Here is a 72089-nt window from a genome sequence, read left to right as displayed (position 1 = left end):
GAACAACAGCCACCTGGGCTTTCCGCTCTCTGGCCAATGGCCGCATGCCCCACCGCGGGGCTTGGTGGGACTGGTATTTCGGTAGGCGGTGGTGAGCGTCGTCAGAAGCGAGCGTCAGACTACAAGTCCCAGAAGTCTTTGTGTCCCGAGCCACCGGGCCACCTTCGCTCCCCTCGAGACAGCGTTTAATTGGTTGGGTTCGAGCCTGGGGGGACTACGTCGTACCCACATTATTGCGGTGGTGTTGGTTCAGCGACTGCTCTTAATAATAATAGTAATTATAATAATAATAACAATGGCATTTATTAAGCGCTTACTATGTGCAAAGCACTGTTCTAAGCGCTGGGGAGGTTACAAGGTGATCAAGTTGTCCCATGGGAGGCTCACAGTTTTAGTCCCCATTTTACAGATGAGGGAACTGAGGCACAGAGAAGTGAAGTGACTTTTCCAACGTCACACAGCTGACAGTTGGTAGAGCCGGGATCTGAACCCATGACCTCTGACTCCAAAGCCCGGGCTCTTTTCTAATCGCTGGTGTGGGGACTGTATGATCAGAGCAGAGACAGCCTGCCTCCCACGTCGGGGCTTACAGACTGTGGAAGAGGGCCAACAGGTAATTTACCCCCACTTTTACAGGTGCAACAGCTGAGGCACAGAGATGCCAAAGAGCCTTGCTTCGGGTCACGTAGCACAAAGGTGGTGGAGCCGTCACTAGGACCCAGGTCTTCCACCTCCCAGCCCTGTTCCCTTTCCACTCGATTCGCTGCTTCTCGAGGTGTCATGTAGGGTTGTTTGGAAGGCGGCGGTGCTGTGGGAATCTAGGAGAGCACGCCATGGTCAGAGGAATCAGGACAGCTGCCCTCTTGTGGCAACTCTGGAGGCTTACATCAGAGCTAAACCGATGCTTCTGTCCGTTTTTGTACTTCATCATCCTCTATGATGTCCTATCGGGAATATATTTTTTGGACCATGTGTACTATTGCTCTCTGACACCTCCAACTAAAAACGTCCAAAACAGAACTCTTTCTCTTCCCACTCAAGCTCTGCCCTGGTATTTATTATTATTATTAATATTTTATTATTATTATTATTATCACCTGTTTGTTTGCATATTCCTCTCCTGGTATTTGTTCATCAGCGCTTTGTCTGTGCCAGGCACTGCACAAAGCGCTGGGGGGGGGGGGATACAAGCTAATCTAGTTGAACACAATCTTGTCCCACATGGGACTCACAGTCTTACCCTTCCCTATAACTGAGGACCAGAGAATTCAATCATTCTTTCATATTTATTGAGCGGTTACCGTATGCACTGTACCTAGCGCTTGGGAGACCACGATATAACAATGAACAGGTATATCCCCTGCCTACAACGAACTCTCAGTCTAGAGGGCAAGAAAGAGATTAACCTACATAAATAAATGAAGAAATAAAGAAATGAATAAATAGCTAAATTACAAAGAAGTCACTTAGCCACAGGCTCAGATAGTCGAGATGTGGCAGAGCCGCGGTTACAGCCCAAATCCTTCTGACTCCCAGGCCCATGCTCTATCCACTAGACCGCACTGCTTTGCTTTCCCATCACTGTGGACAATACCACTTTTCTTCCTGCCGCAGAAGCCTGGATCATTGGTATTGTGCTCGTCTCAGTCAATCAATCATTTGATTCATTGCTTTTTTGAGCACATCCTGTGTGTGCAAAGCGCTGTACTAAGGGCTTGGGGGAGGACAACCAAACAGTATAACAGACACATTCCCTGCCCACAAGGAGTTTTCAGTCTAGATGAGGAAACAGACACAAATATAAATAAATTAATTTCGGCTATAGATCGAGAGGCTTGGGGGGGGGGGGATTCAGTGCACCTCAACGCTGTCGAAAGACCTCCCTTTGCCAGGTGGAAATTTCTCTTCCCGTGCTTTTTGCGCGGCCCCACCCCAATGGCCGCAAATCCCGCCGAGGAGCACAACGGGACTGGTAGTTCTGTAGATGGAGGCGATCGCGGCCAGGAACGAGCATCAGACTACGACTCCCAAAGGTCTTTGTGCTTCGGGCCTCCATAGACTCTCCCTCCTCTCGCGACTGGGTCTGATTGGCCCGACAGACAGCTCAAAAACAAAGGAGGGTTCGTTCCTGAGGGAGCATCTTCGGGAGAGCCTAAGGGTATTTGTATGTGTCAGCTCCAAGCGGGTTCATGCGAAAGAAAGAATGTGTTCTACCCCGCCCGGCTAAGCGGTCGGTACTCAGGACATAGACCTGCTCACTGGCTGGATCAGCGGTTGTGTGTTAAACCTTCCGGGGACGGAGTGTAATTCAAGGTGCCCGAGTAAGTGCGAGTTTAGGGTCTCTATATTCTCCATGTTCAACCTCACGGAGAGTGTTAACAAGTGATTAAGAAATACCATAATTACATGCAGAGTGGATTAGTGGAAAGAACACGGGCTTGGGAGTCACAGGATTGAATGCTAATCCTGACTCGGCGATTTATCTGCTGTGTGGCCTTAGGTAAGTCACTTCACTTCTCTGTGCCTCAGTCACCTCATCTGTAAAATGAGGATTAAAACTGTGAAACCTACTTAGGACAACCTGATTACTCTGTTTGTACCCCAGCGCTTAGAACAGTAAGCACTGTTTGTACCCCAGAGCTTAGAATAGTAAGCGCTTAATAAATCCCATCATTATTATTGCTGTCATTATAAATAGGAAAACGGCCGAACAGCTGGCTCCCGAGCCTTCCACATTCTGGCCAATGGCCGCGTTCCCAGCCGAGGGGCTCAATAGGAGGGGTAGTTGGGGAGGCGGAGTTGAACACCGCCTAGAGCAAGCGGCAGGCTACGTCTCCCAGAAGTATCTGGATCCCGAGCGTCAACACCACGCTCCCTCCCCTCGCGACAGGACCTGATCTGCTCAGTCGGTGCCTAGGCTACACCACGTCATACCAGCATTATTGCAGTGGTGTTAGGTCAGTGACTATTCTTGGCCAATCGCTGGAGACTGTACAATCAGAGCATAGGCAGCCTGAGTCCCACCCTGGGGCTCCCAGACAGTGGAAGGGGGAGATCGGGTAGTTCACCGCGTTTTACAGGTGTGGCAGCACAGGCACAGAGATTCCAAGGTCACAAAGCACAGAAGTGGCAGAGCCGGGACTAGGACCCAGGTCTCCCACCCCCCAGCCCTGTACACATTTCCCTCACTTCACTGATTCTCAAGGGTTGTACGGGATTGATTGGACAGAGGCGGGGCTCTGTGAATCCAGAGGAGCCGGCCGTAGCCAGAGAAATCAGGGCAGCTCCCCTCTTGTTGCAACTCGGGAGTCTTGCATCAGTGCTCAACTGATGCATTGGTACTCTAGTATAGTATTTCGTTCCCATCTATGACGTCCTCCTACCAGTAACATTTCCTTTGCCCCTCCTCCCATCTACATTGTCTACTTCCTTGGGTTAGGGACACGTAGGGTTACGTCCCGCCGACACCTCCAACTAAACATATTCAAAACAGAACACCTCTTCCCATTGAAACCTCGCCACCTGCTTTTTGATCGATTGCTTTGTTTTCTCTTCTACTGGTTTTTCTTTATAAGCTCTTGCTATGTACCAGGCACTGTACTAAGAAGTGCTGGGGTAGATTCAGGTTAATCTAGTTGGACACAATCCTGTCCCACATGGGGCTCACAGAATGAACCTTCCCCTTAACAGATGAGCTAACCGAGGCCCAGAAAGATAATTCATTTATTCGTTCGTTCATTCATTCATTCATTCAATAGACGGCATTGAGCGCTTACTGTATGCAAAGTCCTCAGAGCTTGGGAGGGCGCACTATAACCATGAAAGATGCATTCCCTGCCCACATAATGAGCTCCCAGTCTAAAGAGGGAGGTAGACATTCATATACAGAAAGAGATAAATAAGGAAGGAAAAGAAATGAATAACTAAGGATATTACAGAGAATTGGTTTGCCCACCGGGTCGCATAGTCGAGAGCCAGTATTAGAGCGCTAGCCAATAGATCATGCTACTTTCCTTCTCCATCTCTGTAGACCACACCATTTTTCTTCGTGTCTCACAAGCCTGAATCCTTGGTGTTGTGTTTGATTTAGTCAATCAATCAATCAATCTATCAAAGACGCTTTTTGAGTGCATTCTGTGTGTAGTGCATGCACTAAGCTCTTGGGGGAGAACAACCCAGCGACATGAGACACATTCCCTGACGACAAAGAGGTGTCAGTCTACGGGAGGAGGCAGACACCAATAGGAATAAATTAATTTTGGCTCTAGACGGAAGTGCTGGGGGGCTGAGGGTTGGGGGGAATGGAGAAGCACAGCTCAGCGCGGCTGCAACGCCTCCCTTTGCCAGGCTGAATATCCGCCTTCCGCCCTTTCTGCGTGCCCCCCAACGACCGCAAGCCCGGCCACGGGTCAAGACGGGACTCGTAGTTCAGTAGGCGGAGGCGAACGCTGACAAGAGCCAGCATCGGGCTATGACTCCCAGAGGTTTTCGGGTCCCGAGCCTCCACAGGACATCCCGACAGGGTCTAAATATATGAGTTGGTGCAAGACACCGAATGTCTCCACATACTGTGTTCGGGCCTGTTTTCATGAACCTGCTCTGAGCTTACACAGGCAGATCCCCTTGTCTCTCCCAAAGTTGCTCCCACAGGAGAGAACCTCTACACACAGTAAGCGGTCAATAAATACGATTGAATGAACGAATTAGTCCCCGTGCTGCCCTTCTGGATCCCATGTAGTCCAGCCTAGACACCCACCAAGCCATTCATACCCTAACGTGAGGGGAGGGAGGGTGGCGTTGCGGCCTGGGCACAAAGACTTCTGGGAGTCGTAGCCTGACTCTCTCTCTTGACGGCGTTCATCTCCGCCTAATGAACTAGCACTTCCTTCGTGCGCTGCGGCGGGGCTCGGGGCCATTGAAGGGCGCGCAGAAAGCATTGAAGGCAGATATTCAGCCCGGAAAAGGGCGGCGTTGCGGCCGCATTGAGGTGAGCTGAGTCCCTCCCCACAACTCCTGGGCCCCCAGCACTCACATCTATAGCCATAATCAATTTGTTTATATTGGAATCCATCTCCCCATCTAGACTGAAAACTCGTTGTGAGCAGGAAAGGTGTCTGCTACATTGTTGTGTTGTCCTCCCCCAAATGCTCAGTACTGCACTCTGCATGCAGTACTCTCAATAAATGCGATTGATTGATCAATTGATTGATTGGGTCAAGCACAACACCAGGAATTTAGGCTTGTGATTCAGGAAGAAAAGTGGTATTGTCTCAATGGATAGGAAAGAAAAGCAGAATGGTTTAGTGGATAATGCATGGGCCTGGGAATCAGGAGGATCTGGGCTCTAGTTCCCGCTGTGCCACATCTCGGCTGTGTGAGCCTGTGGGCAAGTCACTTCCCTGTTATTTAGCTATTTTTAAAATTTCTTTCTTTATTTCTTAATCTATATCCTACATTAATGTCTATCTCCCCCTATAGACTGGAAGCTCGTTGAGGGTAGGGAATGTGTCTGTTTAATGTTATATCACACTGTGAGGCCCATGTGGGACAGGATTGTGTCAAATCAAATTAGCTTGAATTTACCCCAGCGCTTAGTACTGGGCCTGACACATAGAAAGCGCTTAGGAACAAGTGACAATAGAAGAAAATACAAATAAATGGGCAGGGTTTGAGTGAGAAGAGAAGGAATTTTGTTTTGGACCTGTCTAGTTGGAGGTGTCGACATATCTATTTGGAGGTGTCGGCGGGAAACAGGACACATGTTCCCTGCGACAAGGAACTGGACAATGCAGATAAGAGGAAGGGACAAAACTATGTTCCCGGTTGGAGGATGTCATAGAGGATATCGTAGTACAAAAGTACTGAAGTATCGTTTGAGCACTGATGTAAGACTCCAGAGTTGCCACAAGAGAGCAGCTGCCGTGATTACTCTGGCCATGGCCAGCTCTTCTGAATTCCCACAGCACCACCACTTTCGAGGCAACCCCGCACAACACCTCGAGAAACAGCGACGCGAATGGAAAGGGAACAGAGCTAGGGGGTGGGAGACCTGAGACCTATTTTAGGGTCCTCCACTTTTATGCTGTATGACCTTGAGCAATGCTCTTTGGCTTTTGTGTGCCTCAGCTGCCACACCTGTAAAACTGGTGATGAACCACCTGTTCTCCCTCTTCCACAATCTACGAGCACTGAGGTGGGATGCAGGCTGCCCCTGCTCTAATCGTACAGTGCCCATACCTGCGATTAGCTAAAAGTAATCGCTGAACCAAAACTACCGCGATAATGTGGGTACGATGTAATCCATCCCATAACCTCAATTGGTTGCATATCCACCTCCGCATCAAATGGAAACACCTTACCATCGTCTTTAAATCACTCAATCACCTTGCCCGCACCTACCGCCACTCGTCACTCTACTACTAAAACCCAGCCCGCACACATCACTCGACTAATGCCGTCCTACTCACTGAACCTCTATCTCTTCTTATCTTCTGCCAAAATCTTGCCCTTGTCCTGCCTCTGGCCTAGAACTTCGCTCTTTCCAGATTTTGCAGGCAATTACTCTCCACACTCTCCCCACATCACCTCCAAAAAGTCTTCCCTGAGGAAACCAGTATTTCCTCTACTCCCACTCTTTTCTGCATCACCCATCGTAGCTCTTTTCATGCACTACCGCTCACCACACTAGCCTTCTAGCACTTGCGTTCGCATTCTCAATGCGTTTGTTTATATCAATGTCTAGACTGTAAGCTCGCTGTGGCCAGGGAACGTGGCTTTTATATTGTTGTATTCTTCTCCCCAAGAGCTTAGTACAGTGCCCTGAACACCGTAAGCACTCAATAAATACAATTGATTCTTAATTTCTTTCTTTCTTTCATTGTTTCTCTTGATTTCTCTTCCTTCCTGCCTGCCTTTCTTTCTTTAATAATAAAAACAATAGTGATAGCATTTGTTAAGCGCTTAATAAGTGCCAATCACTATTCTAAACACTGGGGTAGATACAAGGTAATCAGGTGGTTCTACGTGGGGCTCACGTAAAATCCCCATTTTACAAATCAGGAAACTGAGGCACCGCGATGTTAAGTGACCTCCCCAAAGTCACACAGGTGACAAATGGCGGAGCCGGGATTAGAACCCACGACCTCTGACTCCCAATCCCGGTCTCTTTCCACTAAGCCATGTTCCTCCTTCTTTGTTAGTGTGTTTCTTTTTCTTCCTTCCTTTTCTTCCTTCCTTCCTTCCTTCCTTCCTTTTCTTCCTTCCTTCCTTCCTTCCTTTTCTTCCTTCCTTTCCTTCCTTCCTTCCTTCCTTCCTTCCTTCCTTCCTTCCTTCCTTCCTTCCTTCCTTCCTTCCTCTTCTTCATGAGTGTCCGTGTTCAACAGAATACGGAATATACCCCATCTCTAAGTGGTAATTCCTTGAATCTCACGACAACCCTGTTTTCCTGTGGGTGTTCTTGGTTCTGGTGCTCTTTTCCTATTTAAGGGGAATGTGTGGCCCTGGCTGGAATCCTTCTCCCGGGCATGGTAGTCCATGTTCTCAAAACGCTTTACTGCACATTTTCCTAAGGTGTACAGCACATGGAAGAGTACAATTCACCAGAGTTCTTAGGCAAGTTCCCTACCAACAATCTTAGTGTCTAGAGGGAAAATGCATTTGATTTTATTGTGGTTTCACGTAAGGGCTTACTATGTTCTAGCCACTGTACTACAAGCTGACTAGGTTGGACAGAGGCCATTTCCCACAAAGGTGAACGGTTTTAATCCTCGCTATTAAATTAATTAATATTAAAGACCTGCCCGAGGTCTAAATTCCTACAAGTGGTGGAGCCGGAAAATACAGCCCAGGTCCTCTGACACCCGGGCCTGTGCCTTTCCTTTCTGTCTTTCACGTCTGCGTGCTCATTTGCTTGCCTGCTTGCTTGAAAACCTCAAACTACAACCTCCCATGAGCTCCTTGTCGTGCCGGTTAGAAAATAGAATGCAGGAATGCACGAAACTCTCATGCACGATTCCCCGAAGCTTTTAGTGATTTTTCATGATAACGATTATACTGTAGGTTCCACAGCGAATAGTGAGTGGAGCACTTACTTTGTGGCAAGCACTATTCAGGGTGCATTTGATAGTCCACTAGAAGTGGTCGATAGGAATCCTTGTGTCAAGCACTGGACAAAGTGCAAGGGAAAGTCCAAAAAGGTTAGGAGGTAGTAAGTGCTGAACATATGGCACGAATGTTATCGTCCGTCTCCGGGATCTTTAAATTCACACTTTCTGGATACGGGTTCTCCCGATCAGACAACTCATGTGAGAGCGTTGCCAGAATGTGATACCTGTCAGAGACGGAATCGGAGGTACGGGGATATTCACCGCACTGAAGCCTGGAGCGAGCTGGAACGAACTGGGCCCTCCGGGGCCTCATGAAACTGACCTCCTATTGGGAGGACATTCAGAGGCTAATGCAGTAGTGAAGGAGGGACATTAGGTACTTTCTTAGATTATCGTGGTGGCAGTGTGTCTGGAGAGGAAAGGGTGGATTTTAGCGAGACTGCGAGGTCTGCTTTCCAGGATATGGTGAGAAAAATGAATATGTAGGTTGAATGAGGCAGGTGAGCAGAGGCTATTGCCGAGGTTACAGGGTTGCGAGGCTTGGAGGATGGGGAACTTTTTTCCAGTGGTGTGGAAATAAAAAAGACAGGGATGCTTGTGTTTGAGTGTGAAGGGTGGGGGGAGTTCCTTCTTGGACATGTTAAATGTCGGTAAATGGCAGCAACGATACCAGGTGCTGTCTTCGAGCGGAGAAGACAGTGTCAGGCTGAGTTGAAGGACCTTCGTGTTAAGACAGAGGAGTTGAATTGTGAAAAAATGTGCCATTCATGACTGGTTTGCGGACATTCGGGTTGTGGCTTCTCGGGGAAGAGCCCCAAGACGTTGACCCCGCCCAAGTGTTGAGAATCAGGCCAGACAGGCCCTCGTGCCGAACGGTTTTCCGGGTCGACCCCTCTCCCCAGAGTCGCCCAGAGCACGCACACATTATCACTCAGGGTACATCAATGTGAGTGGAAACACTGTTCGGAAAGGGTTTTCTTGCGGCAGCCCTTCAGGTCACTCTCTGAAGCCGAGAAAATATGACCTTTCTCCAAGCTCTGCCACTAGTCCTCGATGTGATCTTGGGCCAATCACTTAAATTCTAGATGCCTCAAATACCTCACCTGTAAAACGCGGATTAAATCGTACTCCTTCCTATTTAACACTGTTTTAAGCACTGGGGTGGTAGGACCCTGATGAATTAATCAGGTAGGACTGAGTCCCTGTTCAGCTTGAGTCTGAGCAACTAGACGCAACTTACTAAATGTTATCATTAGTTTATCATTACTATCATTTTCATTACTTTTATCATACAAATCCAACAAGGGATAATAGACTTGGGTGTGAGCTCCGCGGGTAAAAATGCAGGGAAGCTTCTTGTCCTAAAGCAAAACACCGTGGACCTGGCCAAGGAGTAAAGGAACAGTGAACATCACTGCTGGGGGGAGCTTGCACCTTTTGTATGTGAGACACAGATCATCCTCTGGTCCAGGGGGCACAACAGCACCTGAATCCTACAGGGCTGAGGCAGAGATTTTCTGCCCTTCTGTTTCACCATGGCAATCTCACTCTAAGGTAGAAGGGCAGTAGAAGGACCTGGCACATAATCTGCCCAGAAGACGTTCACCTTCGACGATCCAGGATTGTCAAGTGTGTTACTCCAGAGTAGACCTGAGGCTGTTGCCAAATCCTGATTACCAGATATCTCTAAAGATAGAGGTATGAATTAAAAAGTGTGGGTACGAAGGCTAGCTTCATTCCTCGGGTGACGTGATCAGAACTGTGGGTGCAGATTTGGATGGAGGGACTGCGCTTTCCCCTACCACTCTGTCTCCAACAGCAGGGTGGAAATGGAAGCTTTCCTGATCTCTTCACTGACACCTTTCAATAGAGCAGTAGTCATCTCCGGTACCAGGGAATATTTGGCTGCAGTAATAAAAACGATGAGGTGAAAAAGTAAAGATAATTATAATATTTTATTAATAATGATACAATAATCATAAGTGATGATGATGATGATGATGGTATTTTCGAGCTGCCAAGCCCTGCCCAATCCACTCGCACTTTGTTCGAATCTGGAGGACTCATGCCCATCTGGTGATCCTGAGGGGAAAATGTTTCTAGCACTAAAGTTCTTCAGAGTGTGAAGGAGGTATTAAAAGTTTCATCCTGAGTCTTTGTAGGCTTATATAGAGGTAGAGGATTGTACTGCTGACATGGGGCCTCGTCACTTGGAAGGAGATCTTCTCCTGTCTAGTCCACAGACTATTTTAATAGCCTATGCATATAGGCGGCAACGCCAAAGATGCTTGCAGATCCAAAGCAATGCGGAACATTGCTAACTCACAGCTTTCATTCGAAGATTGACTGGAGATTCATACCTGATATGGAAGTCGTCAATGCCCTGCCCTGTCATGCCCCCCATATATTCTGATACACTTCTCCTCTCGTCCCCACCCCTAGAGCATTCATTATAGCCCTCTACTACTGCTCCGACTGCTAGCTGGACGCTAGCTCCCTCATGTCAACCCTCGGCATTCTGGTCTCCCAGCTTTTAGTTCCATGACCTGCAAAATGTAAACACTCACGAGAAACCATTGTCTGATAGTTGGTGGAAGGGTTAACCACGAGATAGGCACTCTAGCGTGGAGGTTTGCCATTCCCGAGATGAACCCCTCTCCAAGGGGCTAAGGATGGCTCGAGGCCATGAAAGGGGAGCATGGGACTGAAAGGCTTACCCGGGCTGTGTGTCAGGTCTAATCAAGCAGAAATAAGGGTGGTAGGGGAGTCAATCTCAATCTTGGTTGAGGAGGTATCGTTCGCACACCCGGCCGATGGTCAGTGGCCCTGCGTTTCGTCCCTCGTAGGTAAGACAAGGGGAGAAGAGAGGTCGGAGAGGACAGGAGAAGCGAACAGGAGGGAAGCTGTGGATAAGGCATTTCTCCAAGACGTTATAGAAAGAGATGACTCCAGCCTCATAATCCAGGAAAATTCCAACCCGGCGGATAGGAAGGGCCAAACTGAGCTGGGCGAAGGGGAAGGAGATCCAGAAACTGCCCCCACTTATAGACTGGAAGGCCATTAGTGAAAACATGTTCCCTGGCACAACGGGCACATTGTTCTTCCTGCTCATCGACTCGTAACACACCGCCACCTCCCACTCCGGCTTGTCTCCCACCTCCACCTCCCAGTAGTGCCGCCCCGAAGTGAACACCGGGGCGCCCAGGACGCTGCCACAATTGTCGAATCGGTCCTGATGGTCGGGCACATCCTGCGGGGTCTCCACGAATATCACACTCCTCCGATCCTTTGACACGACGAGATGGGGACTGGCTGTGTTTGGGTCCAGGGTCATGTCCACTATGGAGAGAGAAAAGGTCGCATTTCATTATTCCTCATGCTATCCCTAACTACCACAGGTATTTGGAGAGTTGGTCAGTGGAGCGGGGGACAGTGCAGTGCGGCACCCACAGTCCATGCCTGGAAAGAAAGATGGGTATTCGGCCAACTTTGTCTCCACTCCAGCGGGGAGAGAAGCTATGTTTTCTGGAGTTCTTAGCCCGCTGGAGTCTGGAAGAGAAGACCTCCTCCCATGGTACCCTCTGCCAGGGCAGTTGGGAGAGGGAAAAGCACACATGGTAACCCCACCAAGATTTCGTTGAGATTTCATATCCCTAACCCTCCAATAGTTGGGACGGGTGGGGACCTGAAATCCCAGCCCATCGGATTGGGGATCCCTCAGGCGAACATACGGCTGCCTCTACACAGGGCGATACTCACAGTCCTTCCTTCAGAATAATGGCGGCTGAGAGAGACGACAGTCCGACCGGTCACGGGCTTTCGCTGTAGGTACTGTCCGAGACAGGATTCTGGGGTGGAATTTGCCAGACGACTGACTCAGGAAGAGCCCATCATGGGCTTCCACTCACCTGCATATCTGCTGAGTATTTCTCTCATCCCAGGCACCCAGCAGGCGGTCAGCTCCCAGGCCGTGGTGGCCTTTGGCCATTGCTGCAGCTCCGACACACTTCTGGAAAGAGCAAAGTGTCAGTCATATACAATTCTCGTCCATCTCAGGCCCAAGCATGTCGCGCGGAGCAATACATTTGTGTCCTTCCCAAAAGGTCCCACGGAGCCCCTGTTGTATGTGGATTCCTTGGTCCTTCATTTCTCGGATCGTGCACAAGGAGCACAGAACACATACATACCTGCGCAATGTTCTTCTCGCGTCCTAAGGAGAAAGAAGACACTGGATTAGTATTTGATCTATCGACCTGTTCCCCGTCCACATCTTCCTGTAACATGGCTCTCCGTGGGGGCACTGCATCAATCCACTCTGCCCCCGCTTCATTACAACAGCTAAAAGCTGGGACCCTGAGATTACATACATATATTTCATTCTGGTCAATCAGTGATGTCGTCCCGTGGGCTGTTGAAGCTTTGTCCAGAGTCCGGGATGGAGGGATGCAACTGGGGTCCTACCACCCGGGACCCGGCAATGGAGTAACCCCCCCCCCACACCCCGAGAAAAGTTGTTGTGGCTCTGGGCGTGATTCCACTGAAAACACAGAAGAGCCTCTTTGTGCTCCCTTCCCATCTTGCCTCATGCCTGGTTCCTGGACCCTTACCCGTAGCAGCTCGTTATTCCCCCTCTGGCACTTCTCCTCCAGCTCTGTGATCAGTGCCCGAAGAGTGCGGTTCTGCTGAAACAGATGCTCCTCGCTCTGCCTCAGTTTCTGCAGATTCTCCCTCTCGTCGTTCTCCAGGCTCCGAAGTCTCAACTCGAGCTCCTCATCCAGGAATCGGTGCATTTTCTCAAACTCGGACACGAGATTCCGCCTACATTTCTGCACTTCCTCCTGCCGGGAAAGAGGCCAGGGTGGAAAAGAGAGTCAATAAATCATCTGACATACTGAACCTCCCCAGTCCTGCTAATAGAAAAGAAGGGACCCCTCTGGATGGGATCAGAACCTTACCTTCACAATTGCCGAATTCAGTTTTTCCGTAGCTAGCACAGTCTGCACCTCTTCGATTTCTGCCCACAGGGGATGAAGAAGCTCCTGGAATCTCTCCTGAAAGACAAAACGGCCGTTCTCGATGACCTTGGGCTAAGTCCCCGGCACGCTCGGAATACGGCTGTGCTACTTTGGGCCTCTACCAGCTAGTTCCCGGACCTCGAGATTGGGGGATATTGGCGTGGCAGCTGGCAAACATGTTCTAATTCGACGTTCAACACTTGTTCTGGGATGACCACGGAGCGGACATCTTACCCTGTAATCCTCCGCGGCTTCTTCAGTCGGAATCACACTGTGTTTCCCGTGCTCCTCGGAACGGTAGCAGGACACACAGATTGCGGTGTCGTCTTCCTGACAAAATAGCTTCAGAGATTGCTGGTGTCTCTCACACAGCTCCTCCTCCTCGGTGGAGCCCCAAAGTAGGTGAGGTCCCAGCTGCTTTCCGATCACTGCCAGCCTCTCCAGACGTTTATTGGTCTCCAGGTCATTCGGCTGGCAGGCCCCACGGCACTCTGGGCAGGAGAAAGGCTTCCGAACATCATCTGAGCACCTGAGAAGACAGAGTCGGCAGAAGCTGTGCCCACAGCTGATGGTCACGGGTTCGATGAAGTACTCCATGCAGACAGAGCAGGTCAGCTCTTCCTGGAGGCATTTGGCCAGATCCATGGCAGCCACGTTCCTCCGGAGAGAGGCCGAAATCGAGTCACTGGAGCTGCGCTGTCGATCGCCCGTTGACCTGCCTCCTGTCAGAAGATAGCCAGACGGTTGTTCCTGTCGCAGATCCCAGGAACCATTTAGAAAGAGTGAATCTCAACCATAAGAAAGTAGCACCAATGGTTTCTCTGGTGTCAGACGTCTGCTATGGGACTCAGCTCTGGAGGTGCACTCCCAGAAGCTCAAATACCAAGGGGCGAACTGCACTTCGTTTTTATCCGTGTCGGCAGCCTGAGTCGACACTCTCTCTTTCCGCTATCCCGCTTGCATAAGGTGTGAACTCTCCTTCAGGATGTGAGAAGAACTTTCCGCCAAGCAGGATCCCCCTACAACTGAGACCTGGGTTCACACCTTTTTATCTGATTTAGGAACCGTAAACCACACCCGCCTACTTTCTCCTTGCCTTCTAGGTTGTTAGCGCTATATTCCTAAACATGAATCTGGAAGGCTTAGAGTGATTTTCTATTGAAAATAAATATATTGTAACACCCCTCCCTCAGCCCCGCAGTGATTAGTACATCCCGATCGGATAGTAATCATTCTACAGCATTTATTGAGCACTTACTCTGCCCTAGGCACTGTTCAAGGTGCTTGGGAGAGGCCGCTATAGGTAATCTATAGGAATCGTATGAAGCGTAAGGCACTGTTGAAGGAGTCTAAGCTCAGGTTGCGTGGGAGAGTACAACAGGGTGAGCTGATAGCACGCTTTGAACAAAGGTCACGAGTGTTATCGTGTGGCTCTGTGATCTTTAAAATAACACCCTCCCGTGCTTTCCAGATCATGAGCCCTCCTGACTAGATATCTTTAGACTGCGTTGTCAGAGTGTGATTCCTGTCGGAAGAATCGGTGGACAAGGGTGTCCACCCCATTGAGGCCACGGAGCTAGCGGGACCTAGGCTAGGCCCACTCGTTGGTGATGAAAATGTTCTGGTATTGAGAGGACATTAGAGGCGGACATCGAGCCAGAGTGATTGGGTCTGCCTCTTTATTGGGTGTACATACATAGCTGTAGTGTAGCAAGCCTGCGAAGGAGGGTTCTGAGTCCTAATCATTCATTCATTCATTCAACCGTATTTATTGAGCGCTTACTGTGTGCAGAGCACACACACAGCTGATAAGCGATGGAGCAAGGATTAGAACCCATGACCTCTAATTCCCAAGCCCGGGCTCTATCCACTAAGCCACGCTACAGAAGAAGAGGAAGGAAGAGAGGATGTATTTGGGGGCTCTGATTTTGAACTGGAACCACCAGAAAGTGCTGAGACTGATGATGACCACCTGTGACACACTCAGGAGACAGGAGGAGCAGATGGACAGGCCCCGGGCTACGCTTCTCACGTATTAGTATTTTACAGCCAACGTCATCCAGAATATTCTTCACCCCAAAACCCACCATCGTCTTTGGAACACCACGCGTGAGAAGAGGGCCTGTATTATTCAAGGTCAGGTGGGTGAGGATCAGGTCCGTGGGTTTCTTCTGCTGGGTCTGAGCCACGAAGATGTTGACGTACAACAAGAACATCACTGTGTTCCTCAGAACGCCGACTACAGTCTGAAAGAGGAAGGAAATTCCAAATATCTGGTCACTCATAAGCACTGCCTTAATGGCTTCGGAACTGCAGAATCCTGAGAATCCTACATAAAAGCCAAAAGGTAACATCAATGAGACATGTTGGAAAAATGGAATTTCAGAGACTTAATCAATTCTTCTGCGTCGTCCTCACTTGCTCCCTTTATTCATCCCCCTTCCCAGCCCCACAGCACATGGACATGTTTGTATTTCATTAATATTAACGTCTGTCTCCCGCTCTAGACCTGTCGTGGCCAGGGAGTGACCCTTTTTATTGTGATGTGGTATTCTCCCAAGCGCTTAGAACAGTGCTCTGCACACATTAAGTGCTCATCTCCTTTCCTGAAGAGCCCGCGGTCGGGCCCCAATGACCTGCCACCGGGCTCATGGTCGACTACCACCCAGACAGACCTTCCACGCAAGGACACCAGTATCCCCCGCCTGAGGACACCGAGGTCCCCCCCTCCCGCAGGGTCCGCGGCCGGCCAGAAGGTCACCCACCTCCCAGAGGGACTCTAGAGAGCCGATGACTTTCCTGACCATCCGGCACCCCCGGGCTGGGAAGCCCTCTCCTTATCACTAGATTCGCCCCTTAAAACGACCTCTAGCTCGACCAGGACACCAACCAGGACTGTGGGACATTGCGGTCCGCAGCTTCTCCCCCTTACCCGCTCACTCCCAGAAATGGTCATCTTCCTCCCCCTCCCTCCTTCATTGTCTTTGGATCCGGTGTGGCTGACTACCCCTCCCCCCGGCCCCCACTCCCACCCCGAGTAACAGTGACCCTATTCTCACTGTGTTACTATTAGTAACTACCTGAATTCTCACCTACTCAGCCTAACCCATGTTATTTGCTTATTTACTCATCTTCCCAGCCGTTTCCTCTCCCATGTCCCCTATAACAATTCCAACCATCTCCAGAACTGCTATGCACATGGCTCCTTCATCCACCGCCTCAGAGACAGTTCAGCCAAGAGGGCTGGGACTCTCTTAACAATTAGCCTTTTTGAAGTGAATGACCCATGGATAATTCAATACTCTGGGTATCACCTGTTTATGTTATTGTTGCTATCATATGTTAATTGGTACCGCTCTAAGTGCTGTCTCTTACCCCACTGACCTCACCATGACCTTTCCATTTCCCCGCTCCTATCTGCCCATTCCTGTCCTCACGTCCCCCATCCCTCCTCCCACCCAGTTCCTCCCCTCCCCTGGATCCACCCTCATGCCTCCTTCCTGCACCCCAGTGTTGGATTCCTTCTCGCACCCGGGTGCCGCTTTCTTTGGCACCATCCCTCCACCTCCTTTTCTTTCCTTTCCCTCCTTTAAAGCCCATATCATCAGCCTCTACCACCCCCTACAGATTCTTGTAGCCATCATCTACCGCCCCCTGGTCCCACTTTCAACTTCTTTAACCATTTGACCCCTTTTTTTTTACCTTCCTTCTTTCTTTTTGCTTGCCCACTTTTATCCTTGGAGACTTCAATATCCACATAGATGTACTCCGTGACTCCTCTGCCACTCGCCTTCTACCACTCCTCGATTCCGCCACCCTCCTGCTCCATACCATCTCACCCACTCATCAACTTGGACACACACTCGATCTCATCGTCTCTAACCGCTGCACAATTTCCACCCTCACCAAACCGGAAATCCCTCTCTCTGACCACAACCTTCTTGTTTGCTTCGCATATAGTAAGCGCTTAACAAATACCATCATTTCCATTATTATTATCATTATTTGCCTCCCCTGTCACACTTCTCTTCCCCGTAAATCCGTATTACTCCCCCACAGAGACTTCCACTCTCTAGACTCCATCTATCTCTCTCAACGTACTTTACCTCAGTTGGTCTCCCTACCCACTCTACCCACTCTTGATGAACAAATCGATGCTCTCAACTCCATCCTTTCTACGAAACTAACTCACTCGTCCCCCTATCCCTTCGTCGCTCTCGCACCACTAACCCACAGCCCTGGAGCACCTCCACTGTCCGCCTCTTTCACTCACGCTCAAGTCGCTGAACGCTGCTGGCAGAAATCTGTACACCAGGCCAACCTTGTCCACTTTAAGTTTATTCTTTCTTGCCTTAACTCTGCTCTCTCCTCTGCCCGGCAAAACTATTCATCTTCCTTTATTGACACCCATACCCATCACCCTCGTCAGCTTTTCCGGACATTTAACTCCCTCCTCAGGCCCACCTCTTCCTCCTCCTCCCTCATCTTTCACTCCCAACGATCTGGCCACCTACTTTACTAGGAAAATTAACACCATCAAGTCTGAGCTCCCCAAAATCACCCCTCCCCCTCCCCGATCCCCCCTCCTCTCCACCCCCTCTTCTACTTTCCCATGCTTCCCAACAGTATCTTCGGAGATCTTCTCCTTCCTCTCAAATGCCACTCCTCCATATACACTTCACACCCCATTCCCTCCCACTTTACAAACATTCTCGCCCCTTCCATTCTACCCTCCTTAACTTCCATCTTCAACCGCTCACTCTCCAACGGCTTCGTCCCCGCTGCCTTCAAATATGCCCATATCTGCCGAATCTTAAAACCCCGCTCCCTTGACCCCAGATCCCCTCCAGTTATCGCCACATCTCCCTCCTACCCTTCCTTTCCAAAGTCCTGGAGCGAGTCGTCTTCACGAGCTGTTTCGAACTCCTCTTCTCCAACGCTCTCCTGGACCCCCTCCGATTTGGCTTCCATTCCCTCCACTCCACCGATACCGCCCTCATAAAGGTCACCAATGACGTCTTTCTTGACAAATCAAATGGCTCCTACTCTATCCTAATTCTCCTCGGCCTTTGACACTGTCGCCCATCCCCTTCCCCTAAGCACGTTATCCAATCTTGGCTTCACTGATTCCATCTTCTCCTAGTTCTCTTCCTATCTCCTTCGCGGGGTGCTCTTCCCTCTCCCATCCCTTATCTGTAGGGGTCCCTCAGGGGTCAGTTCTTAGTTCCTTTCTGTTTTACAACGACACTCATTCCGTTGGTGAACTCATTCGCTCCCACGGTTTCAATATCATCTCTTCGCGGATGATGCCCAAATCTATATCTCCTCCTTTGGTCTCTCTCCTTCCCTCCAGGCTCGTATCTCCTCTTGTCTTCAGGACATCTCCACCTGGATGTCCTTCCGCCCCTCAAAACTGAACATGTCCAAGACTGAGCTCTTTATCTTCCCTCCCAATTCTTGTCCTCTCCCTGACTTTCCCGTCACTTTGGACGGCACTACCATCCTTCCCGTCCCACAATACTGCAACCTTCGTATCATCCTTGACTCTGCTCTCTCATTCATCCCACACATGCAATCTATCACCAAAACCTGCCGGTCTTACCTTCACAACATCGCCAAGATTCGCCCTATCCTCCCCATCCAAACCACTACCACGTTAGGACAACCATTCATCCTATCCCGACTGGATTATTGCACCAGCATCCTTTATGATCTCCCAACCTCCTATCTCTTCCCACTTCAGTCTGTACTTCTCTCAGCTGCCCGGATTATCTTTCTACAGAAACATTTTGGGCATGTCACTTCCCTCCTCAAAAACCTCCAGTGATTGCCTATCAACCTCCGTATCAAGCAAAAACTCCTCACTATTGGCTTCAAAGCTCTCCTTCACCGTGCCCTCTCCTACTTCACCTTCCTTCTCTCCTTTTACATCCCAGCCCACACACTCCACTCCTCTGCTGCTAACATCACTGTGCCTCGTTCTCGCCTTCCGCGCCTTCGACACCTGGCCTATGTCCTACCGCTCTCCTCCCTCTTCAAATCCGCCAAAGTATCACACTTTCCCCCTTCAAAGCCTTCCCAGACTAATCTCCCCTTTTTCTCTGCCTCCCCTTCCCTCCCCATCATCCCAATTCACTCCCTTTGCTCTACCCCTTTCCTCGCCCCACAGTACTTGTGTATATATGTACATATTTACAATTATAATTCTATTTACTTTTATTAATGATATGAATTTATCTATAATTCTATTTATTTGCAGTGATGTTAATGATGCCTGTTTACTTGTTTTGATGTCTGTCTTACCCCTTCTAGACTGTGAGCCCGTTGTGGGCATGGAGTGTCTCTATTTGATGTTGAATTGTATTTTCCAAGCGCTTAGTACAGTGCTCTACACACCATAAGCGCTCGATGTATACGACTGAATGAATCAGTCAATATTGGATAGAGCACGGACCTGAGAGTCAAAGGACCTGGGTTCTAATCTCTGCTCTGCCATTTGTCTTCTGTGTGACCTGGAAAAACCACTTCACTTCTCTGTGCCTCAGGTACCTCATCTGTCAAATGGGGAATAAAAATACGAACCCCAAGTGGGACCTGGAATTTGTCCAAACTGATGAGCTTGGATCTACCTCGGTGTTTAGTACAGTGCCTGGCATATAGTAAGCCCTGAAGAAATACCATAAAAAACACATAAATATACATATACATACCGTCAGTGATGAATTATTTGACTATGAAAGCCATGATACATATGCCTATATATCATTAATCATATAATCTCTTCATATAGTAAGCAATTAAAATACCATTATATATTCATATATCACATATAAATTTATATAATTGCCCTTCCTTTAGTGATACATGATAGTGACATAAAGTGAAAATGATATGTTATCAATATATGAATATATATAATACATCTGTATAAGTAGATGGATAGATGAGATAGATAGGTAGATAGATAGACAGATAAGATTAGCGATGCTAACAAAGCAGAAAGAAAGGAGAAGAAACAGCAAGATATGAAATCTGCCATGAAATGAATTAGACCTCGGGCAACTCGCTCAACTTCTTTGTACTTCAGTTCTCTGATCAGTCAAATGGAATTCAGACGGTGAGCCTCATGTGGGACATAGACAGTGTCCAACCTGATTAGCTTGTATCGACCACAGTGCCCAGTACAATTTATGGCACATAGCAAGCGCTTAACAAATATCATCATAAAAAAACCAAAACCATCAGGGGTGCTTTATTTGAATGTGCAAGACAATGATGCATATATTCATATTGCTAATCATACATATCACTGCGCATTGAGAAGCACCGTGACTCAATGGAAAGAGCACAGACCTGGGAGTCAAAGGTCATGGGTTCAAATCCAGACTCCGCCACTTGTCATCTGTGTGACTTTGGGCAAGTCACTTCACTTCTCTGTGCCTGAGTTCCCATATCTGTAAAATGGGAATTAAGACGGTGAACCCCACGTGGGACAACCTCATCTCATCACCTTGTATCCTTCCCAGTGCTTAGAACAGTGCTTTGCACATAGCAAGTGCTTAACAAATGCCATTATATATATATATAATGTTGGGGATGAAGGTGACTGGACAGCTATGAAATATGATGGAGTGATAACTATGAATTCTAATTTTGAGCCATTACCCTCTAAATTATGGGTCCAAAACTAATCCACCGTGCCTTCGCTTCTCTCTATATCGCTCATCAGCAGGAAACACCTGGCCTTTTGTGTTCAGTATCATTGACTCTTAATCTGAAACTCCTGTTGTATCCTCCTCCCTCCTACTGAGCTCTTCCCAAGCCTACCACTGGGGATTATCCATTGGAAAATCAGTTCTTGCTGCTTTATGAGCTTCCAAAGGTATACCTTTAATATCTTTCCAGTCAAGCTAAGTAACACTAACACCTCCCTATTCCCCTTTCAGCCACTCAGTCAATCGTTTATATTGAGCACTCACTGTGTGCAGAACACTGTGCTAAGCGCTTGGGAGAGTACAACATAACAGTTAATATTTGTGACCCCTGCTCACAATGAATTTACAATCCATAGTCTGCAGAAAAACAACGTAACCCAGTGAAGCAAACATGACCCTGGAAGTCAGGAGGCACGAGTTCTAATCTGGGATCTGCCACATACCAGCCAAGTGACCTTGGGCAAGTCATGTAACTTCTGTGTTACTCGGTTTCATCTGTATGGAAATGAGATACCTATTTCACTCACTCTTAGACTGTGACCCTCATAGGCGAACGAAACTGGGTCAATCGGCCTAGCTTGTTTCCACCCCAGTGTTTATTACAGTACCTGAGTTGTAGTAAACGCTTAACAAATGCCATATACTACCCCATTGCTTAGTACATCCTAAAGGCTTAACAAATAACTGAATGAATTTGGCCGCAATAACTGGGGAGGAGGGAATGTTCCCCCAAAAGCACATGTTGCAATCGCCTGTAAGGTACTTAGGTGGTGGTAGTGGAGGGGGTGGGTGGGAAGCGCCCCTCTGCAACGATCCCACGCCTCCGTCTCGCTCAAACAGCAGGCAGTGGAGAGAGAAGTACTCGTAGGTGAGGGTAGCCCATAGCTCCCACCTCCTCATCCCTACCAATTTTCCTGCCAGCACGGCTGGACACGCCATCGAGACCATCGATTGCTTAAAATAATTGAAGTATCAGGCTTGCGTTGTTCGGAAATCAAACCCGGATCAAGTGCTTGGAAGGCAGCTATGGTAACCACAATAGAATCAATGCCAACAGGTCTCTAACTCTTTCCTTTGCCCTAACAAAGATGACCGGATCACATGAGCCTTAACGATTTTGGGGAAGAGTGAGAAATCGAATGAACCAACTCCAACCATGCTAACCCGCCCTTGGGCTGAATGAGTTATCCAAAAACATCCCGGGCTTGTTCAGATACTGGATGCTCAGAAACTGTTTCCTTGGTGAACGATGGCTTCCAAGTCTGAGTTTTCACATCCGTCCCCGAGACTGGGAGTTGTTTTTGTTGTTTTATTTGTGGAACTAACAGTCCAATTGGCCCCTCATTATTTCATCACCACACATCTCTGGGCCTCAGTTACCTCATCTTTAATATGAGGATTGAGACTTTGAGCCCCGCATGGGACGGAGATTGTGTCCAACCCGAATTACTTGTACCACTCCCCTCGTCCCCCCAGCACTTAGTACAGTTCTTGGTACAAAGAAAGCTCTCAACAAATACCAGTATTATTATTCAGTTGCCACGAAAGGAAAAAAAATACTCGACTACCCGTCGGGGAACCGACCCTGGATCTCCCGCATGCCAAGCAGGGATGCTCACCACTATACTAACGAGGAAGACACAAAGTCCGCTTTCTGTTGCCTGATACCATTTTGGCCTACTTCACTAAAAAGAGCGCTATACAATTTAGCCGGATGGCAGACAGAAACGTCCACTGTTATTTTGGAAAGAGTCACCATCTCAGTTCCACAAGATGCTCCCAGCGAATGTGTCATGTGTAAAGGCAGAAGAATTCTCATTCCGACTCCACTCAGCAACTGTTCCTGAATAATCCGGGTCCAGATACTGTCGTGATTGCCCAGCCAGACTGGAGTTGCTCTGGGACCCTTATTGTAATGGTGCAAGTGAGGGAGATTTGTCGGTAAGATGGGATCTCCTGGACTATGAGAAGCTGATCCTGGGGGAAAGCAGAACCTAGGTAGACAGATCTAGGGAACTGGACCCAAGAGAGAATTGGCCAGATGGGCTGGGAACACAAAATTGGGGTAAGAAGAAGCGGGGTCCCTATGACACAAGCTTTTCACATAAACCCAAGGTACTGCCAAAAAGAATTTTGCAAGCGCTTAGCATAGTAGCCCACCCTTGGAGTGAAAAAGTGTTATAGCCATAAATCAATCAATCAATCAATCCATCTATGGCATTTATTGAGCTCTTACTATGTTCAGAGCACTCTATTAAGTAGTTAGAAGGGCACACTGCAACAATTTTTATTTATTTTATTTTATATTTATTATTTTATTTTATTTATTTATTCATATATATTACAACAATATTTATTTATTTATTTTGTTTTGTTAATAGGCTTTGTTTTGTACCCACTGTTGGGTAGTAACCGTTTCTATATGTTGCCAACTTGTACTTCCCAAGCGCTTAGTACAGTGCTCTGCACACAGAAAGCGCTCAATAAATACGATTGAATGAATTATGGTCTCATCTTTAGCTCCCTCTCCCTACTCTATCCCTTATTCCTCTTTCTCCTTCTCCTCTCCTCCCCTCTTCCTTCCCTCGCCCTTGTTTTTCAGTCACCTTGTTTTTATTGCTGACTTGTACCTTCCAAGCGCTTAGTACAGGGCTACGCACACAGTAAGCGCTCAATAAATACGATTGAATCAATGAATGAATACGATTGAAGGAATGAATGAAGTCACTGAATTAGCTGACTTTGTCCCCTTTCCCCATCGTTCAAGGCAGTGTCGGTCAGAGCACAGTTCAGAGAAGATTGACTCCTGTAGGGCTTCCTTACACTTACAGTTAATGGGGTAGTTTAGAATTTAATTGAAGATTTAGAATTGAAGAATTTAGAATTGAAGCCTTTATAATTGAAGCTTCATTTGTAGCCTGGTGCAAGGGGGAGGGAGCGGGGGAAGTGGTGTTCTCTCTCTGACATTTCCCCACCAACCCCCCTGGAATTGGAATGCAACGGTGGCGATTGTGATAATAACCATTCAGATATGAACAGAACGTGTGAACTTTCTCTTCTTTACTGTCAAAACTGTAGATTAGTGCACATACCCTCGTTTTTACTCTATATTCCTTCTCTCTCAGTCCCTCATTCTCTCTCTCTCTCTCTCTCTCTCTCTCTCTCTCTCTCTCCCTCTCTCTTTCTCTCTCCCTCTCTCCCCTTCCCTCTCTATTTCTCTCATTCTCCTCCATGTCACCTCCCACATTATTGTGCAGGAGTCCACCCCTGGTTTTAACGGAAATGTATGAGAATAGATGGCACCGAGCTCTCCTTTGGGATCATGACTCTGTCACATATCAGCATCGGTTAAAATCGAACGTCTTCCTCCTCCTGCTTTATGTCCAGGTGGTCTCTGCCAGCCACAGGACCAGCTACTCTGACCCGATCTTCGCCTAGCTAGCTTTGGCCAAAACCATCCTCCTCCTCACTCTTGGAATCCCAGAGACCGTGTATGCTTGGGGGGATGAGAAATTTCTTAAATGACCTTGGATGTAAAATCCTCATCTACCTCTACCGAGTAGCCGGGGCCTTGCCATCTGCCCCACCTGCCTCCTGAGCGTCTTCCAGGCTATCACCATCATCATCAATCATCAATCGTATTTATTGAGCGCTTACTATGTGCAGAGCACTGTACTAAGCCCTTGGGAAGTACAAATTGGCAACATATAGAGACAGTCCCTACCCAACAGTGGGCTCACAGTCTAAAAGGGGGAGACAAAGAACAAAACCAAATATACTAACAAAATAAAATAAAAAGAATAGATGTGTACAAGTAAAATAAATAAATAAATAGAGTAATAAATATGTACAAACATATATACATATATACAGGTGCTGTGGGGAAGGGAAGGAGGTAAGATGGGGGGATGGAGAGGGGGGCGAGGGGGAGAGGAAGGAAGGGGCTCAGTCTGGGAAGGCCTCCTGGAGGAGGAGAGCTCTCAGCAGGGCCTTGAAAGGAGGAAGAGAGCTAGCTTGGCGGATGGGCAGAGGGAGGGCATTCCAGGCCAGCGGGATGACGTGGGCCGGGGGTCGATGGCGGGACAGGCGAGAACGAGGTACGGTGAGGAGATTAGCGGCAGAGGAGCGGAGGGTGCGGGCTGGGCTATAGAAGGAGAGAAGGGAGGTGAGGTAGGAGGGGGCGAGGTGATGGAGAGCCTTGAAGCCGAGGGTGAGGAGTTTCTTCCTGATGCGCAGATTGATTGGTAGCCACTGGAGATTTTTGAGGAGGGGAGTAATATGCCCAGAGCGTTTCTGGACAAAGATAATCCGGGCAGCAGCATGAAGTATGGATCGAAGTGGAGAGAGACACGAGGATGGGAGATCAGAGAGAAGGATGATGCAGTAGTCCAGACGAGATAGGATGAGAGCTTGAATGAGCAGGGTAGCGGTATGGATGGAGAGGAAAGGGCGGATCTTGGCAGTGTTGCGGAGCTGAGACCGGCAGGTTTTGGTGACGGCTTGGATGTGAGGGGTGAATGAGAGAGCGGAGTCGAGGATGACACCAAGGTTGCGGGCTTGTGAGACGGGAAGGATGGTAGTGCCGTCAACAGAGATGGGAAAGTCAGGGAGAGGGCAAGATTTGGGAGGGAAGACAAGGCCCTGGCACCTCCCGGTGGGCAGGAGTCAAAGCTAAATTACACAAGTGCATTGTCCCTTTCTGCCTCTTCTCCTGGGTCCTTAATATACTGGTAGAGTGTAATGCAGTCATATGGATTACAGCCACCCAGAATAGAAGCCGGTCACAGACCGTGATGAATTTTAAATATTGCTCACAAGCTATTGGCAGTCCAGAAACCACCTGGGCATTAACAGTTTTGGTGTCGCTCTCTGATCTGTCCTTTGTGGGACTCATGAGTGTGGTCAGTGGCTACATGGTATTTCTCCTGCACAGCCACCACCTGTCACTCCCTGAGGGCGATGCCCGTGGTTCGAGAGGTTAAAAGAGTGGTCACCCTGGTCACCATCTGCATCCTCCTCTTTAGGAGACAGACCATCACGCTGAGCATTTTACTTAAAATGAAAGACAATTATCCCCTCCTGGTGAAAAGCCACATGGTGCTATCCTTCACCTTCTCAGTCATCAGTCCCTTCCTGATGATCCACGGGGACAGGAGAATCTGCATGTTCTGGTAAAGGGAATCTCCTGATTCCCATCTGGATCCACCTGCCCTCCTGTAATGTCTCCCTGAGACCTGGAGACTGGGAATCCCAATATAGGGCTTCCTCTCCAAGTTCACTCCTGCTAAGTCAGGGGCACTGTAGGGTGGCGATGAGGTTGGAGGTGATTTGTGCTCTTTTTGGGGGACACCATAGAAGAAGGGGAACAGGAGGTGATCTTCCCCCACAGCGTGTTAGTGCTTCCTGCCTCTGCAGCCCCCCTTCTCCAGCCCTATTCAATCTGGGCCTGGACATGGCAGATCTGGGGTAGCCCTGGTCACCCCTGGGACTATGGACTCCACACGCCATTGTCAATGGAGGGACTATAATCTCGTTGTGAGCAGGAAATGTGTCTGTTATACTGTCATATTACACTCTCCCAACCGCTCAGTATAGTGCTCCACACATAGTAAGTGCTCAATAAATATAGCTCAGAGTTGACTGACTGGGCTAGTCAGAATTTTGGGATAGTTCTTCCCTCCCTGGACACTGCAGTGGCCGGAACAGTCGTAGTCAAAAGTCCACCTGCCACCCGGCCTGAATCCATCTTTTTTTTTTTAGGATGGAGGAGATATGGATTTGTTTGAAAGCAGTGGGGAAGAAGCCATTGGAGAGCCAACAATTGAAGATGGCGGTCAAGGAGGGGGCAAGTGCCTGATAAGGTGTCTCCAGTTTGATCATCTTTTATCTATCGCACACCTACTACAGTGCTTGGCAATAGCTCGTTTTTAGACTAAAATATTAATGGACAGGGATTGTGTCTGCAAATTCTGTTGTACTCTCCCGAGCACTTAGAACAGTGGAGGGGGTGGATTGTGAGAGAAGGCATTGTCCTTGACTCATATCTCTCGTTCAACCCACATATTCAGTCTATCACTACATCCTGTTAGTTCAACCTTCACAATATCACTAAAATCTCCAACCAAACTGCAACCATGTTAATTTCAGCATTATTCCGTCTCACCTTGATTATTTTATCAGCCTCTTCGGTGACTTCCCTGCCTCCTGCCTCTCCCCACTCCAGTCCATAATTCACTCTGCTGCCTGGATCATTTTTCTACAGAAATAATCAGCCCATGTTTTCCTACTCCTCAAGAAGTTTCAGAGGTTGCCCATCCACTTTTGCATCAAAATGAAACACCTTACCATTGACTTTAATTTACTCAATCCCCTTTCACCCTCCTAACCCACTTCACTACTTTAGTACTATAACCCAGCCCTCGGACATTTTACTCCTCTAGTGCCAACCTGCTCATGCAACTCAATCTCATCCATCTCACCGCCAACCTCTCGCCCACATCATGCCTCTGCCCTGGAATGCCCTCCTTTTTCATATTGGACAATGACTCCCTGCAACTTCAAATCCTTACTGAAGGCACATCTCCCCCAATAATTCTTCCCTGATTAAGTACTCATTTTCTCTCTTCTCACTCCCTTCTGCGTCTCCCTGACTTGATCTCTTTATTCACCGCCTCCCTTCCCCCCAGACCCATGAAATTTGTGTACATACCTGTAAATTATTGATTTATTTTAATGTCTATCTCCCCCTGTAGACTGTCACCTCATTGTGGGCAGGGCACGCATCTGTTATATTTTTGTGTTACATTCTCCTAAGCACTTAGTACAGTGATCTGCACACAGTAAGTGTTCCATAAATATGATTGATTGATCATGCCTGATAGTTTCAGTTTTCTGAATAAAATAGGTGACCAGGTTATTAGGAGCAACAGCTGGGGGAGGCAGGGGATCAGGGAATTTGAGGAGGTAGTTAAACACCTGGGAAAATCTTTGACTGCAGTGGGCATGGGTTCCAATAAGGATGGGGAAATAATTTTGCCAAGCGAAGGAGAGAGCAGACTTGAACTACACAAAGATGAACTTGAGATGGGCAAGATTGACCTGGTATCTAGATTTCCACCAGAAACTCCCCTCAGCTCGTGGACAGGAGCGAAGGAAATGGACTGTGAAGGTGATCCAGGGCTATGGGTTTTTTTTTAGATTTTTTAAAATATTTGTTAAGTGCTATGTTCCAGGCACTGAGTTCTGGTGTAGACACAAGCTGATCAGGTTGGACACAATTCATTTCCCACATGGTGTTAATCCTGTTTTACAGATGAGGTAACTGAAACCCAGAGAAGTGAAGTGACTTCCCCAAGGTCACATAGTAGACGAGATTAGAACCCAGATCCTTCTGTCTCCCAGGTCCATGCTCTATTAGAGCATGACCTTGAGCAAGTCACTTAATTTTTCTGTGCCTCAGATCCCTCATCTGTAATATGGGGATTAAGACTGTGAGCCCCATGTGGGACAATCTGATTCCCTTGTCTCTACCCCAGCGCTTAGAACATTGCTTGGCATATAATTAGGCTTAACAAATACCGTCATCATCGTCACTGTTCTAAGCGCTGGGGTGGATACACGCAAATCGAGTTGGTCGTAGTCCCTTGTCCTCCGTAATACAGGTAACTGAGGTACAGAGAAGCGAAGCGACCCACCCAAGGGCACACAGCAGACACAGTAATCTGTAGACAGTCTATAAAGCAGCAGACACAGTAGACTGCAAGCCCTGTGCGGGTAGGGATTGCTCTATTGCTATATTGTACTTCCCAAGCGCTTAGTACAGTGCTCTGCACACAGTAAGCTCTGAATAAATGTGATTCCATGAATGAATGAATGAACAATTGACTCTCTTCTCGCTCTTTCTCCTCTCCTTGGTGCTGGACAGCTCCAGGATTTTGCGTTCTGCACAGGGATGGGCTGGTAGAGTGGGTTATGTGTGACCCTGATCCAAACTAACCTATATCTCCCCACTTTGTGTCTCCACTGCATCTGCCACATCTCCTACTCAAAGCCTTAATAATAACAATAATATAATCATAATCATAATCATAATATTTGGTAAGCGCTTACAATGTGTCAAGCACTGTTCTAAGCACTGGGGGAGAGACACAGCAATCAGGTTGTCCCACGTGGGATTCATAGTCCTGATCCCCATTTTACAGATGAGGTAACTGAAGCACAGAGAAGTTAAGTGATTTCCGCAATGTCACACGGCTGACAAGCGGCGGAGACGGGATTAAAACCTACGACCTCTTATGGCCAAGCCCGTGCTCTTTCCACTAAGCCATGCTGCTTCAATCGGCACACAGTCTTGGCTTCTGGAATAGCTGGGCTGTGGGCGGGAGCTGGGATGTCTCTGGGACTGCAGGATACGACGCTGTTGCTACCATCTCTATCCGCAGGTATCTCCGATGTGTCAATTAGCAGCAGGTCATTGCGGAGAGAGACCTGGGCTCATCTTGTCACAGATCGGTGGGCAGCAGGGAGGGGAATCTGGGAATTTCCTAGATGTCCCAAATACGTGTGACAAGCAGATTAGGGTTCAGTGATTCAGTTATTTCACCTTCCCTTCAAGCCCTCCCCCGACAACACACACACATACTAACCACTCCCTAAAGGACAGGAAAGTTGAGGAAAGCGGCTGATAAATGCTGCCTCAGCCTTGTCCTGTCAGTCTGACGGACCGCTAGCCATCCTTCCAGACAGCGCCAGCAATGGAGACTGGTGAGTAGGTTAAAGCGCTATCTCTCTCTGATAGCGCGGTTTCCCGAAGAAAACCCAGAAGGATCAAGTTTCAGGTCTGGACCAGGAAGGATCTGAGTTTTAATCCAGGCCCCGCTACATGTCTACTGTGTGCTCTTGGCTAAGTCACTTAAGTTCTCTGCTCCTCTGTTCCCCCACCTGCAAAATTGGAATTAATAATAATTAATAGTAATTCTGGTATTTGTTGAGCGCTTATTATGTGTCAGGCACCATTCTAAGCGCTGGGGTGGTTACAAGCAAATCAGATCGGATACAGTCGCTGTCCCACATGAGGCTCACAGTCTTGATCCCCATTTTACAGATGAGGGAACTGAGGCACGGAGAAGTTAAATGACTTGCTCGAGGTCACACAGCAGATAGGTTGCAGAGCCTGAATTAGAACACATGACCTTCTGAACATCTCCGTTTAATTTCCATTAAGCCACCGAAGCCACTGCCTCAGTGGTATCTCTTCCCCAATCGTAACTTCCAGAACTGTAACACAAAGGCATTGGTAGTGACAGGACCACCAGGCACATTATCAATTGTATTTATTGAGGGCTTACTGTGTCCAGCACTTAAGACAGTGCTTGGCACATAGCAAGGGCATAACAAATACCATAATATTACTATTATTGCAGAGAACTGAACTAAGTGCCAGGACATATTTTGAATTGCACTTTCCAAGTGCTTAGTACAGTGCTCTGCACACAGTAAGCGCTCAGTAAATACGAATGAATGAATGAATTCCCTGCCCACAACTAGATAACGGCCTAGAGACAGACAGAATGGTGGAATTTTTGCTCTTTTTTTAATCAGCTGTCAACATCTGGGCAGGTGATCTTCTGCCCGGGCTTTCTTGGTCGTCTTTTGGGGTAACAGCGAAAACAGTAGGGGTTTCCCTTCCAGTCTGTATTCTTGTTTTCCATTACATCGAGCTTCTTCCACGTAATGATTCTAATCCAGTAATTATGATTCCACTGTGTTCTGCACTTAGAAGACACCTCGCCCAGACCCCTACGGGTGGGTCAGCATTTAAGGCCTTCACTTGGAGATTTTCCCTCTGTCTCACCTGCGAAAAAACCGCAGGGCATTATGTTTACTACTGCACACTTGAGCAGGGCACACACGCATACACAAACACGCACACACACATGCACGTACACACGCACGCACACACACACACACACACACACACACACACACACACACACACACAGAGACACCCCTATGAAAGTAAGTACGCGTTCCAATAAAGGTGTTCTCTTTCTGTTTCTCCGTCTCACATATCTCTGCAGGAAGCTCCTCTTGGTTTATCTGAAAATTGTAGAGAATGATTACTAGTGAACTCCCTTTTGGGTTCATGGTTTTGCTGCATATCAGCATCGAGGTCTCAGTGAATGGCTTCCTCCTCCTACTTGATATCCGGGTGGTCTCCACCAGCGACATGCTCAGCTCTTCCGACCTAATCCTCGCCCAGCCTGCTTTGGCCAACACCATTCTCCTCCTCACTCTTAGTATCCCAGAAGCCATGTATGCTTAGGGGCTGAGATATTTCCTTAACATCGCTGGCTGTAAAACCCTCATGTACCTGTACCACGTGGCTCGGGACCTTGCCATCTGCACCACCTGCCTCCTGAACATCTCCCAGGCCATCACCATCAGCCCTGGCACCTCCCGGTGTTCAAGGGTCAAAGCTAAATTACACGAGTCTGTCGTGGCCTTCTTTGTCTTCTCTTTGCTGATCAATCTGCTGGTAGAGTGTAATGTAGCGATCCAGGTGAAAGGCCCTCAGAACAACAGCAGCGCTCACATCATGCTGGATCACAAATACTGCTCACAAATCAGTGACAATGCAGAAACCTCTATGGTTATCACTACTGGGCACACTCTTCGCGATGTGTTTTTCATGGGACTCATGGGCTTGGCCAGTGGCTACATGGTGTTCCTTCTGCACAAGCACCACCGACAGGTCCGCCACCTCCACGGACCCGACCGCTCCCCCAGGGCGATGCGCGAGGTCCGAGTGAACAAGAGAGTGGTCTCCCTGGTTACCCTCTACGTCCTCCTCTACAGACGCCAGATCATCATGCTGAGCATCACAATCAACATGAATGTGAAGTCTCGTCAGCTGGTGAAAGTCTCGTCAGCTGGTGAATGGCCACATGCTATTGTTCTTCACCTTCTCGGGACTCAGCCCATTCCTGATTATTATTCGTGACCGCAGGATGAGACCATTCTGGGAAAAGGGACTTCCGGTTTCCAGTGTGGATTCCTCAGAGGATTCCAGGGATACTGCTTACTTTCCCAAGGGTTCCAAAGGGTTGTGGTGATCAGATGGCCCGATTTGCACACCAATGATCTGGATTTGAGGTTCAGCGCAAGATCAAGGAAAGAAGAGCGTCTGTGGTTGCAAGACAGTCAATCAGAGGTATTTATTTGAGCAATCACTATGTGCAGAACACTGTCCTAAGCGCTTGGGAACGTACTATGCACATTATTCATTTATTTGTAATATTTACTTCTATTTATGGATGCTATTCATGCCTGTTCACTTGATTTGGTGTCTGTCTCCCCCCTTCTAGACTGTGAGCCCCTTGTGGGCAGGGATGGTTTCTGTTACTGAATTGTATTTTCCAAGCGCTTAGTCCAGTGTTCTGCACACAGTAAGTGCTCAATAAAGATGATCGTATGAATGAAAAGCCATGATACCTGCCCTCAAGGAGCTTTCAGCCTAATGGGGGAGACAGACATTCAACTAAATTACAGGTAAATCCTCTGGATTGTAAACTCCTCGTGGGCAAGAAACATGACTCCAAATTCTGTTGTATTATACAGTCCCAATTGTTTAGTTCAGTACTTTGCACACAGTAAGCACCCAATAAATACGATTGCTTGATAAGGGAAGTAACCAGGATAAGGATGTGTAATAATAACGACGGTATTTGCTAAGCACTTATTATGTGCCAAGTACTGTTCTAAATCCTGGGGTGAGGGTAGGCGTGGTGGCATAGTGTTTACCTAAGTGCATCCCCCCTCCACCTAGACTGTAAACCCGTTGTGGGCAGGGATTGTCTTTAATGCTGTATTGTACTTCTCCACGTGCTTAGTACAATGCTCTGCACACAGTAAGTGCTCAATAAATACAATTGGATGAATTAATGAATGAGTGAATGAATGAATGAACTATGGGCCTGGGTGAGGCAATAGTGAGGTAAATTTGGGTGGATAGATGAGAGTTTAATCTGGGCAGGCTTCCAGGAGGAGATATATTTCCTGGAGCAGGTGGTGTGGCCTAGTGGACAGAACAGGGAAAGTGTAGCTGAGGAAAACTTCATCATCACCATCATCAATGATATTTATTGAGCACTTACTGTGTGCAGAGCACTGTACTAAGCACGTGGAAAAGTACAATACAACAGAGTTGGTAGACACCGTCCCTGGCCAGAAAATGAACAGTCTAAAGGGCCTGAACTCTAACTGAGTCCTGAAGTAGTATGTCTCAGTGGATGGAACACTGGCTTGGGAGTCAGTGGTCGTGGGTTCTAATCCTGGCTCTGCCACTTCTGAGCTGTGTGACTCTGGGTAAATCACTTAATTTCTCTGGGCCTCAATTACCTGATCTGTAAAATGGGTATTTTGACTGTGAGCACCACCTGATTACCTTGTATCTACCCTAGCGTTTAAAACGGTAAGCGCTTAACAAACACCACTATCATTTTTATTAATTGTAGCTCTCCCACTAGCCTGGGAGAAGGAGGGCGGGAGGAAGAAAAGGAAGGGGGCAGACGGTTCATTCATTCATTCACTCATTCAATCGTATTGAGCACTTACTATGTGCAGAGCACTGTGCTAATTCTAAGCCAGTGAAGCGCTACTCCCCCTCTAGACTACAATCTCCTTAGGGGCAGGGAACGTGTCTACCACGTCTGTTGATTTTGTTCTCCCAAGAACTTGGTACAGTGCTCTGCATGCAGTAAGCCCTCAATAAACACTCCACTACCTGCAGAAAATGCAGGAGGGGGAGTAAAGCAAAATGCAACCACGAAAAGACTTGAACCCTCAATCTTCTGATCCAGAATCAGACGCCTTTTCCATTAGTCCAGGCGTTCTCCACACAGAGCAGTTCCTCAAAAGCATTCCTTCCTGAATGATAATGATTATTATTATACTTGTTAAGTGCTTAATATGTGCCAAGCACTATTCTAAGCGCTGGGTTAATCAGGGTGTCCCACTTGGGGCTCACAGTCTTCACAGTCACATTCCTATTTTACAGAAGAGGGAACTGAGACCCAGAGACATTAAGTGACTAGCATCACTATTTGGGTTCCGGAGTTTTTCTTTATGATACCGACCTGGCCATTTGTCGAGGAAGTTGATTTTTCCCCGTCTGAAAACACCATGTAACTCCTCCAGTCCCATCGCTGGGAACTAACCAAGATTAAAAATTGATAAATAAATAAATAAAAAGTCCAAAGTCCTTCGATCCAGAATCAAACCAGCGACCCAAGAATGACCGAGAGGCAACCACTACAGTCCTCCGCTCTGCCAGCTGAGCTACCGATGGCTTGAGCGTCGGGGCTTTCGTTGGGATGTCCTGGATGACCCTGTGTCGGGATCGGCTTTCTGGTTTGAGAGGTTCTGACTTATGTCCCAGGAAAACCGCGGCACCGGAGCCTCTCCCGCTGCATTCATTCCATCGGATATATTGAGCACTTCCTTTGGAAAGGCACTGTACTAAGAGCTTGGAACTTACAATTCAGCAACAAAGAGATACAATCCCTGCCCAGAATAGGCACCCCCGGCGGCCCCCGTGGGGCACGATTCCGGATGGGCGATTCCCTCCTGCATTCATTCATTCCATCGTATTTACTGAGTGCTTACTGTATGCAGGGCACTGTACTAAGCGCTTTGAAAGTACAATTCAGAAACAAAGAGAGAGCATCCCTGCCCACAACTGGGCTGACAGTCTAGAAGGGGGAAGACAGACATCAAAACAAGGAAGCACGCATCAATAGCATTGGTAGAAATAATTAGAATTATAGATCTATATACATCAAAACAAGTAAGCAGGCCTTAAAGATAAAGAAATAGAATGATAGCTATGTCCATAGATACTCAACTGCTGTGAGGCAGGGAGGGGGGTGAAGAGGAAAGGGAGCGAGTTGGGGGATGGGATGGGGATGCCTGTCCCCTTTTCTTGTTTTGGTGTCTATCTCCCTGCCTTCCAGACTCTGAGCCCGTTGTTGGGTAGGGATTGTCTGTATCTGTTGCTGAATTGTATTTTCCAAGAGCTTAGTACATTACTATGCACATAGTAAGCACTTGATAAATACGATTGAATGAATGAATGAATGAATGGGCAGGGATTGTCTTTATCTGTTACCGATTGTACTTTCCAAGCGCTTAGTGCAGTGCTGTGCACACAATAAGCGCTCAATCAACCCGATGGAAGGAAGGAAGGAAGGAAGGAAGGAAGGAAGGAAGGAAGGAAGGAAGGAAGGAAGAAAGGAAGGAAGGAAGGAAGGAAGGAAGGAAGGAAGGAAGGAAGGAAGGAAGGAAGGAAGGAAGGAAAGAAGAGGGGCGGTGGGGGGGGAGGGACGGGAGGCGGAGCTGGTCCTGTCCGGTGGTGGCCCCGGTGGCGCCCCCGTGTGGCTCTCAGCAGCAGCCGCTTCACTGATCGTGGCCGCCCCGTTGGCGCCCCCGTGTGGTTTTCAGCAGCAGCAGCATCCACCACAGCATTGATCCCCGCAGCCGCCGAGCGCGTTATAGGTAGGATGTGCTAGTGGCGCAATAGATAACACGTCTGACTATGGACCAGAAGATTCCAGGTTTGGCTCTTAGCTAGCTTCAAGCCTTTTTTTCTTTCTCCCCTCCCGAAACCATGTCATCATTCATTCGATTGTATTTATTCTGATGATGATGGTTATTATCATTGATTATTATAATGATTATTATTTATTTTTATCATATTGCATCTTATTATAATGATTGATAATAATAATGATAATGCTGATGGTATTTGTCAACCACGTACTATGTGCCAAGTAATCATAATAATGATGATGATGTCAATTGTTAATAGCTTACTATGTGCGACGCACTGTTCTAAACGCTGGGGGGGTACAAGGTCATTAACTTGTCCCACGTGGGGCTCACAGTCTTAATCCCCATTGTACAGATGAGGCAACTGAAGGACGGAGAAGTTAAGTGACTTGCCCAAGGTCACACAGCAGACATGTGGCCGAGGCAGGATTAGAACCCATGACCTCTGACTCCGAAGTCCGTGCTCTTACCGCTGGGCAGCGCTGCTTCGCTGTTCTAAGCGCAGGGGTAGATGCAGGGTAATCAGGTTGTCCCAAGTGGGGCTCACAGTCCTCACCCCCATTTTACAGATACTGTAACTGAGTCACAGAAAACTTAACATCATTATTATCATTATTAATGATGATAACAATAATAATAACGATGGTATTTATTAAACGATTACTATGCACTATGCGCTGGGGTAGATACAAGGTAATCAGGTTGTTCCATGAGGGGCTCACAGTCTTAATCCCCATTTTACAGATGAGGGAACTGAGGCACAGAGAAGTGAAGAGCCTTGCCCAAGATCACACAGCTGACAAGTGGCGGAGCCAGAATTAGAACCATGTCCTCTGACTCCCAAGCTCAATACTCCACTAAGCCACGTTGCTTCTCCAACACGGTATTTTGCACAAAGTAAGTGCTTAATGAACGTCAGGATTACTGAAAACCAAAGAACATCCTACAAACCATAAGAAAAATCAGTTAAAGCTCAGCCATAAAATATACAACAGCAGGGACCAGGGAGTACAGGAGTCTGGGTTTTAGCCCTAGGTCTTCCACTAGCCTGTTATGTCACTTCAGCCAAACCATTTAACCACTTTGGACCTCAATTTCCTCAAATATTGGTGGTAGTAGTATTAGTAATAATAATCACGCTATCTGTTTAGGACTTACTATTTGCCAAGTACTGTTCTAAGCGCTTGGGGGAGTACAGTACAGAAGAATTAGCAGATGCAATCCCTGTCCATGAAGAGTTTAGTCTAAAAACGAGCTATGTCTCAAGCACTGTAGTAGGCGTGGGATAGGTACAAGGTGATCAAACTGGTGACAGTCGTTGCTCCACATGGTGCTTGGGAGGGCAGATATTTATTTATTCACTCATTCAATCGTATTTATTGAGCGCTATCTGTGTGCAGGGCAGTGTACTAATTTCTTGGGAAGTACAACTCATCAGCAAGTAGAGCCAATCAAGCAAAACCTCACTCTCGGCTTCAAGGCTCTCATCACCGCGCCCCCTCATAACTCACCGCCCTTCTCTCCTTCTACAGCCAAGACCACACCCTCCACTTCTCTGCCACTAACTTCCTCACTGTTCTTCATTCTCGCCTGACCTGCCATCGACCCCCGGCTCACGTCCTTCCCCGACCTGGAATGCCCTCCCTCCACATATCCGCCAAGTTAGATTTCTTTTTCACTTCAAAGCCCTACTGAGAGCTCACCTTCTCCAGGAGGTCTTCCCAGATTGAGCCCTCTTTTTCCTCTTCTGCTCCCTATTCCCTCTGCCCTGCCTCCTTCCCCTCCGCACAGCACCTGTATATATTTGTACAGATTTATTACTCCATTTATTTCACTTTTACATATTCACTATTCTATTTATTTTGGTAAGGATGTGCATATAGCTATAATTCTATTTGTTATGATGATTTTGACACCTGTCTACATGTTTTGTTTTGTTGTCTGTCTCCCCCTTCTACAGTGTGAACCCATTGTTGGGTAAGGACAGTCTCTATATATTGCCGACTTGTACTTCCCAAGAGCTTAGTACAGTGCTCTGCTCACAGTAAGCGCTCAATAAATAAGATTGAATGAATGAATGAATCCCTACCACAATGGGCTCACAGTCTAGGCGGGGAGAGACAGATATCAAAGCAAATAAACAGGCATCAGTAGAAATAAATAGAATTATAGATAGATACACATCATTAATAAAATTGGTAGAATAATAAATATTAAAATATGTAATAAATACATATATACAGAAGTGCTGGGGGTCGGGGAGGAGGGGTAAAGCAGAGGGAGGGAGTCGGGGCTATGGGGAGGGGAGGGAGATCTGAGGAAAAGGGGGGGCTCAGTATGGGAAGGCCTCCTGGAGGAGGTGAGCCTTCATTAGGGCTTTGAAGGGGGAAGTGTGTAATTGTTTGTGGGTTGTGAGGAGAGAGGGCATTCCAGGCTAGACGTAGGACAAGGCCAGGGGCTGACGACAGGACACGTGAAAACGAACGACGTCCAATGAGAAGGTTATCACCATTTTACAGAGGTGGAAATTGAGGCATAGAAGTCAAATGACTTGCCCTATACAATGCGGATGTGATCCCTACTCTCCTTCCCTCTTAGTCTGTGATTCCCTCATTTATTCATTACTTCAGTCGTATTACTGAGCCCTTACTGTGTGCAGAGCACTATACTCTGCGTTTGGGAGAGTTCAATGCAATACCCTCGTGAGTCCACTGTGCCCAACTTTAAGTTCTTGTGTTTGTTCAGGCGTTTAGCACATAGTAAGATTTTATTAAATGCCATAATTACTGTCATCAACAGTACTCACAGTATACAGTGCCCAAGTCACTTAACTTCTTTGTGCCTCAGTTCACTCATCTGTAAAATGGGGCTAAAGCCTGTGAGCCCCAAGTGTGACAACCTGATTACCTTGTACCTACCTCATCTGTTAGAGCAGTGCTTAGCTCATAGGATGTGCTTAACAAATGCCATCATTATCATTTAAAAAATTTACCCTTCCGGAAAACTTCGAAAAATTGAGGGGGAAAAACAATTCCCTCCTTTTGCCGTGATTCGGATCCGAACTGAGGTTGCTGCAGCCACAACACAAGGTACTAACCACTATATGATCATGGCGAACTAGCGGGTAATCTACGTCCAATAGTCATCTATATTTTTCAGATGGATCGCAGAAGCATTCATTTATTCCTTCATTCATTTAATCGTATTTATTGAGCGCTTACTGTGTGCAGCACACTGTACTAAACGCTTGGAAAGTACAAATTGGCAATAGATAGAGACAATCCCTGCCCACAATGGGCTCACAGTCTAGAAGGAGGGAGACAGACGACAAAACAAGTAGACAAGCATGCACACCATCAAAATAGATAAGTAGAATTATAGGTATTTTCTCAAGTGTTTAGTTCAGTGCCCTGCACACAGAAATCACTCAATAAATATAATCGATTGATTTACTGACTGATTCCCAAGTGCATAGTTCCGTTGTCTAGTAGAGAGAGCACGTGCCTGAGAGTCAGAAGGATCTAGGTTCTAATTCCGGTCCCGCCGCATGTCTGCCGTGTGACCTTGGGAAAGTCACTTAACTTCTGTGTGCTTCAATTACCTCATCTGTAAAGTGAGGACTAAGATTGTGGGACAACCCGATCACCTTGTAACCTCCCCAGCGCTTAGAATAGTGCTTTGCACATAGTAAGCCCCTAATAAATGCCATTAATATAATAATGCCATTATTATTAACATGGAATATCTCACAGAAATAAAGAGCACACGCCCCCGGAGAGACTGGAGCCTAGATGGGGAGAGAACAGAGAAGGGAGGGAAAATGGAGAGAAGTAGAATAGGAAGAAAGGCAGAATATATCTCCTTCAGGAGGAAGGAAAACTCAAAGTAAAAATGTCAGAATTGGACGTAATTAATCTGAAGTGAAGGGGAAAGAGCCAGAACAAAGGGTACTCAGAAGAGGAAAGTAAACCCATAAAAAATAGAAAGTACAACAAGTTAGAGGAGGGTTCAACTAGCAAGGCTATGACTTGGAATGAGGTCAGAGTTGCAAAACCGAAGGCTTTTGGAGAGTCACAGTCTAGGTTTGCACTAGGAGTTGGAGGCAAAGTGGGTGAAGTCACGCAATCTTTAACAGAGTCAGTCCTTTAAACAGTGGAAGACGAACCCACGCCTCCGGAGAGGCTGGTGCCTAAACCGAGCGCCTTAAACCGCTTGGCCACGCTACCGCGTCTAGTAAGATAATCTGGTGGTTTTCATTAATATCAGAGGGAGGTGTGATTTCAGCAGATTCTTTGAAATGTGGAAATGCGCCTTTCTCTAGTGTATATACTCTAAAGATAGAGTCTTCTCCTGTGCAGTCTAGACCTTTCCCTCAATGGGATTCTATTATGAGGGCCCCTCAACCATCCCAGTTCCCTCGGAGCCCAGAGTTATTAATAATGATAATAATGATAATAACAATAATAATAATAACAATGATATTTCCTAAACCAAGCACTGGGGTAGATAAAAGGTAGGCAAGTTGTCCCACATAGGGCTCACAATCTTAATCTCCATTTTACAGATGAGGTAACTGAGACACGGAAAAGTTAAGTGGCTTGCCCAAATTCACACAGCAGACAAGTGGCGGAGCTGGGTTTAGAATTCATATCCTCTAAACCTCAAGCCCGGGCTCTTCCCACTAGACCGCACTGCCACCGTACTCGGGCTGGATCACACTCTAGATGTCGTACTCTTCACCTGCTGGATCCCTCTGGCTCCTGGGTCATTCTTAGCTGACTATGTGCTGCGATGCTCTCCCTAAAGGAGATGGGAGAATCTCTCTGAGTGCCCCATTACCAACTTATGGGAATCCCGGAATAGCTCCAGGGAGCCCTTTGTCAGCAGGGATGCCGTACAGAGAGGGATTAGAAGTGGGATACTAGGAAAAACTTTCTAGGGATCTTTGACTTGATACCAAAGGAGGTGCAACTATGAAGTTCCAGCAGCCTCAGGTTAGGAACACTACTGGTGGGTTCGGCAGACTCGGGTGGAGAGGTGTAAAGTGCCTTTCGGTATTCTCTGTCTCAGTTAGCTCACCTGTCAAATGGGGAGTAAAGTCGTGAGCCACACGTGGGACAACCTGACTACCTTTTATCTACCCATACGCTTCGAACAGTGCTTGGCACTTAGTAAGCGCTTAACAAGCACCATCACTCATTCATTCATTCAATCGTATTTCTTGAGTGCTCACTATGTGCAGAGCACTGTACTAAGCTCTTGGAAAGTACAATTCGAAAACAAATAGAGACAACCCCTACCCAATAACGAACTCATAGTCTAGAAGGGGGGAGAAAGAGAACAAAACAAAACAAGTTTGCATTTTCTATGCTCAGTCTAAGCAGGAGGGAGTACAGGAGACCTGAGGCACAAATAACTTAACTGGACTGCCCATGGTCATGCAGCAGGCACATGGCAGAGCCAAGGTTAGCACCCAGGCCCGGGATCTTTTCCACTAGGCCATGCTGCTTCCCAGCTATTGTTTCCATTGTCATTATCCCAGGCTTTCAGTACAGTGCTGGGGCCTGATTGGAAGCTCAGGAAATATGATTGATGGATAAATTGAGAGTACGTTCCATTCCCAAATAGCCCTATACAGCAATCACCTCTGGGCCCAGCCACCATTTGAAGAAGGAGGATCCCCATTGCTCCATCTTGCTTACTCTTCTCTTGGTCTGCCCTCGTTTACTGTTCTCCCTCTCCCTTCTGGGTCGCCTTGATTTATTCCCTTTATATATCTCCCCTCCCAGCCCCAGAGCACGTATGTACACATATATAATTTCATTGATTTTAATTGATGCCGATCTCCCTCTCTAGACTTGTAAGTTCGTTGTGGGTAGGGAATGTGTCTGCTATATTGTTATATTGGTCTCTCCCAAGCGCTTAATACAATGCTCTGCACAAAACACTCGATAAAACGATTGACAGACTGATGCAGTGGGTCACATGGACTGGGAATTAATGGCTTAGAATCGCTGCATCTTGCCACACCCCCCGTGGATTCTAATCCCGACTCCCCCATTTGTCTGCTGTGTGACCTTGTGCAAGTCACTTAACATCTCTGTGCCTCGGTTACCTCATCTGTAAAAATGGGGATTAAAAACGTGATCCCCATCTAGGACAACCTGATTACCTTTTACTATCTCAGCTCTTAGAACAGTGCTTGGCACAGGGTAACAGCTTAACAAATGCCGTAATTATTATTAAAGGAAAAGACGGCTTCATCCGGAAAGACCTCTGGGAAAGACAAATACTGCCCTCTGAATGGAGCCCCAACCCGGGTATTAAATGTTCCCAACCAGAGCCCCCAAAGCACCTGCCATTAGTGTCTCCCGACTAAGCCCCAGGAAGACTTTCACTGTTCCCACAATTGGTCGTCTTGTGCCTATCAGGACCGAAAGAGAATAAAACCCTCACTCTTGCTCCAGCATTAGGTAGAACAGCCCATCTGCAGCTCAAACGTTCCAGACGGACTCCCCTGCTATGAGTAGAGAAAAGTTCTGATGCCTTCTTTCTCACCGACTTTGGCCACGTGTAGATTTGATGGGGTCGCATGTCCAGTGGTGATGGGAGGGCAAAAACGAGCACCGTTTGGAGAGATCTGTGAAAATTCAGAGGTGGGGAGGAACAGGTGGGAAATTCCACATAGGCATGACATTATCTCAGGGTTGCTTCCCTGCCAAAATGCAAGATGGGAATTTAGGATGACTCCCAGAATAAGGGCAAAGTGCTAGGGAAGCTAGAATTTCTCAGGATCATTTTGGTTCGTTCCCTTTCTACTGTGGATTTCAGAGCCTCAATCCATGGACGACTGCAGCCACCTTCCCTCCAGTCCCGGGTTTTCAGAGTCTGTGATTCTATCATGGAGCCCCCCGGTCAGAACTGGTCAATCAGTCAATAAATCAGTCAGTCGGTAGTGTTTATTTAGAGCTTACTGTGCACAGAGCACTTCATGAAGCGCTTGGGAGAGTACAACAGAGTTGGTAGACCCGTTCCCTGATCACAATAACCTTCCAGTATAGAGGAAGTGAGAGACATAAATATAAATCCTTAAGCGAATTATGGATACAAGTGGTGTAGTATTGAAGGTGGGGTGAGTAGCAAATACTTAAAAGGTAAACATCCAAGTGTATAAGCGGTGGAGAAGGGAGAGGGAGTAGAGAAGCAGCATAGCCTATTAGCAAGAACATGGGTTTGGGAATCAGAGATCGTGGGTTCTAATCCTGGCTCCAGACACTTGCCTGCTGTGTGACCTTGTGCAAGCCACTTAATATCTCCGTGCCTCAGCTCATCTGTAAAAATCGGGATTACGAAAGTGATCCCCACCTGGGACAACCTGATTACCTTGTATCTACCTCAGCGCTTAGTTCAGTGCTTAGCAAAAAGGAAGCTCTTAAGTACCATAATTATCATTAAAGGAAAAGACGTCTTCATCCGGAAAGACCTCTGGGAGAGACAAATACAACCACACACATGCCTGCACACACACACACACACACACACACACACACACACACACACACACACACACAAGCACACACACACACCAGAACCCAATCCCCAATCCGTTCTTTGTCATCCTTATTGTTCCAAGCAGGGTCCCTTTGATCCAGAGAGGCTCCCTGATGGCTGTTTCGTATTTGAGTACCTCACCTGTACCATATATCCAGATCCTCTAATCTTCAAAAGCAGTGTTGTCTAGTGGAAGGACCTGGGTTCTCATCCATGCTCTGCCACGTACCTGTTAGGTGACCTTTGATTAGTCACTTAATTTCTCCATGCTTCAGATCCCCTATCTGCAAAATGGGGATTCAATTATTGGTTTCTCTCTTACTTAGACTGTGAACCTAGAGTGAGACCTGATTACCTTGTTCATTATTCACCGAGGGCAGACATCCCGGACTTGTCTCCTGAGGGCCTTCTCCTTTTTCTGGCAGCATCTCCAGGGAATGACTGGGCCATGAGCACCTTAACATTCACTGGGTCTTATGCTCATGATCCCAAACATTTTTCCTCCCTCAGGATTCCTGTTAATCTCAGTTTTTCAGGCGTTGACAGTTGATGGGTTGGGGGCATGTATTCAGGTGAAACCTTGACTTTCATGGGCTTGGGCAAAGATCAATTCCTCCCCCCCCCCCACCTATCACATTTTCGCAAGTCATTCACAGGCCCATGCTCCAGGAAGCAATCTGTGCCCATTCCCAACAACCAGGTATGTGTGCTGTTCTAATTCTCATTTTGACCATGCTATTGGTAACTCAGTTTACGTTTGTTGCCCCATAAGAATGGAAGCTCCTTGTGGGCAGGGAATAGTTGCGGTGTTCTTCCCAATGCTATTAGAGTAGGACCCGCCCAAATAGGTGCTCATTAAAGGTAATCTCTACTACTACCTTCATGCAGGTTTTCCGGGATGAAGCCTAAGGGTCACAGCTGGGACAACGCGCTTCCATTGGTTGCATCTGCCATCAACACATGAAGTCATCTCTAGGATTGAGTTGTGACCCTATCATGCTCGACATCTCCTACAGCCGGAGCTGTTCTTGCCCAGCTCGTCTAGTGGGGGAGGAGTCACAGCCCTCTCTCCCCATCCAGTTAGCTGGATTGACAGTCCTCTGGTGTTATCCAACAGGAGTCACAGATAGGTCACGAGGAATCACACGGAAGTGATTGAGTTGATCCTCCTAGGGCTCACGGACGAACCGGACCTGCAAGCGGTGATTCTCTTCTACATATCTGTCACCTACATTCTGAGCATCACCGGCAAACTGACCATCGTCTCCTTCACCCTGCTGGACTCCCGCCTCCACACCCCCATGTACTTCTTCCTGCGCTGCTTCTCCTTCCTGGAGATCTGTGTCACCTCCGCCTGCATTCCCAGATTCCTGGCTTCCATTGTCACGGAGGAAAGGACGATTTCCTACAACTGCTGTGCAACTCAGCTATTTTCCGTCAACCTCTTGGGAGTGACCGAGTTCTTCCTCCTGGCCCCCATATCCTATGACCACTATGTCGCGATCTGCAGGCCGCTGCACTACACGACCGCCATGAGCCAGAGTATCTGCACCCGACTGCTCCTCTGCTCCTGGTTAACCGGGTTCCTGGTCATCTTTCCTCCTCTTATCCTTGGGCTCCGACTGGACTTCTGTGGCCCAGTAGACATTGACCATTTCTTCTGTGACATCACCCCTCTGTTCCTGCTCTCCTGCTTGGACACCGGGTTCCTGGAGCTGATAGTTTTCATCTTGGCAGTAGGGACACTCCTGTTCACCTTGGCGTTAATGGCCATATCCTACATGGCCATCGTCCACACCATCCTGAGACTGCCCTCTGCTCAGCAGAGAAAAAAGGCCTTTTCCACCTGCTCCTCCCACATGGTCGTGGTCTGTAACACATACGGGAGCTACATCTTTATGTGTATCAAACCATCTGCCAGCGACAATGTGGACTTAAACAAGGGTGTGGCCATTCTGTACACTTCCGTGGTCCTTATAATGAACCGCTTCATCTACGCCCTACGGAACCAGCAGGTCAAGCAGGCCATCAGTAGAGTAGAATTTACCAGCAAGGGGTGAGGATTCTTCAGCGACGAAATCCCACAGGTAAACCTTCAGGTGACACAAAGGGTAGACCACAGGGACTCGGTACCAGCGCATTAGTCTAATGCTTCACCTACTGTCTACCAAACAGGGCCTGATGGTTCTCCATCCATCTGTGCGCCCCCGCACCCGGCCTCCTGGAAATTCCTCCCCTGGCCATGTCTCCCTGCTACCTCAGCCCTTTTTCCTCATTCACTCAGGGGGGAATCAAGCCTTTTCACTCGACGTGTGAGACGTTTCGAGGTTTGTTTAGCCGTTCTGAGCCAAAGTCAATAGAAATCTCCAGTTTTAATGTATTGTTTTGCAAATCTCCGTCTGTATCCGAGCTATGTGAGGCCTCTTAGCAAGATACCCTTTAACCTTGACTGGCTCCTTTTGCTCTTGCACCCGCTTCCCCGCAGCACTTATGTATATATCTGTAATTGTATTTATTTATAATGATGTCCGTTTACTTGTACTGATGTAGGTCTCCTCCCCTCTAGACTGTGAGCTCGTTGTGCGATGGGATTGTCTATCCTCATTGATGTATTAAACTTCTCCCAAGCGCTTAGTACAGTACGCTGCACACAGTAAACCCTCAATAAATAAGATTGAATGAATGAATGAATGAGGAGCTACCTCATTGGTCACTGCAGGGAGGGGAAGCCAACGGCTCTTCACTTTTTACTCCCATCCTCTCATTCATTCATTCATTCAATCGTATTTATTGAGCACTTACTATGCACAGAGCACTGTACTAAACTCTTGGTAAATACAGGTGGGAAACATATAGAAACGGTCCCTACCCAACAACGGGCTCACAGTCTAGAAGGGCGAAACAAACGAAACAAAGCATGTAGACAGGTGTCAAAACCGTCAGAATAAATAGAATTATAGCTCTATGCACATCATTAAGAAAATCAATAGAGTATTGAACATGTACAAGTAAAATATAGTAATAAATCTGTACAGATATTTACAAGTGCTGTGGGGAGGGGAAGGAGGTAGGGCAGGATGGTGGGGGGCGTTGTGGAAGGGAGGAAGAGTGGAAAAAGGAGGCTCAGACCGGGAAGGCCTCCTGAAGGAGGTGAGCTCTCAATAAGGCTTTGAAGGGAAGAAGAGAGCTAGTTTCGCAGATGTGTGGAAGGAGGGCATTCCAGGCCAGTAAACGGATGTGGGCCAGTGGTCGATGGTGGGACAGGCGAGAACGAGGCACAATGGGAAGGTTAGTGGTTGAGGATCGGAGGATGTGGGTAGTGCTGTAGAAGGAGAGAAGGGAGGTGAGGTAGGACGGGGCGAGGTGATGGAGAGCCTTGAAGCTGAGAGTGGAGTTTTTTCTTGATTCGTAGGTTGAAAGGCAACCACTGGAGATTTTTGAGGAGGGGAGTGACATGTCCAGATGTTTCTGTACAAATATAGTCCAGGAAGCAGAGTGAAGTATAGATTGAAAGCGGGGAGAAACAGGAGGATGGGAGATCAGAGAGGAGGCTGATGCTTCCCCTCTCTCACTCCCACACTCTTTCTATTCTCTCCCATTCCCACCCTCCCACTTCCCAGACCACTCCCACCCTCTCACTCCCCCCTCACATGTATCCTCGGCATATATGTATTGTTTTGGTTATACAGTATTGCACTGATTTCATCTGATTTGGGCAGACATTCCCATCTGTTTGATTTGTTCCATTCCCTAGCTAATCCTTGTTTTTAGTCTGGATCCCACTCTTTGGAAATCATCTCCATCTTTCTCCTCCATTTGATTGAAAACTACTGGAAAGTAGTAGTAATAGTGCCTGACTCACTAGGCAGCCAGTAGATTTCATTTGATTCCTGAATGGATAGCTTAATATTGAGTACGCCCTCAATATGTGCTCTCAGCACTCTGTAAGTGATCAACAAATGCCATTTCATTGATTGATGGATTGCTTTGTACTCCAAAAGGCTCTAAAGGCATGACGTGAGATCAACTGATGAATTGATTTGCATTCCGTAGGTGCTAAGTAAATACTAGAGTTGGACTACAGGAGTAATGGATTGACTGACTAATTGATTAATTTATAGATCTGGAATCCCAGTTCGTATGAGGCAGGGTGAGGGTTAGTGGAAGGGTATACTGATCTAAAAACAGAAGACCTAGAAGGGGGCTGAGATTTGGGGGAATGCCGCAGGATGCACCGGGATCAGGAAAAAGCACCGGACGATAGGTTGTGGGGAGCTGGTTAGCACCTGGTCTGTCATCCTTGTTGTTGTTCCCAGTAATGTTACTAACTGGAGAGACTGATCCCAGCCCTTTCTCTCCGTGATCACCAGAGGCCTGGGCAAGGGAGTTCATCAGCAGTTCTGGGAAGTCCTACAGGTAGACGCTAGATTAACTGATGTATTGATTGACTGATTAAGTACCTGCCAAGTCAGCCCAAAACAGTGAACTCCAGCCTGAAAGAACAGCTCAGAGTGGCCAGTGGGGTTTGGCTAAACCCAGGGCCGATAGCAACTCTGTGTCTCCGTGGGGAACACATATTGTCACATGAGCTACAGCGGTGGGCAGGACATTAGTAACCTCCAAAGCGACTCTCCGACCGGACTCTGGTCATTCTGAGCATCAGGGAGTCTTAATAAATGGGTCTGCCATAATCTCCATTCCACAACCACTGATCAGGAATTCGGGGAGGGAGTGGATACGGAGGCGCCCCCATGGGAGAGTCCCGATAAGAAGAGAGAGGAGTTTCAGGGTCTCTTGGTCGGCTGCCCCTGTCTCAGCCCTGACCAGATAGCACGGGTCATGCAACGCCCCGGAGAGAAGGATGTGGGGAGCAGAGTGTCAGAGCGGCCGAAGGACAGGGATTCTGTCTGGAAACTCTCCCGTCATTTGTCAGGCGGCTGCTTCCTGGAAAGTGGGATGATCAGAGCTAGAGCTGCCCTGGGATAAATTCTTTTCCATTTCGGGCCAGGACAACCCAGCTATCATCAGCGTCACAAGTGTCTGTAGTGTTCCGTCCTGCATAGGGCAGAGGAATAAGGTATCTCACTTTGTTTCCCCATGGTGGATAGAAATACACTAGCTTCTTCCAGTTTCCTTCTGAAAGAAGAGGGGAGGACAGAGAAGTTGGGGAAAGGAGAGCCTCACTCCTGAACATGCGGTAGACAAGGGAGGACCCACAGGGGACGGAAGGGAGGGCGGGAAGGAGAGAGGAACTGACGGATGCTACTTCTCCCGGAGAGGTGTAACATACAGAACACGGAGTCAACCGTTAGCTACTACTCAGGGACCTTTAATCCCACACCTTCCCAGGAGGTCTCAGCCCATGGCCGCCCTTCCAAATACTGAGCGCGAGCTGTTGACACGGGTGGGGTTTTAACACATCACTAAATCATGTCGGTCCCACCTTCACAACATCGCTAATATTCATCCTTTCCTCTTTCAAACTGTTACCACGTTAATCCAATCACACATCCTATCCCGCCTGAATTAATGCATCAGCCTTCTTGCTGACCTCCCAGTTTCTGGCTCTCCCCACTCTAGTCCATACTTCACTTTGCTGCCTGGATCATTTTTCTACAAAAGCGTTCAGGACATGTCTCCCCACTCTTCAAAAAACTCCAGTGCTTGCACGTCCACCTGCGCATCCAACAAAAACTCCTCATCATTGGCTTTAATATATGAGGGCTTTAAAGCCCTCAATCTCCTTGACCCCATCTACTTCACCTTACTTGTCTTCAACTACAAACCAGACCACACACTTCACTCCTCTCATGCCAACCTTCTCACTGTGCCCCCATCTCGTCTATCTGTACCCCCATCTCGTCTATCTCGCCGGCGTTGATCCCCAGGGTTCTGCTCCTCCTCCTGTCTCAGTGGAACTCATCCATAACAGTGTCCTCCCTTAGAAGGTGGGAGAAAGTTATTCCCATTTCCAGGAGCACCGATCAGCTCCCTCACCCGTTGTCCTATCCCTTTCTTCCACTACTGGTCTCTTCACTTCACCAGATCCTCCTCACCCACGAAGTCACCGGAGTATGTCTACTTAACCATGAGAGAGAGAGGCAGGGAGATAGAGAATGATAAAGATGACAGATTGTATCTCCTAGTTCTATTCTTCTCTCTGAAGCACTCAGTGCCCTGTACTGTTCACAGTGGCATTCAGTAAGTACCGTTGACTGACTGACTCGTAGGCGGTGTCTCATTCTTCCCCCATTTTGTCGCCTTTCTCAGGCTCCGTGTCAGAGAGGTGAGCCCCGGGATGCTTCTACAAGGAAATCCCCTGCGGGGAGCCTTTGCTGCTGGGGGCTGTGTCCGGACTACCGTGGTCTTTTTTCCCCGTTCTAAATAGTGACATGGGTTGGGGTCCACCATGTGGGGAGGGAAATCCAAGCCTTGTCGTCTCCCCTGTGGCCTGGGGTGTGGGATCTGCAGCACAGAGTGGGAGTTCCAGGCTGCCACCACCGTGGACCTCTCACCGCCCCTCCCAACCCTCTCTCCCTTCTCCCCTGCTGCACACCCAGAGAGTCAGGGCTGCCACTACTTTGGAGCCTCACCCCATCTGCAGGAAGGTCAGTGCCCGAACGCGGCTCACCGCAAACCCCATACACCATCTCAGGTCCAGGCTCTACTGTCGGACCGGCTCCAGCAGCCCAGAACCACAGCCCCCTTTACATGCACATGCACCCTGACCCTAGGCACTCTGGCCTGCAACCAGTCCTGCCGTGGGATGCAGCCTGCAGCGTCTCCTGGAGCTGCTTCAGCTGCAGGATAACTCTAACTCCAGACCCATTGCACTTTGGGATTGACCCTAGCATCCTATGTTTCCCTAACGCCTTGATATTTCGGACTCTAACAAGGCGGATCCGGCCACAAGATGGAGATCAATCGCCACTGACATCTTGCCCACGTCCTGCGTCTGGCTTGGAATGCCCTCCCTCTTCATATCCGACAGTCGATTACCCCCGCCCCGGCTCCGGGCCCCCCCAACCACTTTCGAAGCCTTATTGAAAGCACATCTTCTCTTTAGAAATGGGTAAGAGCGCTGATACGGGCTCCAGGAAAGGCGAATAACGCTCTCCCACCTCTCCATGGGAAGAAAGTGTTAGTGATAAGTTCCACTAGGACAGGAAGAGAGGCAGGACCCTGAGTTCCAAAGGAGGAAATCCCCCTAAGGGCGGTAAGATCTTTGAAGGCTGGCATCATGTCTTTTTTATGGTACTTGCTTACTCTATGACAAGCATTGTACTGAGTGTTGGGATAGATAGATACAAGATAATCAGGATGGACACAATCTTCGTAGGATGATGCAGGATTCAAACCTCTGGTCTTGAATGACCTCCCTCCTCTTGTCCGCCATACTAGCTCTCTTCCCTCCTTCAAAACCCTACTGAGAGCTCACCCCCTCCAAGAGGACTTCCCAGACTGAGCCACTCTTTTCCTCTACTCCTCCTCCCCCTCCATTGCCCCTACTCCCTCCCTCTGCTGTAACACCTTCCCTGTCCCACAGCGATTGTGCATATTTGTACATATTCATTATTTCAATCATTTTACTAATGATGTGCATATGTCTCTAATTCTATTTTTCTATTTTGATGATGACGATGATGATGATGATGACATTGATTAAGCGCTTACAATGTGCCAAGCACGGTTCTAAGCGCTTGGGGAGATACAAGGTAATCAGGTTGTCTCACTTTGGGCTTACAGTCTCAATCCCCATTTTACACATGAGGTAACTGAGCCCCAGAGGAGTTAAGTGATTTACCTAAAGTCACACAGTTGACAAGTAGTGGATCCAGGATTAGAACCCATGTCGTCTTATTCCCAAGCACGTGCTCTTTCAATTGAGCCACGCTGCTTCTCATGCTATTGATGCTATTCATTCTATCATGCCGCTTGATACTACTGATGCTTGTCTACTTATTTTGGGGCGGGGGGGGGGGTTTGCCTGTTTCCCCCTTCTAGGCTGTGAGCCCGTTGCTGAGTAGGGATTGTCTCTATCTGTTGCCGAACTGTACTTTCCAAGCGCTTAGTACAGTGCTCTGCACACAGTAATCGGTCAATAAATACGATTGACTGAATGAATGAATCCACATTTTTGGTGGTAATTGGTAAGCGCTTTACTATGTGTGAAACTATTCTAAGGTTGGGAATAGATAAATATTACTTAAGTTGGACTTAGTCCCTGAATCGCCTGGGGGTCGCAGCCTAAGTAGGGGGGAGTACAGGTGAACTGAGGCACAGAGGCACTGAGCTGCCCATGGTCATGCAGCAGGCAGGTGACAGAGCTAAGATTAGTACACAGGCTCTTTGACTCCCAGGTCCGTGTTCCTTTCCATCAGACCACGATGCTTCCAAGTTCCTTTCCACTAGGCAGTGTTGCTTCCTAGCTACTGATTGCATTGTCCTCTCCCAAGCTCTCAGCTCAGTTCTGGGCCTCCAGTGGGAATTCAGGAAATACGATTGATGGTTTAATTGAAAGTACGTTCCATCCTCAAAGGGGCCCAAAACTTCAACTACCCCTAGGCTTAGACACCACTGATAGGAGGAAGGTCCCCATTACTCCATCTCCCTTGCTCTCCTCATGGTCACCTGGGCTGGCGATTGACGACTTGGAATGGCTGAGGTTGGGCCCCATACTACGACCCTCAGGACACGTCCCCAATCCAGGGATTAAACTTTCCAGACAGGGCCATCAAAGAATCATCCATTCATGAATGTCTCCTGACTCTCCCCTGGAGATATTTTTCGTTGTTCTCACAATTGGTCGCGTTGTGCCCCCCGGAACCAAAGATTATAAAACCCCTACTCTTGGTCCTGCCTTAGGTAGAGAAGCCCATCTCCTGCCCAAAGTGTCAAAGATGACTTTCCTGTTATTAGCTGAGAAAAGTCCTGATGCCTTCCTTCTCTTCCCCTTACCAGAAGATGCCGAAAGTTTGGCCTCGTTGGGCGTATATGGAGTCACTTGTCCAGTGGTAATTGGAGGGAAGGGATGCGAGCAGAACCTGGAGAAGTTCATCTCCTGCCCAAAGTGTCAAAGCTGACTTTCCTGTTATTAGCTGAGAAAAATCCTGCCTTCCTTCTCTTCCCCTTACCAGAAGATGCCGAAATTTTGGCCTCGTTGGGCATATAAGGAGTCACTTGTCCAGTGGAAATGGGAGGGAGAGGATGCGAACAGGACCTGGTGAAGTGCGTGCAAGCCTGCAGCAGGGGAACAGGTGGGAAATTCCACCCAGGTATGACGTTATCTCTTTGCCACTGCCCGGGCCTGGGCCAACCCCCGGAATTAGGGTAGAGTACTAGGGAAGGGAGGACCTCTCAGGGTCTCCTTGGTCTGTTCCTTTCCCGTTGTGAATTTCAGAACCTCAATCTGTGGACGACTGCATCCACCATCCCTCGACCCTTGGACTCCCGGAACCGGTGACTCTGTCCTGGAGTCCTCACTTCATGACAGGTAATTATCCGATAATAATCAATCAAGGGTATTTTTTGAAGTCTTAGTATGCTCAACGCAGTTTACAAAACACTTCGGATAGGACAACAGAGTTGGTAGATATGTAACCTGACCACAAGAATCAAACAGTATAAAGGGGGAGGCAGACATAAATATAAAGCCATAAATAAATTGCGGGTATAGTCGTACGTGCTGTAGGGATGAAGGTTGGATAATAATGTTAATAATGTTGGTATTTGTTAAGCGCTTACTATGTGTCAAGCAGTGTTCTAAGCGCTAGGGGAGGTAGAAGGTAATCAGGTTGTCCCAAGTGGGGCTCACAGTCTTCATCCCCATTTTACAGATGAGGTAACTGAGGCACAGAGAAGTTAAGTGACCTGCCCAAGGTCACACAGGTGACATGAAGCAGAGCCAATCAATCAGTCGTATTTATTGAGCGCTTACTGTGTGCAGAGCACTGTACTAAGCGCTTGGGAAGTACAAGTTGGCAACATATGGTCGGGATTAGAACCCACGACCTCTGACTCCCAAGCCCAGGCTCCTTCTACTGAGTCACGCCGCTTGTACTGGATGAATAACAAGTGCTTAAAAGGTAAAGATCCAAGTGTATAAGTGATGCAGAAGGGAGAGGAGTAGGGCAAAAAAGGGCTTCCTTCAGAAAGACCTTTGGGGGAGACAAATACACAGACACACACAGACACACACAGACACACACATACACACAGACACACAGAAACACAGACACACACAGACACACAGACACACACACACACACACACACATCACACCACACTACACCACACCGCACCAGAAGTGTATCCCCATTTCACTCTATCATTCTTACTGTCCCGAGCGCAGGGTCCCAATTTTAAAAATTAATAATAATAATTATACTTGCGGTATTTGTTAAGTGTGTACTATGTTCCAGGTACTGTACTAAGCGCTGGGGGAGATACAAGGCAATCAATACAGTTGGGCACAGTGCCAGTCCTACCTAGGGCTCATAGTTTTAATCCCCATTTCACAGATGAGGTAACTGAAGGTCTGAGAAGTTAACTGACTTGCCCAAGGTCACACAGCGGAGAGGTAGCTGAGACGGGATTAGAATCCAGGTCTTTCTGATGTGTCATGTTCGTGCTCTGTCCCCTTTGATCCAAGGAGGCTCCCTGATGGCTGTTATGTCTCTGAGCACCCCACCTCCATCTTTCATCCAATTCTTCGAATCTTCAGAGGTCGTTTCGCCTGGTGGAAAAAGCATGGCCTGAGAGTCAGAAGACAAGAGTTCTACTCCCTGCTCCAACACCTACCAGCTGTGCGACCTTGGGCCAGTAGGTAAAATTGTCTGTGCATCAGTTCCCTCATCTGTAAAATGGGTATTCCATTTTAGGTCTCCCTCCCACTTAGATTGTGAGTCCCAAGTGGGACCTAGGTATCCTGTATCCACCCCAACGCTTAGTACAGTGTTTGGCACACAGTCAGGGATTGTTAAAAACACATTTAGCATTCACCCAGGTTTCTCAGTAAATTTTATCTCTACTCCACCGTCAGAAAGGTTCTCCGTGCTGAACCTAAAGTTAGCGGCTGGGACGCTCAGGCGTCCGTTTTCCCGCGGGGAGGTGTCCACCATAAATCCATGAAGTATCTCTAGGACTGGGTCCTGACCGTACCATGCCCGAGGTCCTGGGCACGTTGCTCGGATTGGAAAACTCTAGGCAATCCGGAGCCGTCCCTGCCCACCTATTCTGGTCCAAGAGGCGACACAAGCATCTGTCCCACTCCAGTGAGCTGGAATGACAGTCCTCTGGTGTTATCCAACAGGAGTCAAGGTCGCGCGTGAGGAATCATAGGCAAGTGACAGAGTTCATCCTCCTGAGGCTCACGGACGAGCCGGACTTGCCGACGGTGACTCTCCTCTACATGTCTGCAGAGAAGTATTGTGGCTTAGTGGAAAGATCACGGATTTGGGAGTCAGAGGTCATGCGTGGGTTCTAAACCAGGCGCGCCGCTTGTCAGCTGTGTGACCTTGGGCAAGTCACTTCACTTTTCTGTGCCTTAGTTACCTCATCTGTAAAATGAGGATGAAGACGGTGAGCCCCGCATGGGATAACCTGATTACCTTGCAGTGCTTAAAACAGTGCTTGGCACATAGTAAGAGCTTAGCAAATACCAACATTATTATTATTATGTCTGCCACCTACATACTGAGCGTCGCCAGCAACCTGACAAAGGTCACCCTCACGTACCCATGTACCTCTTCTTGCGCTGCTTCTCCTTCCTGGAGATCTGCTTCATGTCTACTTGCATTCCCAGATTCCTGGCAACAATCACCAAGGTGGACACGACCATTTCCTACAACTGTTGTGTAACGGGTATTCTTCTTCTTCCTGCTTGGGGCGCCCGCATTCTTCCTCCTGGCCGCGGTGTCCTACGACCGCTATGTCGACATCTGCCGGCCACTGCACTACACGACCGTCATGAGCCAGAGTGTCTGCACCCTGATGCTCCTCTGCTCCTGGCTAACCAGGTTACTGTTCATCTTTCCTCCTATTATCCTTGGCCTCCAACGGGACTTCGGTGGCCCTTTAGACATTGACCATTTCTTCTGTGACAGCTCCCCTCTGCTCCTTCTCTCCTGCTCGGACACCGGGTTCCTGGAGCTGAAGGATTCATCTTGGTCTTGGGGACACTCCTGGCCACCTTGGCGTTAGTGGACACGTCCTACACAGCCATCGCCCAAGCCATCCTGAGACTGCCCTCCACTTAACAGAGAAAAAAGGACTTTTCCACTTGCTCTTCCCACATGGTTGTGGTCTCCATCACATACGGGAACTGCATCTTCATGTACATCAAACCATCCACTAAGGACAGAGTGGACCTGACCAAGGGGGCATCTGTGCTCAATAACTCGTGGCCCCGGTGTTGAACCCCTTCATTTACACTCTGCGGGACCAGCAGGTCAATCAGGCCTTTAAGGAACTGGAACACAGGGTTAGATTTTCCTCCATGAGGTGAAGGTTCCTCAGTGCTGAAATCCGATAGGAAAAGCTGAAGGAGAGGCAGAGCCTCGACCACAGAGGCTCAGTGCCTGTGTATTAGCCTACCGCCTCATCTGCCGCCCAACAAGCAGCACCTGACCGTTATGCTTCTCTCTTTGCACCCGCGCACCCTCCTACCTGAAAATTCCACCCCACCGGCCAGGTCTCCCTGCTTCTAAAGCCCTATTGATTTAGGTGACGCATTGGATGTAGACGCAAATCTACATCTCTGCCCCTGCTTTCTCCCCCTCCCTCCAGGCTCGCATCTCCTCCTGCCTTCAGGACATCTCCATCTGGATGTCTGCTCGCCACCTAAAATTCAACATGTCCAAGACTAAACTCCTTGTCTTCCCTCCCAAACCCTGTCCTCTCCCTGACTTTCCCATATCTGTTGACGGCGCTACCATCCTTCCCGTCTCACAAACCCGCAACCTGGGTGTCATCCTCGACTCCGCTCTCTCGTTCACCCCTCACATCCAAGCCGTCACCAAAACCTGCCGGTCTCAGCTCCGCAACATTGCCAAGATCCGCCCTTTCCTCTCCATCCAAACCGCTACCCTGCTTGCTCAAGCTCTCATCCTATCCCGTCTGGACTACTGCATCAGCTTTCTCTCTGATCTCCCATCCTTATGTCTCTCCCCACTTCAATCCATACTTCATGCTGCTGCCCGGATTGTCTTTGTCCAGAAACGCTCTGGGCATGTTACTCCCCTCCTCAAAAGCCTCCAGTGGCTACCAATCAATCTGCGCATCAAGCAGAAACTCCTCACCCTGGGCTTCAAGGCTCTCCATCACCTCGCCCCCTCCTACCTCACCTCCCTTCTCTCCTTCTACAGCCCAGCATGCACCCTCCGCTCCTCTGCCGCTAATCTCCTCACTGTGCCTCGTTCTCTCCTGTCCCACCGTAGACCCCCGGCCCACGTCATCCCCCTGGCCTGGAATGCCCTCCCTCTGCCCATCCGCCAAGCTAGCTCTCTTCCTCCCTTCAAGGCCCTACTGAGAGATCACCTCCTCCAGGAAGCCTTCCCAGACTGAGACCCCTCCTTCCTCTCCCCCTCATCCCCCTCTCCATCCCCCCGTCTTACCTCCTTCCCTTCCCCACAGCACCTGTATATATGTATATACGTTTGTACATATTTATTACTCTATTTATTTATTTATTTTTTACATATCTATTCTATTTATTTTATTTTGTTAATATGTTTGGTTTTGTTCTCTGTCTCCCCCTTCTAGACTGTGAGGTCACTGTTGGGTAGGGACTGTCTCCATATGTTGCCAATTTGAACTTCCCAAGCGCTTAGTACAGTGCTCTGCACACAGTAAGTGCTCAATAAATATGATTGATTGATTGATTGGAGAACTTGGCGTTTTCCTTCTCTGTAATAAATACTTTCCGAGATTTACTCAATAGATCTGTGCCGAAGCCAATAGAAGTCCCAGGTCGAATTGGTTTTTTGCACATCTCCTTCCTTATGTGAGCTAAATAAAGCCTACCAGCTGGAGGAGTGACATCATTAATCATTACGGGGAGGGGAAGTCAAAAGCTCACCACCTTTTACTCCCATTTTCTCACTCCTCTCTCACTTCCCAACTCATTCCCATCCTCTCGCTCTCCCCTCTCTCATCTATCCAGCATACATTCATATGTGACTTAGTGGAAAGAACCCGGACTTGGGTTTCAGAGGACGTGGGTCCTAATCCCTGCTCTGCCACTTGTCTGCTGTGTGACTTTAGGCAAGTCACTAGCGTGGCTCAGTGGAAAGAGCAGGGGCTTTGGAGTCAAAGGTCATGGGTTCAAATCCCAGCTCCGCCATTTGTCAGCTGTGTGACTTGGGGCAAGTTACTCAACTTCTCTGTGCCTCAGTTACCTCATGTGTAAAATGGGGATTAAAACTGTGAGCCCCACGTGGGACAACCTGATCACCTTGTAAACTCCCCAGCGCTTAGAACAGTGCTTTGCACATAGAAAGCGCTTAATAAATGCCATTAGTATTATTATTAGTCTCTGGGCCTCAGTTACCTCATCCGGAAAATGGGAATTAGGACGGCGAGCCCCATGTGGGACACCCTGATAACCTTGTTTCTAACCCAGCGATTAGAATAGTGCTTGGCACATAGTAATCGCTTAACAACTACCAGGATTATTATTATTATTATTATTATTATTATTATTATTATTATTATTGTTGTTATATGAGTCTATTGTACTGTAATTATACTGATTTAATCTGATTTGGGCAGACATACCAATCTGTCCCATTCATTTGTCTCCCTAACTGATCCCTTTCCTTTCTCCAGCTCCTACACATTGGAAATCATCTCTAACTGTCTTCCCCCTTCGATTGGAAACTTCTGAATGATAGGAACCACGTAGGGTTCATCAACTGTGCTCTCCCAAGCACTTACTATAGTGCCTAGGACTCAATAGGCAGTCAATATATTCCATTTGATTGATTGATGGGTTGCTTAACATTCAGTACACCCTCAGTAAATGCCATCGAATTGATTGATGGATTGTTGTTCATTCATTCATTCATTCAATCGTATTTATTGAGCACTTACTGTGTGCAGAGCACTGTACTAAACGCTTGAGAAGTACAAGTTGGCAACATATAGAGACGGTCCCTACCCAACAGTGGTCTCACAGTCTAGAAGGGGGAGACAGGGAACAAAACAAAACATATTAACAAATTAAAATAAATAGAATATGCACAAGTAAAATAAATAAATAAATAGAGTATTAAATACGTAAAAACATATATACATATATACAGGTGCTGTGGGGAAGGGAAGAAGGTAAGGCAGGGGGATAGAGAGGGGGACGAGGGGGAGAGGAAGGAAGGGGCTCAGTCTGGGAAGGCCTCCTGGATGAGCTCTCAGTAGGGCCTTGAAGGGAGGAAGAGAGCTAGCTTGGCGGATGTGAGGAGGGAGGGTATTCCAGGCCGGGGGATGGCGTGGGCCGGGGGTCGACGGCGGGACAGGCGAGAATGAGGCACGGTGAGGAGATTAGCGGCAGAGGAGCGGAGGGTGCGGGTTGGGCTGTAGAAGGAGAGAAGGGAGGTGAGGTAGGAGGGGACGAGGTGATGGAGAGCCTTGAAGCCGAGGGTGAGGAGTTTCTGCCTGATGCGTAGGTTGATTGGTAGCCGCTGGAGATTTTTGAGGAGGGGAGTAACATGCCCAGAGCGTTTCTGGACAAAGACAATCCGGGCAGCGGTGTGAAGTATGGATTGAAGTGGGGAGAGACAGGAGGATGGGAGATAGGAGAGGAGGCTGATACAGTAGTCCAGACGGGATAGGATGAGAGCTTGAACGAGCAGGGTAGCAGTTTGGATGGAGAGGAAAAGGTGGATCTTGGTAATGTTGCGAAGGTGAGACCGGCAGGTTTTGGTGACGGCTTGGATGTGAAGGGTGAACGAGAGAGTGGAGTCGAGGATGACACCAAGGTTGCGGGCTTGTGAGACGGGAAGGATGGTAGTGCCATCAACAGTGATGGGAAAGTCAGGGAGAGGGGAGGGTTTGGGACGGAAGACAAGGAGTTCAGTCTTGGAAATGTTGAGTTTTAGGTGGCAGGCAGACATCCAGATGAAGATGTCCTGAAGGCAGAAGGAAATGCGAGCCTGGAGTGAGGGAGAGAGAGCAGGGGCAGAGATGTAGATTTGGGAGTCATCAGTGTATAGAGTTGAAGCCGTGGGAGCGAATGAGGTCACCAAGGAGTGAGTGCAGATCGAGAACAGAAGGGGACCAAGAACTGAACCTTGAGGAACCCCTACAGTAAGGGGGTGAGAGGGGGAGGAGGAGCCTGCAAAAGAGACTGAGAATGAACGACCGGGGAGATAAGAGGAGAACCAGGATAGGGCGGAGTCTGGGAAGCCAAGGTTTGATAGCGTGTTGAGGAGAAGGGTGTGGTCCACACTGTCAAAGGCAGCTGAGAGGTCGAGGAGGCTTAGGATAGAGTATGAGCCGTTGGATTTGGCAAGAAGGAGTTCATTGGTGACCTTTGCGAGCGCCGTTTCCGTGGAATGTAGGGGACGGAAGCCAGATTGGAGGGGGTTGAGGAGAGAGTTGGTGTTGAGGAATTCGAGGCAGCGCGTGTGGACGACTTGTTCAAGGAGTTTGGAAAGGAATGGTAGGAGGGAAATGGGGCGATAACTAGAAGGTGAGGTGGGGTGAAGAGAGGGGTTTTTTTAGGATGGGAGAGACATGGGCATGTTTGAAGGCAAAGGGGAAGGAACCAGTGGAGAGTGAGCGGTTGAAGATGGATGTTAAGGAGGGGAGAAAGGACGGATCCAGAGATTTCATGAGATGAGAGGGAATGGGGTCAGAAGCACAGGTGGCCGGAGTAGCACTTGAGAGGAGGGAGGAGAGCTCCTCTGAGGATACTGCTGGGAAGGATGGGAGAGTAGCAGAGAGCGTTGAGAGCCGAGGGATGGCAGAAAGCGGGGGGGAGTGTCTTTGCAGAGGTCAGACCTGATGGATTTAATTTTGCTAATGAAGTAGGAGGCCAGATCGTTGGGGGTGAGGGAAGGAGGAGGGGGAGGAACCGGGAGCCTGAGAAGGGAGTTGAATGTACGGAAGAGCTGACGGGGATGGTGGGCGTGGGTATCAATAAGGAAGGAGAAATAGTTTTGTCTGGCAGAGGAGAGGGCTGAGTTAAGGCAGGAAAGGATAAACTTGAAGTGAACGAGGTTGGAATGGTGTTTAGACTTTCGCCAGCAGCGTTCGGCAGCTCGAGCGAAGGAGGCAGACAGTGGCAGTGATCCAGGGCTGTGGGTTAGTGGTAAGAGAGCGTCGCAGGGAAAGGGGAGCGAGCGAGTCTAGCTGAGTAGAAAGGGCAGAGTTGAGAGCAGTAATCTAATCATCAAGATTGGGCACTGAGTGTTGTGCACTCAGCAGGTGCTCAAAAATGCCATTTAATTGACTAATGGATGACTGTACACTCAATAGGCTTCCAAAAAGTACCTTGAGTTCAATTTATGGCTTACTTTGCACTCAGTAGGTACTCAATGAATATCATTAACTGACTAAGGGACTGGCTGATTGATTGATTGATTAATTGAGAGGCCTGGAATCCCATTTGGTTTTGGGGAAAATATGTTGTTATAAAACCAGAGGTTCTAGGAAGGGGCTGAGATTTCATAGAGAGCCGCAAGGAGCACTGAGAGTAGGAAACAGCACCTGACGACCAGCTGGGAGGAGCAGCATGGTGTAGGAGATAGAGCACAGCCCTAAGAGTCAGAGATGGTGCGTTCTAATCCCGGCTCTGCCACATATCTGCTGTGTGACCTTGGGTAAATCACTTGTTTTCTCTGTGCCTCAGTTACTTCATCTGTAAAATAGGGATTGAGGCTGTGAGCCCCATGTGGGACAGTGGTTGGGTCCAGTGGTTGGGTCCAACCTGATTTGCTTGAAACCAACCCAGAGCTTAGTATAGCGTTTAGTACAGTGCCATTATTAGTACCTGGTGTGCTATCCTTGTCGTTCTTGAAAATGTTACCAGGTGGAGAGAGGTGGAAAACGGGTGCAAATACAAGCGCAAGGGTGACGCAGAAGGGAAAGGGAGAAGAGAAATTGAAGGTATGTCGGGGAAGTCTTCTTGGAGGAGACGGGCCTTCAGTAAAGCTTTGAAGGTGGGGAGCGTGATCATCAGTCGGATATGAAGACGAAGGACGATCTAGGCCAGAAGCAGGACGTTGGCGAGAGGTCAGTGAATTAATAAATCCATCTGTGCTAAAGTGCTGTGGGCCGGAGTATGACACGGAGTACAGACATGCACAGAAAGACGACTGGGATATTGGAAATTAATCAGAGAAGGTTTGCAGAGAAGAAGAACAGTGTCTTAGGTGGCCAGTTATAGGGAAGCAGCATGGCGTAGTGGCTAGGGCACAGGCTTGAGAGTCAGAAGGTCATGGGTTCTAATGTGCCACTTTTCTGCTGTGTGCTCTTGGGAAAGTAACTTATCTTCTCTGTGCCTCAGTTACCTCGCCTGTAAAATATAGGTTGGTAATGTAAGCCTCATGATGGACAGGAACTGTGTCCAACCCGATCTGCTTGTATCCACACAAGAGCTTAGTACAGTGCCTGGCACACAATAAGGGCTTAGCAAATACCATCATTATTATACTCGACAGTTGGTGTCAGGCCAGCTGGATTCCTGTCTGCAACCAAGAGGGCCAATATGACAGTCATGGAAGCTTTACCCTGCGGTGCTCTGCTCTGTCCCCCCTGAAGATTCCAGTCTGGGGATGCTTTGCTCGTTGGCATTCTCCCGGGCCTCTACTCTCTGCACCTCCAGCCTCCTGATCTGTATTGGCATACGTGTTGGGGGGGGTGGGGGGGGGTTGTGCTGCCAGCTCGTTAGCTGCATCTCCTGGCTACAGTCCCTGCTGAGCCGGTCCCCAGGGTCAGTCACTGCGGTAGTAGCATCCTCCCTGGTCCATCTTTACTATAGGATCAGTGAAGCTCATTCTCTCTCCCTCCAAGTCCTGACACCGTTTGCTAACTAGTACTGAGAGTTTCAGGATTTTCCCCTTCCTTCTCTTACCCAGTTTCCTTTCCCCTCCTCCCCGGTTGGGACTGTTAGTGGCGAGTTGCCCTGAGCCTCTCTGAGGGTCGGGAGGGGAAAACCTCAGGAGGCAAGTCCACCCTATTTCAGTCAGTAAATCAAACAATAACTCCTGCGCAACCCACGATCCCTCCTTCGTCAAGACTTCTCCCTGGGACGCTGACTCTCCCTGCTCATTTTCTCAGGCTTTAAGAAAGGAGAAGGCCAGGAACTCTCACTACTGCATTTCATATTATTATTCTTTTTTATTATTATCATCAATAATTACAATAATATATTCATTAATCAATTACTATGCTCTGAGCATGGGGGAAGATACAAGAGAATCTTATCAGACCCACTCCCTGACTTTCCCCGTGGGTAAATTCAGGCAACATTCCTCATCATCCCTCAGAGTTGGCCTTCCACCCTTGGGGCAACCAACATATGTCTTCCATCTTCTCGCAGTATATATCATAGAGATATTACAGGAATTATGATAATAATAATGGTACTTGTTAAGTGCTTACTATGTGTCAAGCATTGTTCTAAATGCTTGGATAGATACAAGTTAATCATGTTGAACACAATCACTGTGCCACATAGGGCTCACAGTCTTATCCCAATTTTTTTACAGATGAGGTTACTGAGGCACAGAGAAGTTAAGTGACTTGCTCCATGTCACCCAGCAGACAAGTGGCAGATTAATACCTATGCAGATACACAGCCACTAGTCCAATGGAGAAAGCGCAGGACTGGACTTCAAAAGACCCGAGTTCTAGTCCCAGTTCTCCTTGCCTTGGCTTCATCACTTGACATCTCTGGAATTCACTTTTCTAATATGTAAAATGGATCATTCATTCATTCATTCAATCGTATTGATTGAGCGCTTACTGTGTGCAGAGCACTGTACTAAGCGCTTGGGAAGTACAAATTGGTAACATATAGAGACGGTCCCTACCCAATAGCGGGCTTACAGTCTAGAAAGGGATCAGATCTCTGTTCTCTCTCCTTCTTTCACTGTGAGTCCTGTGTTACGGCAGGAACTGTGTTGGACATGATTATCTACCTTAGCAATTAGCCCAGTGCTTAGCATTCACTCTACATTTAAGAAATTTATTATAATAATTACCTTTCAATCTTTCTATCACAATCTGCATTTTTGAGCTTTTACTGGATGCCTAGAGCTTGGTCCTGGGTGCTGGGGAGCCCAGGAGAAAAACAGAGCATGTTTTAGGTGAATCAACTCCAATTCCATTCTTCTCTTCTTTCTTTTCCCGCTCACCCACCTCTTCCCCAAGTCTCATTCATCCTCATTTCCCATATCCCCCCGCCCTAGTGCTCACAGTCTGAAATGGAGAGAGGGAGGGTAGGGCTGTATTCCCCAAAGCACTCAGTACAATGTTTTACAAGCAATAGGAGCTCAAATAATACTGTTGATAAATTGGTTGAGGTGGATTAAAGATAACATAAGGTATTTTTCTGATGTCTGCCTTCCCTTTTAGAGTGTAAGCCTCTTTTGGGCATGTCCCTTTGCTGTTACTGTACTTCCCCAAGTGCTTAGTAGGGAGCATTACAGTAGGTGCCAAATGAATACTATTACAACAACTACTACTATTACTACTACTACTACCACTACTACTACTACTACTACTACTACTACTACTACTACTACTACTACTACTACTACTATTACCACTATTCTTACTAATGCTGACCTGAATATGCTCTCACATTTGGAAAAAATAGGTGGAGGGTTTGGGGCGGAAGGTTTGAGTAGGATAGATGGAAAGGGGCAGGTAGGTTAGCTGGAGGGGTTAGTTGGAGGCAGGTAGGGCCAGAGAGACGGGAGATGTGGGAGAGGTCTAACCAAGCGCATCTCTCCTGCTTCAAGGTCAGAGGCTTGCCCCAGGACCAGTCGCTTTCCCGGATGGACTCCCCAGGGTAGGGGTCGGGAGCAGCAGGGATTGACATCACTCCATTTCGGAGCCAGGATTGGCTCTGGCCCCAATCGGCGTTTTGGGGCCTCCCAGCAATGCTGCATCAGCCTCTGCCTTCTCTCTGGAGACTGCTCCGAAGTTCCTACCACAGCCGACTGCTTTAGAGAGGCATCAGCGGCTGCCCGCAGAGACCTGCTCCATGGGCCCCTAGTGTGGTCCATTGCTCCGTGCATTTCCATAGAGATCGAGAGAGAGAATCCCGCTCTGACCTAGGCGAGGATCTGCCGAGAGGACATCATTCCCCTGAAACGCCTCTCCAGAAAGCCCAGAACCACCTCGGGGCCAGTTCCTTCACTTCCACAAATGTGCATCTGGATATAGACAGGCTTGCCTGCTCAGAGCTTTGGGTCCAGACCTAGTCTTAGGAAGGGGCCGGCTCTGGATCCGGTTGGGGAAAGCATGCTGTTGTCTGGGTTCTTGCTCCTTGGCTTCTAATAGCAACCAGGAGACTCAGGATGGTCAGAATGGCTTCCCTTAGTCACCCGTCCCGACCCCAGGTAATCCAACCAGAGTCCCACCCCACTACTCATGTTCTGAACAGTTAGAAACGTGAGTACCTCCTCTTATTCACCCTTGTCACCCCCTTCGATCCAGTCAGGAACTTGGGGTGAATCTCCCCCTAGGAGGAGGAGCTGAGGACAGAAGAGGAATGGTTAGGAGGCTTGTCTTTTCCCGGAGTACCAGGAGATGGTCAGCAGGTATCGAAATAGCTCCTGGCCCTCAGGCAGATCCGTGGAGCCCTCAATAGAGAAAAGGTCCAGGGCTGACCCCGCAAACTGGGTGTAATCCCCGGATCACAGAGCCCAAGAAATGGTGATGGTGACCAGGTGCTGGTGAGATGAGGAAGAGGAGGGGTTGGGGTAAGAATAGTCGGGATGAAGGTGGGGATAACGGGGTTGATGGTGAGGTTACTGAATGATGACGAAATGATGGTAAGGATAATGTGATGGCGAAGATAGATAATGGGTGATGAACAATGGAGGAGATGGAGATAATGGTAGGGATAATGGTAAGAATGACGGGGATGGGAGAGAGATGATGGTGGGGATGATGGGGATGACGGTAGGAATGATCGAGATGAGTTGGGAGATTAAAAGAAATTTTGGTACTTGTTAAGCGCCTACTATGTGCAAGGCACTGTACTAAGCATTGGGGTGAATACAAACAAATTGGGTTGGACGAAGTCCCTTTCCTAGATGGGGCTCACAGTCCTTAATATCTGTTTTGCAGGTGAGGTAACTGAGGCAGAGAGAAGTGACTTGCCAAACGACACATAGCAGACAGGTGAAAGAGCCGGGATTAGAACCCAGCATCTCGTGACTCCCAGGACAGTGCTTCATCCACTAGGCCATGCTGCCTCTGATGGCAAGGTGAGGGTGAGGGTGGGGATGATGGGAATAAGGAGGGAGATGATAGTGGGGATGAAGGTGAGGATGACAGTAATCGAGATGAAAATCACAGTTGTGACAGTGAGGTTAAAGAATGATGGGCGAATGGATGGTAGGTATCCCTCTTGGTTAAGAGAGAACAGTCAAAGCCCTAGCTAAAGCCGACCCAGGCCTTTGTTGCTCGTTTCTTCACTTAGACTAGATCTTTGAGTAAGCAGAGCCCAACTCGGGGAAACTTCATTTTTTCCTCTAGGGCTTACCGTGGCCTGGGAAGTAGTGGAAAGAGCCCGGGTTTGGGAGTCAGAGGTCGTGGGTTCTAATCCCAGCTACGCCACTTGTCTGCTATGTGTCCTTGGGAAAGCCACTTAACTTCTCTGTACCTCAGATACCTCATCTGTAAAATGGGGATTAAGACTGTGAGCACCATGAGGGACAATCTGATTACCTTGTATCTACCCCAGAATTTAGAACAGTGCTTGGCACATAGTAAGCGCTTAACAAAGACCATAATTATTTTTGACAGTTATTTAATTTCACCAATCAATCGATCAGTTGATCCAACAATAGTATGGATTGAGGCCGTGCAAGGGGTAAAGCATAGGACCAAGTGTTTGAGATAATGCAACAGAATTATTAGGCATAATCTCTGCACTCAAGTTGTTTGGATCAATCGCTTAATGGCACTTAGTGAGCACCTACTGTGTGCAGATCACTGTACTAATGCTAGGGAGAGTACCACAGAGTTAGTAGACATGATTTCTGCCCTTGAGGTGTTTATAGTCTGGCTGGGGAGGCTGAACCTGAGATAATTTACAGACAGCAGATAACGATGCAGTTTTGTGATCTTTATATAAGTATTACTGTTGGGATTTGTTTCACCTAAGTGCTTAGCGATTGTGGGTGTACTGAAGAGGCAGTGGTGAGGAATTGGGATGAAGAGAAGAAAGATGAATCTGGGAAATCTTCTTAGAGGAGATGTGATTTCAGAAGGGCTTTGAAGATGAGGAGAGCTAGGTGAAATAGCATGAAGCAGCATGGCCTAATGGATAGATCACTCGCCTGGAAGTCAGAAGGCCTGGTTCTAATCCCGGCTCAACCACTTGTCTGCTGTGTGACCTTGGACAAGTCACTTAACATCTCGGTGCCTTAGATACCTCATCTGCAAAATGGGAATTAAGACTGTGAGCCCCATGTAGGACAGGGCCTGTGTACTACCCAATTACCATGTATCATCCCCAGTGCTTAGTACAGTGCCTGGCATACAGTAATTACTTAAATACTATATGTTATTATTATTGTTATTGTTGTTATTATTATTAATGATATGCTGGGTGTGAAGAGGAAGGGAGTTACAGGCATGAGGTAAGCAGCAGAAGAGATGAAAACATGCCCAGTGAGTAGGCAGACTTGAGTGCACTGAAGCACGTGAGCTGGCATGTAGAGGGAAAAGAGAGGGGATAGTTACAGCACTTAGCACTGTGCCCGGCATAAAGTAAGTACCCAACAACTATCACGTGAGCCCCACGTGGGACAACCCGATTACCTTGTAATCATACAAGGTAATCCCATCCTCTCTCCCAGACTAACAAAAACCATAATTATTATTATTATTGTTACCACAATTACTATTGTTAATTATTATAGGTAGAGGGGAGAGAACTTATGGACTGCCTTAAGGCCAGTGGAAGACTCACTCATGACTCTGGCCACTTCCTGTTGAGAGGACATATCCCTACTCACATTGGGTGAGCTCAGGATGGTTGCACTGTGGGACCAAATACTGACCTTCTCCAATGATCCCTTCTTTCTGGAGTCCCACACCCGGGCTTCAGGAAAGTTTGGAGACAGGCCATCCTTGGAGAAATCCTTGAAAGAGTCCTGAATCTCTGAGGGCCCCTGGAAAAGAGGAGGTGGTTGTGGCTGTAGCCTCAAGGATGTCAGGGACCTGAGACAGAGGGGAATGCGCCAAGAGCCTGGGCCGTGAATGCTGAAAAGAAACAGTATGACCTAGGGAAATAACCTGGGCTTGAGAGTCAGGAGACCTGGGTTCAAATCCCAGTACTGCATTTCTCTGCTGCGTAATTTTGGTCAGGTTACTTCACTCCTCTGTGCCTAAATTTTCTCATGTGTAAAATAGGGATTGGATGCCTCTTCTCCCCCCCATTTTTAGATTGGGAGCCCCGGGGAGGGTAGAGCCTGGGTCCGACCGGATTATCTTGCATCCACGGCAACACGTAGTACAGTGCTTGGAGCATAATAAACGCTTTACATATCTCACAATCGCATTATCATCTCCCCTGGAAGTAGGACCTCTGCCACCTTGGGTATTTGGGTCCATCTCTTAGGACTCAACTCCTGTTTCAGAGCTGAGGCTTTACTTGGTACAACAGCAAACACCTCTCACTTTAGGTCGGTAAAGAAAGGCACTCCAGGACACATCTCTGTCTCTCTCTGTCTCTCTCTGTCTCTCTCTGTCTCTCTCTCTCTCTCTCTCTCTCCCCCTCTCTCTCTGTCTCTCTCTCTCTCTCTCTCTCTCCGTACACAGGACCTAATAATTAATTATGATGATAATAATTATAATAACAATAATTATTATAATTGTGGTATTTCTTAAGCTCTTCCCTCCCTTCCTCTCTCCCAGGCTCCCCAAACCATCCCTCCTCTCCTTCACCTTCCTAATCCCTACCCCGCTCCCAGCTTTTCCCTCTTCATACTGATTTATCTCCTCTCTCCTTCTCAGATTAGGCAGACGACCTGATGGGAAACCAGCCCAGAGTGACTGGGTTCCTCCTCCTGGGGCTGACCGGGGCCCCTAAGTGGCAGGCCGTGATATTCTTCTTTCTGTCTGTCACCTATGTGCTGAGCATCACCGGGGACATGACCATCTTCACCCCCACATTGCTGGACTCCCGCTTCCATACCCTCATGTATTTCTTCCTGTGGTGCTTCTCCTTCCTGGAGATCTGCTTCACCTCCTCCTGCATCCCCAGATTCCTGGCCGCCATCGCCACCGGAGACAGAACAATTTCCGTTTCCCACTGCTTCACTCAACTCTTCTTCGTCATCCTCTTAGCAGTGACAGGTTCTTCCTCTTGATCGCTATGTCCTACGACTGCCATGTAGCCATCTGTCGGCCGCTGCACTACACAACCGTCATGAGCCAGAGTGTCTGCACGGTACTGCTCTTGGCTAAGCGGGCTCCTGTTCGTCTTTCCCCCTATTACCCTTGGCCTCCAATTGGACTTCTGTGGCTCGGTAGACTTTGACCATTACTTCAGTGACATCTCCCCTCTGCTCCTGCTCTCCTGCTCGTACACCGGGTTCCTAGAGCTGATGGTTTTCGTCTTGGCAGTGGGGACACTCCTGTTCACCTTGGCGTTAGAGGCCACGTCCTACATTGCCATCGCCCGTGCCATCCTGAGACTACCCTCCGCTCAGCAGAGGAAAAAGGCCTTTTGCACCTGCTCCTCCCATATGGTCGTGGTCTCCATCGCATACAGCAGCTGCATCTTCATTTACATCAAACCGTCCGCCAAGGACAGGGTGGACCTGACCAAAGGGGTGGCCGTGCTGAACATTTCCGTGGCGCCGATGTTGAACCCTTTCATCTACACCCTGCGGAACAAGCAGTTCAAGCAGGCCATCAGGGATCGGGTGCGCCGTGTTTGATTTTTCTCCAGGAGGTGAGGGCTCCTTGGTGACAAAATCCACCAGGGAAATGTGGAGGAGATGCATAGTCTCGACCGCAGAGACTCTGTGCCAGGACATTATCCTAATACTTCATCTGCATTGGATCTCCATCCCTGTGTGTGCCCCCGCACCCGCCTTTCTGGAAATCCCTCCCCTGGCCAGGTTGCCCTGCTACCTCAGCCCTTTGTCTTCATCCACTCCGTGGGGAGTCAAGCCTTTTCATTCCGCACAAGAGAGACATTGAGAGGTTTGTTAAGCGGGTCCGTACCGAAGCCAATAGAAATCCCCAGGTTCACGGTGTTTTTTTTGCAAATCTCATTCCGTATTAACCTATGTGAGGTCCTGCAGCTGGAGGAGTGAAGTCATTGGTCATTATGGTCATTGGTTCAGCACGCTTTACTCCCATCCTCTCACACCCCTCTCTCAGTTCCACCCCTTCACTCCCCTCTCTTGGTCCCAATTTCCCAATCCCCAACTCACCCCTAACCTCTCACTCCCCAGCTCACATCAATCCTCAGCATATTTGTGTATGTGTCTATTTTCCTGTGATTTCAGTGATTCAACCTGATTTGGGCAGACAGTCCCATTTGTCCTATTTGTTCTGCTCCCTGGTGGATCTCTTTTTGATTCTTGCTCCAACTCTCTGGAAATCATCTCTACCTCCTCCATTCGAATGGAAACTATTGTAAGGCAGTAACCATGTGACTTTTATCAGGTGTGTTCTTTCAAGCTCTTGGTATAGTGCCTGGGACTCAGTAGGCAGTCGTTATATGACCTTTGATTAATTGATGGATTGCCTAATACTCAGTAAGCACTCAGTGAATACTTCCGAATTGAGAGATGGATTTCTTTGCACTCGGCACCCCACACCCACAGCCCAGACTGCAGGGGCGACAACGCGGCTCGGGTTTCCATTCCCACAGGGCGGGGCTCGACCCAGGCCACGGTATGGAGAGGGACAAAAGGCCACGGCAGCCCAGAGACGCCCCGCGGCAACAGAGGCTACGCACGCGGGACTCCATTGTTGAAGCACTCTGGGAATGACCTTTCTGCCACGGAGCAATAGCCTGAGGTAGGCGACAAATCAAAGGGAAGAAGGACCCACCGCCTACCCGTGTGTCAATCAATGGTACTTATTGAATGTCTACTCTGTGCAGAACAGCGTACCGAGTGCTTCAGAGAGCCCAACAAACCTAGGAGAAACGATCTATCAATCACGTTTATCATTCTCTAGCTCCCTCCTCTCTCTCCTCGCGATTACGTAGACACACTCGGGTGAGCTCGTGGGTGAGGAGGACCGTGTGGGATGATAAGGCTAGCAGTGGGATGAAGGGACAGGACAACGGGTAAATGCGATGATAGGGGCTCCTAGATGGGGAAGTGACTTTCTCCTACCTTCTAAGGGAGGACATTGTTAGTGCTAGTGATGAGTTCCACTAAGGAAAGAGGAGAGGCAGGACCCTGGGGATTAAAGCAGAAAATTCCCCAAAAGATGGTGAAGTTCTTTGAATTTAGGGATCATGTCTATTTGTTATGGTACTTGCCTATTATTTGCCAAGCACTGTACTAAGTGTTGGGACAGATACATGGTAATCAGGATGGGCATAGTCCCTGTCCCACCTGGAGAACAAAATCTAAGTAGGAGAGTGTGGGATTCAATCCACATTTTTATGGTATTTGTTTAGCGTTTATTATGTGTCAAACACTGTTCTTAGTGCTGTAGTAGATACAAATTAGTTAGTTTGGAACCAATCCCTGTCTCGCCTGGGGTTCAGCCTAAGCAACAGGGAGCATAGGAGAACTGTGCCACAGAGAAGATAAGTGGCTTGCCCATGGTCACGCAGTAGGCACGTGGCAGACCCAAGGTTAGTAACCAGGTTCTCTGATTCCCAGGTCCGGGAACTTTTCCACTAGGCCATGCTGCTTCCCAGCTAATGTTTCCATTATCATCTACCAAGCTCTCAGTACAGTACTGGGCCCCGAGTGGAAGCTCAGGAAATATGATTGATGGAGTAAATGGAGAGTAAGTTCCATTCCCAAATAGCCTTATACATCAACCACTTCTGGGCCCAGAAACCATTTGTAGAAGGAAGATTCCCCCGGCTCTATCTTGCTTACTCTTCTCTTGGTCTTCACTCCTTTACTAATCTCCCTCTTCCTTCTTTGTTGCCTTGATTTATTCCCTTTATTCACCACCCCCGCGCCACAGAACCTATGTAAATATCTATAATTTCATTTATTGATATTGATGTCTGTCTCCCTCTCTTGACTTGTAAGTTCGTTGTGGACAGGGAATGTGTCTGTTATATTGTTATATTGGTCTCTCCCAAGCGCTCAATACAGTGCTGTGCACACAGTAAGCACTTAATAAAATGATTGTCTGATTGACGGACTTGTTCACCTGGACTGGGAATTAATGGTTTAGAATGGTTTCAGGTTGGTGTCATCCCTTTTCCCCGCACCACACATACACACCCTCTGAATGGGGCCTCAGTCCGGGTATCAAATGTTCACAGCCAGAGCCACCAAAGCATATACCATTCATTAGGGTATCCCGACTATACCCTGGGGAGACTTTCATTGTTCTCACAGTTGGTCCCCTTGTGCATGCCAGAAACCAAATAGAATAAAACCCACACTCTTGCTCCTGCATTAGGTAAAGTAGCCCATCTCCAGCTCAAAGGTTCCAGAGTGACTCCCCTGCAATGAGCAGAGAAAAATCCTGATGCCTTCCTTCCACGCACTTTGGCCTCGTGTTGATTTGATGGGGTCGCGTGTACAATGGTGATGGGAGGGAAAAGCGAGCATCGTTTGGAGAGGTGCGTGAAAGCCCGGAACAGGGGAATAGGTGGGAAATTCCACACAGGCATGACATTAACTCAGGGTTGCTTCCCTGCCAACTGCAAGATGGGCATGGGAATCGGGGCAGAGTGCCAGGGAAGCGAGAAC

Source organism: Tachyglossus aculeatus, chromosome 18, assembly GCF_015852505.1.
Source record: "Tachyglossus aculeatus isolate mTacAcu1 chromosome 18, mTacAcu1.pri, whole genome shotgun sequence".
Taxonomy (NCBI): Eukaryota; Metazoa; Chordata; class Mammalia; order Monotremata; family Tachyglossidae; genus Tachyglossus; species Tachyglossus aculeatus.
Note: the sequence above shows the minus strand (reverse complement) of the source record.